Below are 72,089 nucleotides of genomic sequence, written 5' to 3'. Positions count from 1 at the left end.
AGGACTGTCCTTGGATTTTTTTCTCTCAAGGATAGAACTCTACCACTTGAGCCTCAGCACCACTTCTGGCTTTTTCTAAGTATGTGGTACCAAGGAATCGAACCCGGGTCTTCGTGCATGCTAGGCAAACACTCTACCACTAGGCCAAACTCCTGGCCCCACTATAGGATTCTTAAATGCCCATCTTCTGCATGGAGGCAAGAAATGGTCCTTTCCTTTTCTATTCCTCTCCACTTTATCCTGACATACTACATAAATCATTGTCAAAAAATATTCTCACACACTAGATGCTAAATTGACCATGTGTCTTAGAATTCTCAGTCCAGGTATTGTATATGTTTATTTGTTTATTTGAAATAGAGGAGAGGGGAAAAACAAGGTGATTGGGGGGTGGGAGGGAAGAAAACTGGGAGGAAAACATGGGAAGGAGTATCAATATTCAAGAAGTAATGTACCCACTAGCTGACGAATGTAACTCTAATCACTTTCTACATCACCCAACAATACAATAATAAAATATTTGGAAGGATGAATATGTAGAGAGTTACATCGAAGTACTATGCTAAAAATGTGTAACACAATAGGTAGCAGAAGTACTGACATCAGTAAGTGCTAGGTGTTATTAGCTTTCTAAAACTTAATCATTATTTCAAAGGAAGTCTTAGTCTAGTGCATCTAAGAAGGTTCTAGCAGTGATTTGCAGGACCCGGGCTGGCTACCGCCCTTTCTGTTTTGCTTGGGCCTCATTTGGAGAGCAGGGTTGGTTGGAGAACAGTCAAAATGATATCCCTTGTGGGGTAAGATCTTGGGGACAAATATTTCTTCTATTTCAAGGTTTCTTAAATTTCACATGTGATTTTAAAAAGCAAATAAGCCCCTTAATTGCTTCGTTAGGCTAGTCAACACTAATTAAGAAAAGTCAAGTGGAAAAAAATTAGAAACTGCTGTGGTTGACTTTTAGCCTCCTCTCCTTCTCTCAGAATATGTTTGGCGTGGCTGAGGAAAGAGTTTGTGATTTTCCTTGATCGGACCCACATTGACCTCCTGGGTTCTAAGCTTGAAATTGAGCTTCAGTCTTCTGGGGTTTGTTCTTAGTTATTACTGGTGAAACATGACTTCTAGCCCCATGAAAAAATGCCTAACATGCCTTGTAAAATAGCACAGGGGGTAATCTGAGCTGTTTTGATGAGTTAGAATTCAACAAGCTTGAAACATCAGTTTCTTCTTCATTGACAAAGCACAGGCGCTTAAAAAGCAGTGGCAGGGTGGTCACGGGAGATGGCTTCAATGACAGCAGAGCTCGTGTGTGTGTGTGTGTGTGTGTGTGTGTGTGTGTGTGTGTGTGTGCACGCGCGCGCGCGCATGGGTACATGAGTATATCTAAGTACATGCACGTGTGCGTTCATATGTCTGTATGTACGTTCATATGTCTGTTCATATGTCTGTATGAGGAGATAGTGTAGAATCCTCTTGTCTTAAAGGCAAACAGGACCTGAATTCTGTTTTTTGTTCTTCTATTAATCTGTAGGCAGTGATTTCTCTCAATATTTCCAACCGTCTTCCTTAATTCTTTTTTTGTTTATTGTATTGTAGCAATTCGATTTTAGAGATTGAGTAGTTACTATGTACCAAATTCTATTTGGATATTTTATAAGCATATTTTATTTCTCACAGTAGCTCCTTGAGGTCTACATATTATCATTATTTAATTAATGAAGGTATCAGGGCTAAAAGAAATTAAATAAATTGTCTCACAGTTCAAGGGCTGTGATTGAATAAGGACTACAACTCAAATATTCCAATATGATTTTTTCTTTATCCCCACCAGTCAAAAGACTCTACGACTGTGACCTCTGAGTTACGCTAGGAGCTCTCCCTGATCCCATGATCCTCTTCCTTCTGGAAATGCCTTTCAGTGCATGGTCTCTTCTAGCAAGCAGAATGTCTTTCTTCACAACTTTAGGACCAATGCATCTGTAGAACTGATGAAAAGAATCTACAGAAAGACTAGGAAGTATGGACTCAGATTAGAATTTGAAGGAATCTTACCTACATAGGTACTTGTGCAGAGAACAGATCTGAGCTGTTGAATCTGGGCACCAGCTCTCAAGGATGTTATTTCTTGTTGAGTCTAAATGAGGGGGAAAGACAAGAACCTTTCCTCCACGATCATAAATAAACTCAGTAGACCCCAAACTGTAAGACTCCATTTGCTATTGTGTGGGCATTGAAGCATGCTTGGAAACCAATGGCACGAGCTAATTGGAGAAGCAAATACTGAGCATGTCTTGAGTGAAGAAATAACAGAGAAAATTCCAAAAAAAATATGGCCCAAGCTTCCACTCATTGCCTCCTATAGGCATCTAACTCTGCAATGACCATTTCCAAAAGAGGAACACTGTCTAGCCCGCTAAGGCACTGTGGCGGTGGACTCATGCCTGTGATGGAGAGGAAGACGTCTCCCATGAAATTAACACCTTCGTACTGAAGATCTTCTCCATGTACACAGGGTCCATGACGAGCTGGCAAGGACTCATGTCAGATTCCACTGGAGTGAATGTGCCCCAGTTGAGAGATCCCTTGTCTTGGGCTGCACCAGATGAAATCTTCTGGGAGAGGGAGGGAAGTAGTGCCGGCACCTCAGATGCCTCAGATGCATTCTTGTTCTCTCTAGAACTGGCCAGGAACTGGGAAAAGATAAAGTAAGGCACACAGTGTGCATAATTTAAAAGACCACAACTTTTGTGCAAATGCTGACTTTCATTAAACCAAGCAAATAAAAGAACAAACAAAGCTTACATTTTTCCCTCTCAAATGCTCAGTGTTCTGGAGATCCAAAGCAACTGATTAGAAGCCTAAAAAATGTTATCAAATAATTCTCATAAATAAAATGAGCTATCACCAGGATATTTGTTCTCCAAGAGATCCTTAATGAAAATGCTTTATAAAAGTCTACATAATAGCAAACACTCTGATATTAAAACAGAGACCATTATTATCCAGATAGCCCACACACCAAGAGCTGAAGATCAAGCTTCAGAAAGAGAAAGGTATGATGAATTTTTGGTAGACAGAAGCACGTAATGCAAATAGACCTGAGAAAATGGTATAGTGCTCTAGCCATAAAGAAAGAGCTCTGGGGGCAGAACGATTTGCAAGTCAGACCAAGTGCAAGTCAAACAAAGAATTCAGACTGGTGATCACAGGACAGAATATCAACCTCAGATAAATAACCTAATTTCTTTTTGATCCTGGGAGACCTGGGATAGTAGGGAAAAAAAAACTATTAGGTTCTGTGACTGAGAAAAACACAAGGGCAGATCTCAGCACTATGGACAAGGTCAGGAGGAGAAATGTCAGCAGGCTTACCCTAGGGTACTGAGTTTCTGATCTCACTACAGCAAGTGACCAGTGATCAACCCAGTCAAAAGGTTATACCTATGATGGTCTCAGTTCCACCAATCAGAAGAATGAAGTGGCACAACACTTCAGGTAAGTAATATCATGAACAGGATTAGTGTGTGACCTGAGTACCCCTAAGCCTCCAGCAAGCTTAGAGGATGGGACTCCAAAGATCAGCAGAGGAGGAAATGTTTCCTACCTCAGCTCCCTGGAAAGTCATCAGACTTTTTTCATAGAGACTCTCCTAACAGAAGAATGTCCCCTACAGTACAAAGAGCAAGTGAGAGTCATAAATGTGTGTGAAGGAGAGAATGGGACAAGGAAATAACTTGAAGACACACACCAAAGGGAACAAGAAAGTCGAGTGTGAGCTGGGAAGGTGACATTGACAGGCTTCTCATCAGAAAGGTTGAATCCAAAAATTATCCATTCACGACTGTGAAGCCTGTTTTGAAGTGGCTTCACAGGCAGCCCTGGAGAACTCTTCCCTTTCCACCTGAAGTCCTCAGAAGGCCATGGTGGTTCCCCTGCGCATCTAGCTTCAATTTGCTTCTGTGGTTTTGCTCCACTGGTGATTCAGATCAAGTCTTGGAGAGCCACATTTCAGGTCTTTACTCAAAGCCACCTCTCCTTCTGAATGACCTCTCCTATCGAGTCATTCTACTTCTGCCTAGAACAAAATTCTACCTTTCAGGTATCTGAATTACTTTAGCCTTCTGTGACTTTCCCTGGCTATAATATTTAATATCTTGTATTAAGTAATCATGATTTAGTGGGGACTCCTATAAAGCCATTGGATAAGTGGCATTAAAATAGAGATTAAAGAGCAGGAAGCGATCCAACAAATCTCCCCACCATTTCTGTCCATTTCTCGGAGTATGCAGAGGTCTAGAAGGGAGATGTTACTTCCTCAAGATCACACAGAAATCACTGAAAAATCCATGTCTCTTGGACTCAAGTCAGGATGACTTGCAGGACTCACAAGTCTACCTTTGCCTAAGTAGTTGAATGGGAAATCGAAAGCTCCACGCCCAACAAAGATCACATTTACAGAGAAACGATGAAGAGATAAACTAGATCATTTTTGACCTCTGAGCAACCACCTTGCTGCAGTTTCCTACTTCTACAGCTCTACTGAGTCACATGCACTGAATGGCAAAAATAGCCAGGGCTGGTCAGAGCAATTCCAGCCCTTCTAGGAAGAAAGAGAGGAACCATTGCCTTGACCTTGAGATTTCCTTCTGTTTCTTCAAGTTCTAGGATATGCGCTCAGGGGCAGAGAAAGTTATCCCCAGGGCCTTGAACTATAAACTTCATTTCCTCCCTTTATTACAGTTAACTGCCCATGAACTCTATTAATATTTTGCAAATTGAGATCTTTGAAACATATGTGACTGTTAATTTTAACCTCATGCTGACTGGGATGTGGTCAAATTTTCACAACAAATTCCAAGTGTATTTTGATATGCCTTGGAAAAAATTCATTTAAAGGTGGCTCTAGGATATATATACATATATATATGCATATCTGAATGGTATATATAATGTGTACATATGTGTGTGTAAAATATACACAAATGTTTAAAGAAAATTTGTGGATATATATTAATCCACATGTTTATATGTATGGGATATATACTTATATATTGTATTATATATGTATATATACACTTTTTTTAATTCCTACTACTTAAAAGTATGCAGGAGTAAACTGCTTTAGAGAAAAGGAGCCTAAAGGTAAAGTAACTTTCATATGATACATGAATGTCAAAAATAGCATCTACCTTGTTGAGAGAACCAAAACCAAAAGCACAGGCAAAGAAATTTCTGATGCCAGCATTTCAGTTGCATGCTTTTGCACACAGGGTCATTTTCCTTAGAAACATTTTACCAATCCATAAACACAACTCTTTAAAAGAGGGAAATCTTTGAATTTTATTAATGCAATGGAGAAAATGGATTTTCCTTGCATCTAGCCATGATAATGGATAGAATAATTATGAAATAGTGCTGTAAGTGCAACTTTTAAATCTGATCAGCCAGAAGAATCATCTTCCTACTTCTTATCCCTCATTCTCTCTTTTTCCTCAATCCCTCTTTCCTTTCTGCTTTCCCCACCTCCCTTTCTCTCTGTACCTTTCCTTCCCTCTCACTTCCCTCACTTCTCTTACTCTAAATTCTGGTTATTCCCAATAAGGAAATGGGAGATAGTGTAGACTATATTTTGTCCCCTTACAGCCAGTTCAGAGACAGATAATAAGATTAACATGATGCCACCTTTATCTGCATCTTGTCCTTGCAACATAGCCAAAGTAATACATGCACCCAATGGAAATTTTTAATCTACCATATATATATATCTTTTTTTTGTCTCATCCTCCACCTTACATTTTTCCTCACTCACTGGCCCAACTGTAGGTGGTTGAAGTCTCAATACCAAAATGTCTAACTTTTTTCAATACAGTCAATAGGAACTTAGCTATTTAGGTTGTAAGGCACCTCTAGGGGAAAAAAAAAAGAATTCTCCCTGAAGGACCAATGACAAAAATACTAAGTAACAACACCATGAATAAAACTATGTCAGGCATTGAGGAATATACTACAGATTTTATTTATCAAATATTTATTAATATATTTATTTAGTCATCAAATATTGCATTGAACTGAGGTAATATAAGACTCCAGATTAAGAAATTGAATCATTACGAGGGTATTCATTTTTTGCTGAAGGTATTATATAATATCTCAAAATTTCTTTTATGTAGGTCCTATTTCAATAGTAAACATACTTAAAAGCTAAAACTGGGAAGCAGTGTTTTTTAAAATTAATCTGTTTAAAAATAGTAAACTCATATGTTGCCATAAGCCATTTTATAAGATAGCTATAATGTTCATTTAAGAAGATTGAACAAGTTTCTTGATGTTTGGCTTTCTAGAATATAAGTTTTTTCCCTGTTTTCATAGGTCATGTAGACTCTGGAAAACTTATGTATGTTCACAATAGAACATACTGTTTAACCTATCTGCCTCCGTTAGACATATTACTAAAAGGGAATGATAATAATACTAATGTCTCTGTCATTATAAGAACTGAGTGAGTTCATAATGTAACTTTCATGTATCAAAACCTGGCACATATGAAGAATCATTATCTTGTTATCAGCAACACCATCATCATTAGCACTTGCTCTGTTGAACAATGGTGGTTCTTAAAGACCAGATGCAAAACAACTTGGTACTTAGTTACTTACCTTCATCTTGCAGCAAAAGAAAAGTCTGACTCCACCATATAAACACACCACACACCACACACACACACACACACACACACACACACACACACACACACACACACTTTCTCTCCTTCCCTCCCTTGTTCCTTTCTTCCTGCCCTTTTCCTCCCTCCCTCCCCTCCTTTCTGAATGTTTATGTATGTACATGTGTGTTTTCTCTGAATTTTATCCAAAACTTATCACTCAGGCCTTTCATTTCTAAGAACTGGCTAGACTCGGGTCTAGACTCAGTCTCAAGGATGTCAGTCCAATTCACGAGGGGATTAATTGATAGTCAGGTGTCCTCTTGATCTGCAGGAGCTTGCTTTGGATGAGGTGTCTAGTCATTCATAGAAATCTCTCTTGTTCCATCTCTGCCTTTTTTTTCTCCAGCCTGAGAAAATGAAATTGTCTGGGCACTCTCACCTGATTAAGATGCCATTTTAATTAATAGTACACCAGAGATTTATAGACTCTGTTTTGCCTTTCTAGAGTCCCTCCATGTTCTTATCCCTGTTATTTCCCCAAGAACAGGATCTACTACTACAAAAGTAAAAATGAATGAGGGTGAAATGATGGGCTCAATGGGAAACTCATGGTTTCAAAAATGAATATAAATTATGCAATCTTGTGCAAATATGCCCTACCTATATTTTCTTCAGCATCAAAATAAAGACACAAGGGAATACTTCTCTCTCAATTTTAGCAAAAGATTGTGTGCAATAACACACACAAAAGACCTCACGTTATGTCCAACATGATAGTTATGAGTTTGAGTGGTGTAATTCTAAGATGAAACATAAAAATGAGTGATGAAATGGACAGTTCAAGGAGTGTTTTTCAGGGGAAATAACTTAGAAGAGTAGGATTAGGCAAAAGAGAGACACTAAATTAGACTATGCTATTAGCTGGAGCCACAGTGAAGTTTACAGCATGAATTGTATCACAGACCAGATCCCAGTTCAATGCCATGGAACATGGGGCTCTTACATTTCAGTACCATAAGATCGCTGGATGAAATATCATAGGTGGGGGAGAGGAACAGGGACTAAGGAAAACACACAGCATCTTTGATAAGTTGAGTGCAGAAGAATAGCACATTTTCCCAGGGAAGGGAGAAGCTGTGGGAATTAGATGCACTTGCCCAGAAACAGAACTTCTGGTGGACATTTGTGATTTCTTTTCCTTCAGTCGTGCACCACACATTCCCCTGGCTCCTCAAATTGAGATCCACCCATTCAGGCACTGCTTCTCCAACTTTCTACTTGACCACAACTTTTAAGACAAACTACTAGAGAAGGATGGTACTCACTCTAGCCCTCCTATTGCAACTGAATCTCAAAATAATGGAAACTAATCATGTTACTGGCCTCCCTCTCTCCCCCGACTTCTCAGTCTTCCATCTTTCTTGTTGGTTTGTAGTTTTACACTTCTATATGGGCCTAGTAGGTAAACCTTCCTCCCACACATTCCTCTCAGAGGATCCGGGTCTCTGGTCTTTTCATTCGTGCATACAGCTAGTGCTGGGAGTAGCTGTACCAAGACCAGTCTGGCACATCACCCTGATTGCTACTTTCTTCTCTGTGAAACAATTTACCTTTCTCCTCATGACCAGATTGGTGATGATGCCAGATTGGTAATTTTCTTCTTTGCTGAATGATTCAGATACAGTAAGAGCAGAGTAAGCTAATCATGGTGACTATCTAAGGCCTCAAAAGGAACATCCCTCAAGGACAAGAAACAAAAATTCCCTAAGCAGTTTAATGAGCTTGAGAGTGAGTGGAAACCCAAGAATTCCCCATAGGGCTAAAAAATAATAGCTCCTTTCTCCCTTGACCTTGACTGCATTTTAAGATCGCACTTAGTTCACATCATCAGTATACAAGTGTCCTGCACACAGAAGCTCCAGGCAGAGCTGCTCCAGGGCTGGCTCGGGCAGCACCTGCATCTCAGCCCCCAGGACACTCATCTCCCCGACAGCCCATAGCTGTGTCCTTGGCCCACTCCGCTGAAGTCAGCAGGTCCCACTGCATCTCAAACTTACTGCTGGCCTCAAAGCTAAACATGTTTGGCTCAGGCCCCACATCACTGTGGGACACCCACAGCTTCAAAGGAGGGCCCCTCAGAGCCACTCCTCCTTCCAAGCACTCCTTGCCAAAGCACAGCTGAAGCAGGATAAAAACTAAATATTTGGATTGAATGTGAGGGAGAATGTGGTCCCTTTGAGGGGCATTTTACCCGGGCCATCAAGAGAGGACCAGAACACAGCATAGGCTGACTGAGCCCCACAGCAATGGAAAGCAGTGACCTCACTATGCGGTCAGCTGGGTTGGGTGCCTGAAAATGGATGGAACACCCCATTATCCACACAATTCCCAGCCCAGGTCCTTTCTCACTTGGTGTGCTCCTCTTCACGGCTGAAATCTGCAGAGTAGCATCTCCATGTCATGTGCAGAAATTGACCAACTTGCCTAATGAGAAATGACCTTTATGTTGTGCACCACCTGAAAGACTGCAATGAGATTTGAACTCAGACCTTCTAGCCCATTTTGAAGGGTTCTGTTGAGTAATAATCATGCCCAGCATCAAGCGACCATGCTTCAAGGGAGTGAAGATATATTGCTTTAGGAGACAAAAAATAAATAACTGAATTCAGATTTCTATTCGACCTTTTGTCACATCTGTGATGCCCCACGAAACCTGGTAGAGACTGTGGATAGTAGGTATGGTTATCAAATCCTCCTTCTTCTCCCCCAGACTGCTCCGGATGCTCAGGGAATTGGTTGAGTCAGGCCTTGCCACCTGCATGTGCCCTGCAACTAGCAACAACACAAATGCTATTTAAAGTCAAGAAAACGATGCTCACACCCTGGAAGTAGTCAGAGGTAGGCGTGATCTTAGATACCATCCTTCTGTTGCCTTCATTTTATTACTGCAAGCAATAGTTTACCTCAGGAGACCCAGCAAAATAGAAAAGCCAGGCTTAGCTCTCCCAGACCTATCCTGATTCATTCTATCTCTTCATGTTCCCCAACACTTAGCAAACATCATATTTGTGTTGTAGTTACAACACAGATTGTACCCCCACTTGGTAGATGAGAAAATTCTGGCACAAGAGTTTCTACAGCTACCACACAGAGAGCAGAGAGTGACCTGAGTTCTCTCTTTTCTTTGACCTAAACTAATTTCACTTCAGAACTAAAACCAAAAGGCTAGTTATTTGTCATTCAAATTAGTTGACAATCTCTTTAGTATAAATCTTTAAACCATTTGAAGTAAACATCTCTTTACTTAGTAAGCAACTATGTTGCCCTCAGCAGACAAGTTATTTTATTGTTAAATGGACATAGTTTTAACTAATATGTTCCAGCTGCTTACAGTGTGCTGGGGAGTAGATAGGGTGATTGTTCTCCCATGCACTGGACCATAATCCCTCTCCTCCTCACTAGAAATTATCTTGTCCTCGTTTTCACTGCCCCTGTCACCTTTTGCTATAGAATTGGCTGGTGTCAACCATTTCTTGCTCTTGATATTCTTCCCTTTCTTACTTCCTGGATATCAGGCTCTAGTTTCATCATTTATGGCTGTAGTTGACTCTCATTTGCTACTCCTCTTCCCCAATCCATAAGTATCAATGATCTGGGCAGGACAGAGTCACAGCCTTGAGGCTATGACTCCAAAGATAAATCAGTCTAGACCACTCTCCGCCGTGAGATTCAGCTCTGTACATCAAACAGCTAAAAGATGTCTCCATTTGGAATCCCTCAGGCCTCTCACATTCGGTATGTCTCAACCTCGTGTTCTCCCAAATCTCCTAGAAATCTCCTCTCTGTCCTACACATTCTGATTCCTCATCTGGGCCAAGGAAGATGGAGCTCAACTTTGCCTCCCCTTGCTTTCTTCAGCTCCACAGCTCCACGTTCACTTTTGTCCAGTTGCTCAGCTCTGTGCTCATGTCACTTTTGAACCTATCTTTCCTCCATCCTTTCTCATACTGGCTTAGGTCTGACTCCATTTGAGTTCTTCCTTGTAGCCTACACATAACCATTGGCATGGTCTTTCTAAAAAGTGACAAGTTTGGTCATGTTTTTTCCTATTTGAAAAGCCGTGAATGGCTTTTTATTATCCACATAGAAGAATGCCCCATTTTATACCATGGGCTATAACGGTTAATCGTAATTATACCATTTCGATTGGTTTGAGAGTTGCCTAAAGCATTGGTTCATCTATGGGATGTTTTCAGAGATCTTAGCTGAGGAAGGAAAACCCACACTGAACCTGAGTGGCACCATCCAGTAGGAAGCCAAATGGAAGGAGAAGGATGAAGCCTGTTAGTACAGGCACTCTTCCTGTCTGTCTGCTTTTTGGCCACCATAATGTGAGCTGCTCTGCTCTGCCATACCCTCCCTAGAATGAGAGACTGAAGAGTACAAAATTGTGAGCTAAAAATACCTGCACCCTCTCTTAAATCATTTTCTCACATGTTTTGTTATAGTTATAAGGAGTTAACACATCTGAAAAGGAGACTCAGTCTATTTTTGTTGGTAACCATTGAGTACTAGGGAGAAATAAAGGTTTATGTAACTTAGGCTTCTAGAAGTTCAAATTTAAGTGGCCAGAACTGCTGGTGGTGATTTTCTGTGGTGTCCCATGCTACTGCGAGATACCACAGGGTGACAGAACAAAACCTAATCCCATGCCAGTTTCCTCTCACAGTTCTCATCCCAGAACATCTTCTAAAATACTCCTGGAACAAACTGTGAGCATTTCCCTCAACAGGCAATGCTCTTTCTGGTCTCCGATCCTTTTAAGTTTTTTCCACTCCCTGAGACCTTCTTCTTATAGGATACATCTGATCTTCCCTTCCTTCCTGAAAACATATCTCCATTGTGAGATCTCCATACTCTCTAGAGATGGTTTGAGCTTATGACGTGCATCACCTGTGGTATCATCTCATGTGGAGAACAGTTGCAGGTGTCTCCTTTACCTTATGATGGGAATCTAGCTAGTGGGGCTGTATTCATTTTCTTTTGCCTTCTACTTTCTACTGCTTAATGTCAGACTGAAATGGTATCGATACTTCAAACTATTTTCTGGGTGAATTATTTACTAATGTGAGAAGTGAATTGCTGCATTATCTCAGCCTCTCTAGACATGCTCTAAAATGCTTGGTCATGGAAGTTTTTACAGTCTCTCATACAGTTAAGGCAGCTTTTTATCACCGAAGTCCAACTGGAAAATATCTTTCCATTAAGGGCAAGATGTTCAGTGGAGACATGAGTTACATGGGAAAAATGAAAGGCAACTAAATTTTACAAGAGAATCACATTTCCACTTTCCTAGTTCTGTTTTCTTTCTTTCCTTCTGGACATTTCTTCTTCCTGTTGCACAGTTTATCCATTGGCCACCTGTAAGTGTTATGTTTGTCCCTTATTGCTTAGAGCTTCTACTTTATTTTCAACTCCATCTTTTTCTGGCCTGGATGGGGATCAGAGGTGGAGAGAATTTCATTCTATATTAATCAGTTATCTGCCTACAAGAATTTCCAGAAAGGCTCAATAAGGAAAAGCAAATTGAATTGGATTTGGCTGAGTTTAGGGTGAACTTCAATTGGAGTCTCATATTTTCTCTACTATCTCCATTAAATATGTGATTTGATGTAATAGTATAAGACATTAAGTAGCATACTCTTTCTCTTTCCATCTTCTCTCTCTTCTTCAGCCTGACCTTTGAAGACCATTTGTCACAGGAACTATAGTTACAAATGGAATCAAAGAACAGTTCTTCACTGTTAAATATTATAAGCTCTGAGGTTATAATTAAGATGACAGATGAAGAAAACAAATGTGATCTCTGTTCTCTTTATCTAACTCCCGATAAAATGAGAACCTGTATTAGAGGAATTCATTAAATTAGATATTTCTCTATGAATGAGTACTACATATCCCTACACTGACTTTACTCTTGGAAAGAAGTTAATAACTCCTCAAATAAATCTGAACATCCTGTAAATCTCTTCATTTTCTTCCTATGCCAATACTTGAAAAGAAAGCAAGACTCAAGTAATTGTTGCTTCAAGTAATTGGTTCTTGAGAAGTACCATGGGAACTCTCTGAGGCCGGTAGCCCAAAGAGGTAACATTTCCTAGTAGTTCATGTTTTATTTATTTATTTACTTATTTATTGCCATTCCTGGGCTTGAGCTTAGGGCCTAACCACTGTTCTTGGACTTTCTCAAGGCCAGAGCTCTACCACTTGAGCCTCAGCACCACTTCTGGCTTTTTTCTATGTATGTGGTCCTGAGGAATCGAACCTGGGTCTTCATGTATGCGGGGCAAACACTCTACCAAACTCCCGGCCCAAGCAGATGATGTTTTAGAGAAATGGAAGAGGAGCTTGTCATCCAAGAGAGAAAGCCTTAGGCCACTGAATTTTTAGTTAGATAATATTGGTCACAAGGCAAAAATGTGGTTTAGCCTCACTATGAAGGGACTAATGAGGTTTCAGGTTACTTCTCTGAGAGCTAGTGTGATTTTGTGTGTAACTTGCAAAGCTAAATTAACAATATTTTCAAGCAGCACCGCTGGAGCTGGATCACTTATAAGAAGATGCCAGCCCCCCTCCCAACATCAAAACAGACACCTGTGTCTCTCCTAGCCCATTCCATGCTTTCTTATGTCCTGCTGTCTAACTCTTAAGATGGCAGTCTAGCATCAAATTAGGGGAGGAAGAGCCAAAGGAACAATCTTCACTAGGATTAAATGTTTAACTTGAGATGTCTCCTCACTGACAAAAATAGAACAAGAGAAAAAAATGCAACTATCTTTTCTTCTCTAGTAGATGTATGCCTTAGATACAAAAGTAAAAATTGAGAACAAAATTTCAACATTATGTGAAATAAAATACAATAAGGGGAAATATTTTGCACACCTAAACAAGGGACTACCAAAATCATGCTTTTGTAGTGGAGTTGAAGTTTTGATGAGAAAATGGGTAAGGATCTGAAATTCTTACTCTTTCCTTTCTCTTCTCTTCATATATAAATGTTGTAAGCATACTGACCTAAGTCTAGACTTCTTAATTCCATTCTTCACTAGCTGTTGTTTAATTTGTCACCAAATTCTGTTATTTCTATCCAGGAAGCACCTTTTCTGTAATTTTCCTCTTCTCCATCACTCATTCATGGTCAAACTTTTGTCCTTTTTAAATATTAAAATATTTATTATTATTATTTATTATGTGGTTGATCAAAAAGGTGGTGATTCTATATGTCAAGTTAGGGTATAGTGCATTTTGATCAATTCATCCCTTCCATTTCTCTTCTGCATTTTCTCCCTTCCATTCCTACGTTCAAGAGATGGAGTTCAACTTTTACAAAATGTACAGTGAATATAATGGCTTCATTTGCTTGCCTTTCCTACCTTCTTTTCTATGCTCACCATTTTCCTTGCCCCACAAACATATTGCTATTTCCTAGTGCTTATTATAATTTTTTTCCAGTCCTGGACCTTGAACTCAGGGCCTGAGCACTGTCGTTGGGCTTTCTCAAAGCTAGAGCTCTATCACTTCCGTCTTTTTTCTATGTATGTGGTACCGAAGAATCAAACCCGGGTCTTCATGCATTCTAGGCAAGCACTCTATCACTAAGCCAAACTCCAGGCTCACTAGTATTTGTTATATTTAAGCAGCAGTTCATTAGTTGTTCAGAAGAGTTGCACTTTTGGGTTCCTCCCATAAGCATACCATCCTTTAGTAAGTTTGTTTCTGTAAGTATGTGTAAAATCCAATATTTCTTTTTTAAATTTTATTTAAATTTTTTATTTTGTCGAGGGGTTACAGTTACATTTGTCAGATAATAGGTACATCACTTCTTGCACATTGATACCCCTTCTCATAAAACCCAATATTTCAACTGGCCTCTATGCTTCTAATCTTCCTTTGAGCTTTCAAGCATGTCCAGAATAACTTGAGAAAGGAATGATTTGATTTCACACCTCTGCCTAATGCTCTTCAATGTCTAAAGAATTCAAATCCCTCAATCTATCACTCAAGTCACTCAAGATGAAGCAGAATATCATTTGGGGAAGACTCACTTCTATACAGCACAGACTTTGACAATGTGCCTTAGAGTCAGAACTCTCTGAGTGAATTTGTGTTCACTGACTACCTCACTAAGTTTCAACATTCATGTATAAAGTACTGTTAAACAGATAATGGTGTAGAAGATAATGTTGATTGTTTATGGAGTGTCCTATACCAAATGAGCCCTTAGAAGCTGTTCATATGCATCAGAAATATTTATTTAGATCAATGATGCAGTTTCAGTACCGATGTTACTGTTTTATTTTTTATTTATTTATTTTTGCCAGTCCTGGGCTTGAGCTCAGGGCCTGAGCACTGTCCTTGGACTTTCTCAAGGCTAGAGCTCTGCCACTTGAGCCTCAGCAACACTCCGGCTTTTTTCTATGTATGTGCTACTGAGGAATTGAACCGGGTCTTCGTGCATGCTAGGCAAGCACTCTACCACTAGGCCAAACTCCCAGCCCTATTTTTTCTTTTTTTTGTGGGTCATGGGGCTTGAAGTTGGCTTGGGCACTGTCACTGAGCTCTTCAGCTCAAGGCTACCGCCCTACCCTTGAGCCAAGCCCCACTTCCCATTTTCTAGTGGTTAATTAGAGATAAGAGTCTTGGGTCCTTTTGTGCCTGGGCTGACTTTGAACCTTGACCCTCAGATCTCAGCTTCCTGAGTAGCTAGGATTACAGGCATGAGCCACAGGGCCTGGATGTTGTCACTGTTTTATACCAAGAAAAGAGGAAGCAGTCCACAAACTGTGGCCTTGATTTACAATCCCATACTATGACTGCATGGCACATGTGTACAAAGGCCACATCACCACGTTTCTGAGTTTTCCAGTCAAGTTCTGCAGAGATTATACATTACCACAGAATATTCTGATCACAGAATAGTTGGCCTGTAGATTTTTACTTTGATCATTTTGAAAACAATTCTTTTTTTAAAAATTTTGCCAGCCCTGGGCTTGTACTCAGGGCCTGAGCACTGTCCTTGGGTTTTCTCAAGGCTAGCCATAGCACCACTTATGGCTTTTTCTATATATGTGGTACCAAGAAATTGAACCCAGATCTTTGTGCATGCTAGGCAAGCACTCTACCACTAGACCAAACTCCTGGCCCCAAAACAATTCTTTTATTCAGAATTTTGTCAATACTGTTTAATTTTCATTGAGGGAGTATTTACTTGAAGTCAATAACACCTCTTGTTTAAACAATCTATGAGTGAAGTTGTCATACTAAGATAGAAGATCCCCAGGTAAAGGAGGTATAACTTTTTTGAACTTAAGAATGTCTCTTACCATATTGGTCCAAATTTATTTGGCACTGTCCACTTAAAAGGCTTTAAAAAATGAAATAAGGAGAGTATAAATTCTTAACTGCTCTCATATCTGGACAGGCTGAGTTCACATATATTGGGAATCCAAAACAATTTGAGCAATTAATTTCAATGCCATCAGCCCTTCTTTCCAGACACCAAGTCCATCTTCAACTAGTAGCAATCCTTAGATAACACATGATCTTTAAATTATATAAAAGTATGCCAGGTACTGGTGACTCACATTTGTAATCCTAGTTACTTAGGAGGCTGATATCTGAGGACTGTTGTTCAAAGCCAGTACAGGCAAGAAAGTTCATGAGATTAATCTATAAGTAACTACCAAAAAGCTGGAAATGAATATGTAACCCATGTAGTGGAACATTAACCTCAAGCAAAAAAAAAAAGTTCAAGAACAGTGCTCAGGCCCTGAGTTCAAGCCCTAAGACCTACACACACACACACACACACACACACACACACACACACACACACAAATTTTATGAAAGTCATGAACATCATTTTAGAAAATTTGGAAAAAGGCCGGGAGTTTGGCCTAGTGGTTAAAGTGCTTGCCTAGCATGCATGAAGACCTGGGTTCGATTCCTCAGTACCACATACATAGAAAAAAAAAGCCAGAAGTTGTGCTGAGGCTCAAGTGGTAGAGCTCTAGCCTTGAGAAAGTCCAAGGACAGTGCTCAGGCACTGAGCTCAAGCCCAGGACTGGCAAAAAAAAAAGAAAATTTGGGAAAAATGCAGAGTATACAGAAAAGAAAAAATATGTTTTTTGTTCCTCTTAAAGCTTTTTTGTGCAAAACCCTATAATACTTTGACTGTTTTATATCTGACTTATAAAAATGAGCCTAACATACTAAATCCACCAGCATTATTCATTGCAGCATTATTCACCATAGCAAAGATATGGAACCAACCTAGATGTCCCTCAGTTGATGAGTGGATCAGCAAGTTGTGGTATTTGTACACAATGGAATTCTATGCTGCTGTCAGAAAGAATGGCATCGTCCCATTTGTTAGGAAATGGAAAGACTTAGAAAAAATCATATTAAGTGAAGTAAGCCAGACTCAAAGGAACTTAGGCTCAATGGTTTCCCTCATTTGTCATAAACAGTAGAAACCTTGGGCTCTACTAGCAGAGATCTGCAATAGAGCAAAACCTTGATACATAAGGCCATATAGTATGAAGCTAATTGAAAGAACCTCCAGGATATTGAAACAAAAGCCATATAATGAATGATTGTTGTCCTTAATATACTATGTTGTCTCTCATCTCCTTTGCTGTCCCTTGGGTATCTCATATTGTTACAGAATCTCACTTTGTTATCTGATATATTGAATTTATTTGTATTTGGTTATTTGAAATTTGATAGGGAATGGGAGAAAACCAAGATGGGGGGTTGGGGAGGAGAGTAATGGGTACCAAGACGTGTGAAAGGGTATCAATGTATGTGAATTTATGCACCTTCTATCTGGCAAATATCTTGTAACCCTTTTGTTAATTACAATAAAAAATATTTAAAAAATGAGCCTAATTCTGAAAACTTGCCCTCCTTAGGTATAATCTGAAAACATGAATTTTAATGAATATGTATTAAAACGTATCATTAGGTTACAGTGTACTTTAGATACTGAGATGATTTCTAATCTGTGGTTAATATAATGACACTGAAGAATTGCATAATTTCTTCAGCATATTTGTTTGCTTGAGATGAACCCTAAAGCACCTTACACACCACTTTAGACATACAGCATGAAGTAACATGGAGGTGAAGAGCACTTTAAGTAGTCAAGACCACAGCTATTCTAATAACATTGTTTCCACAAACCACAAATATAATGTTCAGGTGGACTGCTTGATGTCTTTAGATCACTGGATCCTGTGGATCAAAACAGAAGCCATAACAACATGCTGGGTGGCTCTAGAGTAGAACCAAGACCAAATCTGGGAGGCAGGGTTGAGGGGTGGGGGGCTGTGTAGGTAGATTTTACCTCAAGATGAGAAAAAGCATCTTGAAAATTTGTGAGGAAACATTTTTATGGAGAGCAGGACAAACACCCTGCCCTCTTGAAATATCAGAGTATGCTGTCTAAATCTAAGAGCTCGAGAGACAGAGAGTTGGGATTTTTAACCACTTTCTGGCTGTGCAATTTGACACAAGTATTATCACCTTTAGCATATACTTTAGTATACACCTCTGTACAATTATATCAAGTGGTAGTTGTTAGCTTAACAATACCTCCAGAACACAAAATCTCTGCTCAGTATCTACCAGACTTTCAGTGGATGTCAGCAGTGGTCCGAAGTCTGGTTACTTTGGATGGGTCTGATTAGGTAGTACCACTGGTTGGCAACTCAAAAATGTGGGAGTCTAAACTGGGTCTGCAAATGTCATTGTTCGGGCACAGTGAGGTCATTCTGAAGGAGCCTGCTGGCATTCTGCAGGGTACACTCTGGTCTGTTTGTTTCCAGGTCTGTGCCTCATTACTTACCTTTTTATAAGCAAAGCCAACTTTAGTGCTCTGTCACTTTGCAAACTGTGATGGGGGCCAACTGGAGCTTTGTAGCTTATCCACTCTGGAATCAAATAGTTGCCTCGTAAAAGGAGTGTTGCAATCTTTAAATGCCTATAAATAAGGATTTGAACATTTTATCTCACATCATGTGATTTGGTAAGCGTAAACAGAAAGTCTTTCAGTGGAAGAGTGGAAGTGATGACTGAGGGAATGAAATAAAACAGGAGGGTTGGCTTCACTGTAAATAGATGGAGGAGCAAAATGGGGTTGGTACAAAAAAAAAGCCAGCTTTCTGTGTGGCAGATAAGGCTCCTGCATGGGAAGGGAGCAGGGTGATGTACTCAGGGAAAAGTAATATCTCCTGCAGGACTAAAACGCCTGGTCTCTGTGGACATCAGAGCCTGAAATTTCTGGTTTCTGGCCTGCAAGCTCACTTTCATGACTCACCAGAAAGACACACTAAAACAAGAGCTCTCTTCTATTGGGAACACCAAAACTTAAGAGGGGTAGTGACTGAATTTCATGGTGCATGAGGGGCCACAGGGAGTAGGTCCACACATTTATCACTAACCCTGAGACTGGGGAAAGAAAACAGGAGAAGCAACCATTCCTCGTGTGAAAAATGTACACATGTACTACTATACAACTAGGGGAAAGGAGGATCAAAAGAGAAAATAACTGGGAGAAAATGAGGAAGAGAGTGACATTGTTCAATACCTGGCTAGTGTAAATGAGACCCCTAAATATATCACCTTTATAACAAACTTTTAAAAAATGTATAGGTGAATGGAAATGGGAATGATGAGCAAAGAGAGATGGGAGGTTAGAGGAAGGAGAAAATGATAGCAAGAATGACTTTGCTCAAGATTCATTGTTATCAAAAATGGGCATATTTACTTAAAAACAATGTTTTAAAATCTAATAGGTCACAGCAGATTGTTCCTATACACGCTACATGTCCTGCCACATCAGCTTTCAGCTCCTATGATCACAAACCAATGTATAATAGAGATTCCAGACTTTTACTCATCCTGTATTTTGATCAGAAACATTTGCTACTGAACAAGATTCTGACTTTTAAAAAACTGTGGTGTTATTATAAAGGTGATATCCAAAGGGGCGACAGTTACAAGAATCAGGTAATGAGCACATTTTTTGGACAGTGTCACTCCTTCCCTTGTACTCATCCAGTTTTACACTCCATCCCCACCCACAATTTATATAGTTCATTTTCAATATAATGTCTAGTGAAGACCACTGCTGCATTTGTTCCTCTTCGTTCATCCTTCACCTCTGTGACCTCTTACTCTCCCAAAGATAGATAAATGAACAAATGACAAAAAACACAAAAAGTACAATAAAAGTAGAAAAAACTGACCTCTTCTACTTCTTATAGTTCATTTTGATCAGTATTGCTTAACATGAGCGGAGGCATAGAGTCATTGCACTCTGTGTGCCTCCCTTAGTAAGTGCCTGGAGTCCTATGTAATTTATCATGTCTCAGGGTATTTTAGATCTGTCGTCCACATATGAGAGAAAACATGCGCCATTTGTGTCTGTGAGCTTGACTTACCTCACTTAATGTGATTTGTTCCATGTCCATCCATTTTTTCCTAATGGCATAATATTATTCTTTCTAAGGGCTGTGTGAAATTCTATTTCATATAGGTATACCACATACAAACTATTTTGTGTAGGTATAAGTTATGTCTCCATACCTTGGCTTTTATGAATAATGCAGCAATGAACATGGATGTACACTTGTCTTTACAATATCCTGGCTTGTGATGTTCTGGGGGAGATGCCCAGGTGTAATATGGATGGTTCATAGAGAAGATCCATGTTTCATTTTTGAGAAAACTTCAGACTGCTGTCCAAACTGGTTATATTAGTTTGCATTCCCGCCAACACTGAAATAGAGTTCTTTCTTCCCCTCCAACATTTGTTTTTCAAATTCATAATGTTGGCAATTATAACATGGGTAAGATGGTATCTCAGAGTTGTTTTGATTTGCATTTCCTTTAGAGCATGGAATGTTGAGAATTTCCTCATGTGTTTCTTTGACATTTGTACCTCTTCTTCTTAGAAGGCTACTTACACTCCACTCTCACAAAAATGCATGTCAACCAAACAAATGCACAGCAAAGAAGCCTCTTGTATTAAATGGCACCATAACCCAAATGGACTTTATAAAGATCTGCAGAGCACTTCACCTCAAAACCACATAATTCACATTCTCCTCAGCAGCCTATGGAACATTCTCCAAAATTTGTCATATTTTAGGACATACTACTAGCCTAAGCAAATACAAAAGGATCGAGATATCCTTTCAGTAATATCTGACCACAATAGAATTCACTAGTTCTTGAAAACAAAACATTGCAGAAAACATTTAAACATGGAGAATGAACAACACACTACTGAAAAACAAGTGGGTCATTGAAGAACTTTAAAAAGTTCTTAAAATTCAATAAAATTGAGACCACATCCTACCAGAACCTCTGGGATAAAGCCAAAGCAGTATTGAGAGGGAACTGCATAGCTCTAAGCACATACATAAAGGAAATAAAAACAGTGCAAGTAAATATCATGGGGTAACTAAAACTGCAAGTAGAACAAGAACAAATCCAGCCCCAAACTACTAGATGGGGAGAGATTTAAACTATTTAATTTCAAGTTTAAAATCCAGGTCACTTTTAAAAGATGTCTCTTTGAGAATTCATGAGGATTAGATCATGGAATCTGATGTATCTCCAATTAAGGAAATTTCTTCAAATACAGGAGAATGATAAGAACCAGTTGACCTGAACATTTAATATTTTACCATTTTAGACTATCAGTCTAAAAATTTGAAAATAGTCATAGACATAGAGTAAGCTGTGAACATTCAGATAGCTTGAAGTTTCTGAGCATTTTTTCTGAAAATGATAAGGAAAAATAAGAAGAAACAGTGAGGTCTTGGTCAAGAGGCAGGGGGGTAGTGGGGTGGAAGTTTTGAGGTTTTCTCTGGTACCGAGAATGAACTTTTGTTGATGATAAACCAGGTTGACAGTGCCAGTGAGAGTTTAGGTAAGCCTGAATCTTGTTTCAACTTTCTCCTATCTTGACAATCCATTAGAAGCTTGTTCTTCACAAAAACCTTGGTGCCGTTGTGTTGTCTATCCCATAGGAAATTAAAAACAGGTGACAGATGTTTTATAAGCTTCAAACTGTCGCCTTTGTGACAGTCTTTCTCCATTACTCAGAATGTTCGGAAATGCGTTTCACCATAGACAGCACAAATTGCAAGTTCTCTTGAAGGCCCAGGCACATGGATGAGCTGGGGCTGACGTGAAGAGGTACAACTGTGACAGGCGTGACTGTGGCGAGTGGCACTGGGCAGTTTGGCTTGCGTTTTGGAGAAGGGAGCCTGAGAGCAGCCGGGCCCTGGGATAGAGCTGCCTTCTCTGTGGCCTGAGCCACCCCATGTCTTCTTCCTTTTCCCTTTCTCCCCACCCACCTTTCATCAGTCCCAAAAGTCCATGTGTGTGAAGAAGAACAGAGGAATTTGGGTGGGTTGACTTGTATAATTAGATCCATGTTGCATGGTGTTCTTTAGAATTAATAAGGAATTCATCCCATTGAAACTTACCATGACATCTTCCCTCTGACTCAGATTTCTTTTTGCTTTCCTCTTCTTTCCTTGGCTAAAAGCATTCGACATGGGGCTATGGTTCAAATTAGCATCCTACATTTCTCTTCTTTCTTTTTTTTCTCTTTAATTGAACTTTTCTGCTCAGCGAGGAGAGTAGTTTGTTTGTATGTTATTTTTCTTCCAGTCCTCTTATTTGCCATTGTCTTTTTACTACCTTCTCGACTCAGGAAATGGGGAAAAAACAAGAGAGCTCTTTGTTTTCCCTGGTAGAGAAAAGTTGAAGAAAGTGTGTGCCTGGCCACACCTTCACAGCTAGTCTTGTCCTTGGAGCCATTTTGTTCCCTGACATGTCACCTTATGATGCATGAAAACGGCTTCCTCCTGTACCAGGAGAGCTTTGTATGTGAGACTTTGAGACAGAGAGAAACAAGAAACAAATGGCACTTCTAAATTTCTGGGTCATGTTACAAAACACCTTTTTATTGGGAATAATAATTTGACTTCATTCCCTAATAAAAGTGGATTTATATGATGGCTACGTGATCTATATTTTTCTGCCACTGTTTGTAGAGGACCATAGAAGAATCAGGAAAGGATTCAACTCTCAGTCATATAAATCCGAAATAACAGCGGCTTAAAAAATTTTTGTGCTCACTTTTGTAGAAGATTAATTGTAACTGCACAGTGGTTTTGTCCTGAAATTACACTTGGTAATCTGATATCCTTAAATCTAAAGGCATGGTCTTTGGATTCATGGTTCTGTATGGTAAGCACGTTCCTGAAGACTTCCTTGAGCATCCAAGACCCTTACAGCTCGTGGAATGGTTTCAACATCATGGTCCTAATATACAATTGTAATATCATCTCCAAAAATAGTTTCAAGAACTATTTGAGGAATTCTTCTCCTTTGCCTCTAGGTTCCTGACACTTCTGTGCCTTTGCTCATGAGACCTGGAGCCATGGAGTAAAACAGGCACAGTTTGAAGTCTGAGCTTTGCTGCCTCTCAGATATAGATTGGAACAAATCTCTTAATGTCTCCAAGTCTGTCTTGCCTTCTGTTTAAAAATAAAATAAAAATACTTCAGTATAAAAACAAAAAAGAATGTCATATATAAAATTATTGATCTACTGATTAGTGGGATAGCATTCTTCTACAGCATTCTTCAATTTTTTGTGGAGTGGCTTTCCTATTTTCCACGTAAATCAAGACTGGATTTGTAAACTGGAGGTCATCTCCTATTTAGAGAATCCTCTCAGTTGGGTCATGTTTTTCTTACAAGCTCTTCTCCAGCTTGGTGTGAAAGGGGATGATTTTGCTGATACTACTTGAGATGAAAGAGATTCCACGTGTACTGTCATTTCCACTAGGATGTGGTAGACTTATTATAAATATCCACCTCCTCTTCTGGTGGAGGGTTTCAAAACTGTAAATTGGAGATCTATTGGTAGATTGTGATGTCACTTAATAGGTCACAATCAGTGACCTATTAAAGAGTAATGCAACCATTACCTGATGAATGTAACTGTAACCCCTCCACATATTATCCACACAATAAAATACAATTATAAAATAACTAAGAAAGTAGTAAAACAAAAATGTGGAGTAGGATGGAATCAAAGCACTGAGAATTGATTACAAAGTATCAATTTATCTTTTCCAAGAAGTGCATTTCATATAGATGTGTTTCCCTATGGGTGTCTATGCTAGTGGATTAAGTAAAATAACATTTCCTTAAATAAGTTGTGAGCCTTGTAAATGAATAATATAAGATGAATAACTGTACTTGACATTAAGACTTGTCAATTATATAGACTGTTGAAGACAATGTGATTTTCACAGAGATATAAAATAGAACAATGAAAGAAAATAAAGAACCTAGAAATATACTCTCACCTATATGCCTAATATCTCTTTTGATAAGAGTAAAATAGCAGTTCAAATAGGGGAAATTTTAACTGGTCTTTCCAAAATCAAGTTAGCCTTTTCAAAAATTGGTCGCAGTGGATAGGAATGGATCTTGTCTGCATTCTGAATAACAATAAGACAGAAAAAAATCCAGATATACTACCTATCTTTTTTTCTTTTTTAAATTTTATTGTCGGAGTAATGTATAGAGGGTTTACAGTTACATTCGTCAGATAGTGAATGCATTACTTATCGCACATTGATACCCCTTCTCATGTTTTTGTCCCCGTTTCCTGCACCCTATCCCCTCCCAGTCTTTTATTAAAAATATCTAGCAGCTATCATAAGATATGCATCTTAGTCCTATAGGCTGAAGCTTACTTGCATGGCCACATCATCAATATCAATTTACAAATTTGTATCTATTCTGAGTATTCCCACTTAAAGTTTTTGTTTTTCTATGAAAATAAATAAAAATATATATTGGGACATAACTATCAGTCAGTGCTATGCACGATTGGATTTTTTCAGGCACTCTGCAGTTACAGTGTGCCATCTCTCTTAGACACCGAGCATTCTTTCCACAGCAAATATGGTATGCCTTGATGAGAATCCTTAGATGTCTCCTGATGCACAATGGGAAAGGAAAAAAAACTTTATAAGTTCTTGGTAAGATTCTTAGAAATCCTGGTCCAAGCCCAGATTTCTAGCCATGCCCTGATTCTTGCATTCTCCCAGCTACTAAGACTCTTGCCACTCAAATGTGCCTCATCAGTCTCTTGCCTCCCCTGGAATGAAGTCACTGCTCATGCCTGGCCAATAACAAACCATCCTGGCAGATTTAGGATACATACTATCATTTCCATGTCATTTCTGAGCCCTATAAATGTGACAGAAGTACCTATTTCCTTCCCTTTACTCTGTGTCACATGATGATGGAATTATCTGTGTCACAGTTTTGGTTTATCGTCACTATAGACTACATACTTCTCCAACACAGCTTCTTGTTCCAAACTCCCCCTACCTTTAAACTTACTTGTTGAACTATTGAGAGACTTCTCAGGGTCAAAAAGTAGAAAGGGGGAAAATGTATCTATTTATAACAGGTGTGCTTTGAACAGACAAATATGCTATTCACAGGGTCAGTTGTGAAGAAATAATCCATGCTTAGAAATTCTTTGAAAAGGTAAGGTGAAAAGGCCGCTTTACTTGAGGTTCGTCTTTCACTGTAGTAAGGAAGATGGATTCTAGCAGGATCACATGGAAGTCAGCCTCCTTAGATCTATGACACCTTGGTAGCAACATCTGCCTGCTGGAAGAAGACACATCTCTTCTGACTTCCACAAACATACCACAGCAAGGCCAACTCCAAAAGACATAATATCAGTAGTTACATAGCTGGGGGGGGGAATCTTTTTCACGCTAAAGAGTAAAATTAGTTTTATTCTTGGGAACCATGTCTTCTGCTCTAAATGAAATACCAAGTGACTTTTTTCAGTTAACATCCTCCTAACCTTGGTTCCTTCAGCTACAAATCTGGACTTCTTAACTGTGGACAATACCAGTTATGCCTATGCTCCTTTGGCTATTCCCCACCCTCCAACTGGATCAAGGTCAGGTGATTATCTCAACCAATGGGGTCTTGATCAGTGTATTAAAATAGGTAGTATCCAAAACACTCACTCCATTTCCCTTCCAATGAAGACATGTATTCCAGGTGACATAATTGCAAGATAGCAGAAGGCTTTTACATGAAAGAAAAGGAAAAGCATACTGTACTGAGTCATGGACTTTGTTGAAGCTTTTAGGATTAATAACCCCAACGAACACACTACAATGCAAATTTTTAGAAGACTTAAACATTGTTACACATTATCAAGAGCACAACATGTAGAACTCATCCATCATATAGTAAAGTATGGTTGCTACTGATAACATTGATAGTTTAACATGATAACATGCATATATTAAAAGAAAAATATCTAGAGGACAGAGTTCTTGATTTGTACAACTTTAAAGGTAAACCTAGACTTTACATAATTTAATATTTGATAAACTTGGCAGAGAATCCAGAATTCTAGACCCTGGTCCAGTTATAAAGAATCCGAATCACTAGTGGAGAAGTTTGGATCCCAATTGTTTTGTTGCCATTATAAAGAAGGAAAGTGAGGCTTGCAGGTAGTTCAGTTACAGAACTGATCATTCTGCTCATTGTGGCTAGGACTAAGCTTTCACGTAGTCTCATGCTTTACTGTGCACTCATAGAATAATGTTCTAATAGAGTAAGTCCAAAGCTGACCCTTTGTCCCCTTTCTCTGATAAATCATGTCAAGACCTGCAAATGATTTTACTCCTTAACAATGAAAAGAAGATGTAATTTTAAAATTACCCTGGATGTACAGTAAAAGCACCATTCCCATAATCAATCATCCAAAATCACAGGGTTATTTGGAGCTATTTGAAGGAAAGTAAATTGAAAACATGTTGTTAAACAATGCACCAAAGAGTTATCAAATCATAAACATCCAGATTACTTTAACATGTTGATTATTCCACATTTGGAGTCTCCTTACAAAATAACTCTGGCCATGAAGAGACCTGGAAAATTTAGTGTGTATGTCTTTCTAAGCTATTAAATATATTAGGTTCAAACATTCGGTTATGTGGGAGCATGTGATAAAGTGTGTATGTGTGTGTGTGTCTATGTGATTTCTGGAGCTATTACTCACACTTTTTGCTAAGCAGAAGACATGGAGGCCTGTTATTAGGACATGTCTCTGAGGATATAGAAATAGCTTAGGGAGTACAGTGGTATAACATTGACTACATTAAAATCTATCTGGAGCTTTGGAAATCAAATATACAGACATTCCATAATGACCCTGGGGTTTTACCATAATTCCTGAACCTGAAAATTCATAACTAAATAATGGCAGCACATTTATGACATAAAATGCCTTCAACCATTTGTTTATTATTATATGTGGATTTGAAGTTTTATGTTTAAGGAATTGAAAGCCTACCTTTTCCCCCCCTTCCCTTGAAGAAACGGCATACCAAGAGTTTGTGTTTCTCTCACCAGAAGAGCGCTAAACCAGGACTGAAGTTTATGTCAAAGCATTGATTTGGTTATCAAATCTGTGATCCTACACTTTTGTTAAACCAAACCAAATTAGATTAATCTTTGTTGAAAAATAAATAATGTAATTCCTGGAGGAGTCTATTTTGCTCACAGAAGAGTGGCTTGCTTCCTCTAAGTAGCTTGTTAAGAAATAGAAGTTTGAAATCGTTCTTTTAAACTGGAGAGAAAGAAATTGCCTTCAGGGCAGCAGGTGTCTAGAAGGAGCCACTACCCGGGAGTGATCTCTGATCTAAGGGATCATCATCAAGACTAAATTATACATACTGTCTTCCTGAAACCGGATTCGGAAACTGAACTCTAAATTAATCTGGTATTATTTCTTCGTGGAGTTCTAAAATGAGCCCAGGGAAGGTTAGAAGCCATTCATCTGGCTGAAAGTCACTGTGAATCCTCTGCCTTGTCTTGGAATGGATTCCTTATGTGGACACAATGTGAGTTGAAGTGCATCTGGTTAATGTTTTTAGAGAATTTTGTTGAAATTCATACAGAGCCTGTGGACTGTGGGCTGATTTATCAGTGCTTGCCCATGTGAAAAGCAGAAAAGAACTGGGAGCTTGCTCAGCAGGCTTCCAAACAGGTACAAATGAAAGGCTCATGGCTCATGGGGCAGGTGGGGGTGAAATGTGGTTCACTTCTAGAGTGCTCTGGAAACAGCCAAGAGGGAGAAGGATGACTGAGGTCACCTCCTGGAAAGCAGGTAGAAATTGAAATCAGACTAAGGGGGCTATTTTCTTTATTTACACCATGTAGAGGCAGTGAGATTCTTTTTGTCAGTTTTATAACACATTTGAGCCCTCCTCTTCCTACTGGTAAGATAGAGATAATAGTGCATGTCTCTTGGAGTTCTGATAATTGACAGACTTACTTGCATAAGATCTGTAACCTCTTAGCACAACTACTTAAAGAGAACAAAAATTAAATAATAAAATAAAATAATTGAAAATATGAAGCCAAGCACTGGTGGCTCACTCCTGTAATCCTAAATTATATTACAAAGCTAGCCCAAATAGGAAAAAAAAAATCCCTGAGATCTTTATCTCCAATTAACCAGCAAAAAACCACAAGTGGAGCTGTGGCTCAAATTGTACATCAGTTTTTTTGTTGTGGGGGGTTTTTTGTTGTTTTTGTTTTACTTTTTTGTGGGTTATGGGGCTTGAAATGAGCCTGGACATTGTCCCTGAGCTCTTCAGCTCAAGGCTACCGCCCTACCCTTGAGCCACCGCCCCATTTCCTGTTTTCTAGAGGCTAGAGATAAGAGTCTCAGGTCCTTTTGTGTCCAGGCTGGCTTTGAACCTTGATTCTGGATATCAGCCTCCTGAATATCAGCTAGGATTACAGGCTTGAGCCATTAGGCCTGGCTACAACATCAGCTTTGACTGAAAAGCTAAACAAGAGTTCCAGACTGAGTTCAAGGCCAAATTGTGACACCAACATACACACACCAACACAAACACACATTTTATTTTTAAAAATTGAAGTTATCTGCCTTCAAGAATCACATCTGACATATACTGAGCATCTATTATGAATCAAGCACTTCGTGTGTAGCTTATGCCCACACCCCCAGTGTCTTGCTTGGTACCTAACATTAGTGAACATCCACATGATAAGACTTCGATTATGAAAGGGGTGATGACATTGACCAAGATACATTGTTTCATAAATTGACAGGTTAAATCTAAATCCCTAAGTATAACTACTTAAGAGATAATAAAATGTTATTTTTAAAGAAGACTTGAATTTACAAAATGATAGCTGCATCTCCTTTAGTATTGACTATCTGGGAACATGAAAAGGGAGACCAGAAAAACGAGGGCCACAGTGCCCCATGTATCCTGCTCTTGATCCCTCCAGGCATGCCGGGATACAATTTCCAGAGGAGAGGGCCTCTGTCACCTCCATTTCCTGCTCTTTTGTGCATTGCTTTGGCTCTGCTGCTGAAGTTCTAGGCCTCAGTTAATGCTTTGTGGTCTTGCTTCTTCGGAGTCCAGAGGGTAAAAACTGAAACACAAACTAAAAATGTCAGGTTCTATTTTGCTTCAAGTACTCCCAAGGGCTGGGCAGAGGTTTTGCAGTTTCACCACAAGCATTTACAAGGGCTGCACACTTTGGCAGGACCAGGTCTCCAGATATCTCAGCCTTTCCAGATTCTGAATGTAGCTGAATTTTAGGGGTCGTGAAAGGGGGAGTTTCTGGGGGGTCCTGGAAAACACTAATTCAACCTTGGTTCATCATCAAGCTATACTGAAACCCCAGTATAACCAGGGACTATTTGATTTCTGGTTTCAAAATAAAATTTTCACACAGCCCAAATCCCAACCCACCTTAATTTAAAGAAACAGCCACTTGGCATGTGATACAGATAGATCAGCAGTTGTTCACATGCAGCTGTGCACGTCTGGCACACAGGTATGTGATTTTGCATGAAGATAAATTGTATGGGGACCAAATGCACAGTTGTTAAACTAAAATGAATCGCTTCTTGGAAGCAATCTTCCAGCACAGCAGGGCCTCTGCCTGAGCTTGAGCCTTTTCATTAGGCCTTTCTCAGACTGTGCAGCCTCCTTCAGAAGATCTTTACTAGAGGAGGGGCATACGCCACACCTGCAATGGGTGCTCCGCTCCAATCCCAGTCACACTTGGACCCAACTTCTGATAGCCGTGGCTGGGCAGGCTTCCCCAGGAGCTACTCAGATCCCAAGATCAAGGAAGAGGCTAGGTTCTCCTCTGGGATTGTTGCACTTTCCATAGCCTACATTTTATACAAATATATCTTTATTTTTCAGGGGGAATTCATTTGTGAGCAGTTGTTAAAGGATTAGGGTCCGCTACCAAACATCTGGGACCGAGAAATCCATCTCTCTTGGTGCCTTATGGAGTCCAGAGTGTGCACATCTGTCTGTGTGAGCATCACCCTATAGCTCATGCTCCCATAACTAGTGGGAGGAGGCACGTCTTACTAGGCTGTTCAAGCCAGATCGCTCCACCACCTCAAGGTGTTTCGCTGAGGGGAGGAAACAGAAAACGTGGATCATCAGCTAAGTGATTTCCTAGATTCTACATGAACTTTCCCAACTTGATGGGTTTAAAGACATATAAAACATTCTCTTCCAGGCTCAATTTGATAGCAGTAGTAAGGACGTTTCTAGATGTTATACAGATGAATCAGTGCCTGAAAGAAATCCTTTCTTTGTGCAGACTAGAATCTAGCATATTTATTTGTAGTTTCCTCAGTGTCTTTTGAGCAGAATGATACTTTAGTCAAGAATGTACCATGTACGTGATGGTTGTCTGCTGAGAGTATGGTGGAGACAAAAACTTCCCGTAGCATAGGGATGCAGCCCTGATAATATCATGGACAATGCATTATTCACATGTTTGGGCCGATAATCATATAAGTAAACCTACTTTGCCTCCAGTCATCAAAATAGAGAATATCCCACCATATACAGTAAATAATACTTAATCATGATGAGAAATGGAGGTGTGACTAGTTTATGTATCTACAATAATCATTATTTTAGAGGGTACTCTATCTTCTTACCAAAAAAAATGAGTTAGCTATAAAATTATATGCTATGTTTCAACAGTAGCAGCTTCATGCATCCTGAAGCCTTCATCTCATTTCAGTCAGAGGCTACATGAAATTATTGATCTGTAAGAACAGTCCATAATGTTCAAGCAATGATGAAATCACCGAAGATGCATTTTTCAGAATGTGTTTCCATCTTGAAATGACTCGGGTCTGTATTTAACTCTTTTCCTATGTTAGTGAACCCTGGATTATTCTTCACATATTAGCCCATTTCTCCTCTCTTTAATAACTCCTTTGTACTCAAGAAATAGCTTTACCCTTTTGGTCATGATAATGCCAATACATACCTGGCTCTATTAGAGCCATACTTATTTCTATTTTTTGTCTTTTCATTTTGGTACTGGGGATCCAACCCAGGATGTTGCACTTGTTAAGTGAGTGCTTTGCCACTAAGCTACATCCCTGCCCCAAGGGTCATACTGATTTCATGATGTAAGTTTGTAGACTCCTCCACAATTTCCTACTTCATTGTATTTCTGACACCTGGCCCTACTCTAGCAAGTGAATTGTCTTTCTTTTCTTGCCTAACTTTGTTAGATTCCAGGTATCCCCAGGATACCTGGAACTGACCCAGATCTCAAATAAAGAGTAGTCGGAGCATCCAGTAGTCTGCAACTGCCAGAATTACCTGAAATTTACCTCAAGTGATCTTGGCAAAGAATAAAATGAAAATGGGACACATAAATGAAAGCAGGAAAGGTAATATTTGTTATCATAGAAGAGATGCCTAGAACATATAAGTATTTTTGAGGGCTCAGTGTGGGGACCAAGGTGTAAGGGCAGAAGGACAAGTTACTGTGGGAACCACTGAGGGAATGCCAGAGACTACTGCTGCTAGAGGATGGATATTGAACCCAGGAATCATGAACCATAGAAAGCTTTCCAGGACTTCATCACACCAGTATTCCTCAATTACCCCTTTTTGAACATTGCCTGGGATTGATGGTTTATAACTCTGTTGAGCCCCATAAAGAATAAAAGATTGAGGAAAGTCTGTCTTTTGCACGCTCCAATATAAATTCTGTCCTCATGCAGTCATATGAGAGCAGAAAACTAGGCAGAACATTCAGGCTTATTTTTATCTGCTGATAAAATATATATAACATGACGTAGTATAACATGACATGCAACAATGATACCCACATTAGCCCACACACTAGATGCTTTCAGGAATAAGACCTAATATTCATTACAGTTAGAATGACTAATCCTTAGCTTTGGAGCCTCTGTTACAGTAAAAATCCCACTGTTAGGACAGCTCAAATTCTATATCATTACTAGAAGTGTCTGGTGTAGTAACTTCCTCTGGCATCAGCTCAGTTTGCTTCCTTATTCCTGTCCTTTTCTTATTCTTTCCTCCCAAGACTATATCTCTGATTCCTGAAAAAGCATTTCTTTTTTTCTCAGATAGGATAGTCAGATACCAGAAAATCAGAAGTATCTGTTTCTTACTTAGTATGTCTGAAGAGGCATAGCAATCTGGAATGGGAGAAGAGATGATCAAACCAAAACTATATTATGCCTTCTACAGGAAAAATACATGCTGAAATCTCATCTTTGCTAGAGATGACCAGAACTTTTTAGTTATACAGAAATGTTTACTACTTGTTATTATAATGTACCATCTAGTCATAAAACTCCCATGTTTCCAACTAAGGGAACATTTGGAGTCAAATGATGCTTTCCTGTGTATTTTAACTGGACTTCTCCAGAACATTTACACAGGAAAGCAACAATCATTATAGATAGCCAAAAAGGCAAGCAAAAAAGAGTTAAGAACTTGGACTCTCATTCAATTTTTAAAAGGTTCTTTGCCTTTTCTAAGCCTAATTTTCTTTAATAATAAAATGAAGAGGCTGGGAGTTTGGCCTAGTGATAGAGTACTTTCCCAGCATGCACAAAGACCCCCGCTCATTTTCTCAGTACCACATGGATAGAAAAAGCTGGAAGTGGTGCTGTGTCTCAAGTTGTAGAGCCCTAGCCTTGAGAAAGCCCAAGGACAGTGCTCAGGCCCTGAGTTCAAGCCCCAGGACTGGCAAAGCAAAAGCAAAAACAAAAACGAAACAAACAACAAAAAAACCTCTCATAGTTTGGCCAGAAGTTTGGCCTAGTGGCAGAGTTCTTGCCTAACATTCACAAGGACCCAGGTTCTGTTTCTCCAGTACCACATGCATAGAAAAAAAGCCAGAAGTGGTGCTGTGTTCAACTGGTAAAATGCTAGCCTTGAGAAAGCCCATGGACAGGCAAGAAAGAAAGAAAGAAAGAAAGAAAGAAAGAAAGAAAGAAAGAAAGAAAGAAAGAAAGAAAGAAAGAAAGAAAGAAAGGAGAGAAAATCATATTAGTCCAGAATGTTTTTTTAATATTCCCATATTTGGCTTTGTTTTCTCTGTTTTTTTCCCAGTATATTTTTGAAAGATACTTCCATGTTTGAAATAATTTTTTTCATTTCAATGGTCAGTTTAGGGCTCTGAGAGCTCTCTGTCTGATTCCATCTTGAGTGGATGGGGCTAAATCTGCTTCCATATTTGGGTTTCAGCTCCAGTAAGCATAAGTACTCATTAAGTATTTGTTAAAATAATTGGCTAGTTTATAAAACCAACCCTGAAAAACTGTTCTAAGTTTAATCAATACTTAAACATTCTCAATGTCTTGTGGCTGAAAGCAGTCAATTCACTGTAAATTATTTTATGAATTAGCTCAAACAGAGTAAGACTTCCTGTGTTGCTAAGGAAATTTAAATTATCAAGCTACCTTTCTGGGCTACAGTATTCTTTGAATAATGCAAAGGAATCATCTTGCCTGGCTTTTATCACTTTTCCAAACACATATTGTTTGTTCTAACTACATCATTGCATCACTGCAAATCTCCAAACAAGTCTCTCTTTGAAGAAATTGGGTAGACATAAGAGTTCTCCTTTCTAGAAATGTGACACTCCCTGGAGTATAAGGAATACAGAACACATTTGAAACTGAAGCATTACAAGTTCTTCCTTGCATAGGGTGGAATCAGCGATTGTTTGTTCCTAATGTCTGTGATTGGCACATAAAAAGAAACAGACAAGCTGTGAGCAGTGGCTCATGCCTGTAATCCTAGCTACTCAGGAGGCTGAGATCTGAGGATCAAGGTCCAAAGCCAGACCAGGCACAAAAGGACCTGAGACTCTTCTCCAATTAACCTCTAGAAAACAGAAAGTGGGGCTTGGCTCAAGGGTAGGGTGGTAGTCATGAGCTGAAGAGCTCAGGGACAGTGCCCAGGCTGAGTTCAAGCCCATGACCCACAAAAATTTTTCTTCTTCCATGGTCTTCCCTTGCTGTTAATGGCACAGTCTTCCTTGCTCATCAGCATTTAAAATACCTAAGATTTGGGCATACTGCTAAAACTATATTCTGGAGAAAATTATCTAGGAATAGAAGGGTGTGAAATGCACTTGAAATGAAATATAGGAATGGATGACATCAGGGTAGAAGAGGAAGAAAAGTCATTGAATTAAGGACTCACAGATGGCAGCCATTGGTTAGAGGAAAGACAAAGAACATTGGAACTCAAGCTCATTCTCAGAGAAGATAGAGCACCTAGGTACTGATTGTGGCAAGCTGAAGCAAAGATAGTCATTCCTATGACTAAGCCCTCAGCAAGATCCGAGTGTGTTTCTCCAATGAGGCCTCTTCCTTGTAACATAGAGTTTGCATCCATCCCCTAGAGGCCCTGCTGACATTTGCTTCCTAAAGGACACATCCTTTTTGGCAACAACCCCATAACTTTGAGAAGATGTGGTCTGACTCCTAGAAAGATCAGAGCCCTTTGTCCACGATGTTTAAGCAGTCGGATTGAAGGAGGCCTTCTGTTTTCTGTTAGTGCAAATGTTCTCTAGATGTCGAGGCCAACCACACCGAGTGGAGATGTCTTTAAAAATTAGGCTACTGTGAAGACACAATCCATCAGTAACTAAAACACAGTTGAGAGAAGAACAGTGGGTGGCCGTATTTTGTTAGGCCTTTCTTGGCCTAGAATATACTTGAGATTTTTAAGGGAAAAACTGTGATGGGGACCAACTGGTATATCCCAACATGTATGCTTCAAATATCCCTAGCTCTAAAATCCACATGTTTGTTTTTATTTATGAAAAATTCTAAAGACTATAAATAAAGCAGAGTGTGGAATAAATGGTGTCTTCATTATAAATGAATCACGTATCCTCACTGGCCAATTCTTTGCTTCCATCTGGGATGACAAACTATGTTTGTAATGAAGTTGGCAATACAACATCCAGCCAACCTCAAGGTTCTACCTAGTAAAGCACAGTTATACCAATCATTCTTAGTTTTGGTGAAAATACTCTAACCTTAACCATCCAGCATAAAAGTAATGCCAATATCCCTAAGAACAATTGTTTCTCTACCTTACTATCCCTAAGTCAGAATTAGAGGTACTTCTTCTAACTAGCCAGAGTCTTTGTTAAGTGAAAGATGCCTGGAACAACCAGAAACCCTAACATTATGATAAGGTGCCTTACTTGAGAAATATTTCATTGATCTGAAAAAGCAGAGAATGTATTTTAAGCAGCATTTTTTTCTGGAACCAATCCATTTGTATTTTCCTCATTTCTTCATTGTTAAGACAAGCAAATTAAGGAGTTTCCATTGTGAGTGGAAGACCTCTTTAATGTACTAAAATACTTTTGAATCTCAGTTATTGTTACCTCAAATAACTAATTTTGGAGTTAATTAAAATTTTGCTTTTTCTCAATATCATCTTTTATTTTGAGATATTCATTAGACATAAAATATAGTTTATTCCATCTACAAATAGTATTTGATTTGTCTGACATTTGTGTTAATTTCATAGTTCCCAGATCTTTGGGAATCAGGAAGACGTAATGTTAGCTCTGAGCTTCAACCAAGCACAATGAAGTTTATTAAAGATATATGTTGACTAGAGAAATAATGATTTATGCTGACATGATGAGGATATTAGGTGAAATTTTATTTCCAAATGTGCTGATGATAATTGGGACAAATAGGAAAGGATCTCTAGTAAGGTCTTTCTTTTCTTGGTTCTCCTCTCTTAGAGCCTTGAACTGTCTCTCGATGCACAATCTGGAACAAGTCATTTCTGCTCTATGAGTTTCAGGTTCTTTGTATGAAACACAGCAGGTGTGATGTGAAACAGAACAGCAGTTGTGAATCTTCAGATTTATAGATCTCATTGAAATTTTGATGGCCGTTACAAGCCATCTTTCTGGAAAATACTCTAATGCACAAAACTTACCTCTGTTTCAAAGAACTCGTGAATGCTTGGACGAGATGACAAGAGGACTCTGTGCGACTACCCCTGAAACATTCTGAAACATTGCAGCTCTCGCAAATCAAGGTTATGCAGTCAGGGCGCTCTGAGGATTTGCACTGTTCTTTCAAGCACCTCTTTTGCAGAGACATGTTAGGAGCTGGTTCCAAAGAGGCATCTGGAAAGCATGTAGTGTGACCTCCGGCTGTGCTGGATTTCAGCTTGTTCCAGCAATGACCCTGCAGTGCTCTCTTTTCTCCCAACCCAGACATGCTCTGTTTCCCTGGCTGTCCTGCACCTTCCCTAGCCTGGTAGGGACGATTATGCCAAGGGCAAGATGACACACCCTGGAGAGAGGCCTTCTACATTGCCTCATCTTAGGACAGCTACTTCAGACAACTCTAAACAGTTCATTTACTTTCCCTCCCACCATCATCACTTTATTTGATTTTCTTCCCAAAGGTCCCTTCATACTTTGATGAAAGGACTGTTTATCTAGAAATCAACCAAAGGGAACACGCCAATCATTCAGTAATGGAAACAAGTTGGAGGGAAAAGCACAATCTACACACGGCAGTGTCTTCTGCCTTCTATGTCATGTATGGGACCATGTAACTAAGGCTGTGTGAGAAGGAAACATGGAGGAAAACAGAAATTTGTCTCTCATCCAAAGCTACATTCTTCCAAGTTTATGACAGTCTCTGGTCATAACTTGAGCATTGTTTCCTACAACCAATTTTAGCCTTCTCCTATCACCATCTTTATTTGTGATTTCTAGTACAATGGAAACTTCTTTGTGAATTTTTAGATTAATGAAAATTTCACTCTCTAGCTTCTCTAGTTGTGAGTCATGTGGTTGGTAGCCATATGTGGCTAGTGGCTATAAAGAAGAGTTGACAACATCACAGAAAATTCTGGTAGATACTAGTGAATTCATATATTCAGCAAAATATATATTGTCAAAATTGAGTTTTGAAAATACAGAAATGAAGATGGGATCCTTCTCTCAAAAATCTATGGATGGTAGAAGTAGTATATATACCTAGAAATAGATCATCTCAATATCCTAAGTTTGTGAATTTGAGGCAGAAGGAAAGCATTTCAAGCAGACACCATTGAATATATAAAGATAGAGAGGGAAAACACAACGTACATCCATTTATTCAATACAGAGGATGTAGAGTAGGAGTGATGAAGGATTGACTAAGAGGAGAAGAGAGATGGGGACCAGATTTTAATGAAATTTTGTTTGGCATGCACATTTGGAAGCTGTACTAGAAGAAACAGTCACCACAATTTGATCTTTTAATTCAGTTGGGTTTTTCTAGAAATTGGGTTCTTGAAATCGAATTCTTTTTATACATCGTATCTATCAAAATGTTACTATATAGCCTTACTACTGAATTTAAAATTTGAGTTATTGTCCTCTCTATGACTTTTCCTGGAATTAACCTGTCACACTGTCACATTGTTACTGCTGGAAGATGTAACATATGGTTTCTGTGTCACTTAGCATCCAGGAGCTCAAGGCAAAGGAAATGATGTCCACAGAAACATAGAACTAAGCAATGACTAAAATGAAGATCTTAGTGGTCTTGACTATAGTTCAAGGAAAACCAGTGGGAAAGCTAGTGGAAAAAAAGTTGGAGAATACTCCACAGTCAGTACTCTGGTCATTCAGAGTCTCATAGACTGAGCTTTCTTTTTTCAAACTATATAAATCCCTCACAGCTGAGGTTGAGATTGGCTTATGCATGTGATAGCTCATGCCATCTCCAAATACTTAGTTAGAGAAGATCAGATTTGTTATTTTAATTTCATAGGTGACAAAAGTAAGTTCAAGGACAGGAAGTTACTTCCTGATAATCCCATCTTACTTTGGAACTAGAGTTAGTTCTCTTAATTCCAAACTTAGGCTATAAGGTAGTCTTAGAAGGCACGTTATACAATGTACAAAACCTTCATAAAATCTAAAAAATCTCAGGATAAAATATCCAGTTTCTCTCTCTCTCTCTCTCTCTCTCTCTCTCTCTCTCTCTCTCTCTCTCTCTCTCTCTCTCTCTCTCTCTCTCTCTCACACACACACACACACACACACACACACAATAACATGAGATCCTTGAAGTCTGCATGTGGTTTATAACAGGCAAAATATTCCTAGTAGTTCAAAGCCCTTCTCATGCCTGTTGATACTCATCAGAAGCTGGGAATAACTCTTTTGAGACATCAAGGTTAGACTGTTGAGATGGCTACGTCTATTGATGGCCTTCTTGTTACACGGAGGGAAGAGTTTGATGCATTTTTTAAAGAATAGAAATGAAAGCCTGTCTAAATATTTTTTTTCTTTTTACAGTTCTAGACGATCAAAAAAGTTAATGAAAAACAAAATCATGTTGGCCAGCACTAATCTACGGCTGGGGGACAGATATTAAATAGAGAAGTCTGTTTTGAACTTCCATTGAATTGTAACTGCATAATTACAAACAAATCCCTGCCCATGTTGCTATAATTAATGGGAAATAATAAGATAAGAGTCACAATCATAAGGCTTAATCAACTATAGAGTTAAGCATGCATTTGTTTCTAATTATAGAGTGCATATATTCCACTGAATACAGCTTAAGCAGTAATTGCATTCTTTACAAGTTGCTAATAATTTCTGGAATGGCCACCTGAATAAAAAAATTGCCTTTGTGGGTACAAGTTCTGCTTCCTCAATGTCAAGGCCAGTGAAGTCATTAGAGCACTAACCACCCAATAGTCTATCTGAAGATTGACTTCTGTCCAAAGCCCACACAGGAACCGCTCACTGTGTACTTACCACGGACACAGCTTGCTCAATAGTGATTCTTATGCTCTTTCCCAGGAGTGCTTCTCAGAGGTAAGTGTGCTGTCTGTTATAGATTTCTAACTGGACATTTCTGATCAGTGGAGACCTTGATCAGGATGGACTCAGGGGCTCTACGCAGCCAGCCTGACTTCAGAGACTTTGAGAGATCACTGACCTCCACCCAAATTTCCAGGATACCCATCTGCGTTTAATGGGTGGGTGGTTGTGGGACTGGCCTGACCACAGCATTCCAATCTAGGGAAAGATGTCTAGATGCATACACAGCTTGATAAATCGTTCTTAATGTTCTGAGTGAAGAGAAAGTCTTAGCACCAACATATGTTCCAATTTGTTCCTCTTATTACAGTACTTATCTTCTGTTTTTCACTGGGCTTTCCTTCTTGTCTCTCACGCTCCTTTTCCACTCCTTTCTAACACTTCTAACTCTTGAATTCCTGTCTTCATTTTAGAAGGATTTTCCGAGTAAATAGCAGAAAGAACTCGTCTTAGAGTCAAAGTGCCCAAGTGGTTTGATTTTGAGCTTGATCAGAGTGAACTTCCTAGCTCTGCTTAGTCTGGAAAGCCACTGTGATTCAAGTACTTATCAGCTGATTGTCCCCAACCTCACTTGAAATGGAGATGATGCCATGAGGGCTATGCCTAGACAGAGGAGAGTAGGCTTGAGAGGAAAGGAAGGATGGCACCTACCAACGCTAAAAGTCCAGGCCTAGAAAGAAACTTGAACCTGTTGCCAACACTGACTTCTTTTATAAAGAAGACACATACAGGTATGCAATAAATACATCTTAAGCAAATAATGAGAGATGGCAATAGAACAAACTTTAGAAATGAATAAACCTAAAACAAATGAGATGTTCTATCTAGTTTCCATGGAAATCAAGGGTAATTATTGGCTTGGGCTACACATTTTATTTTTTCTTTTTCCATATAATTTTTATTGTAATTAATAGAAGGGTTACATTATATTCATCACATAGAAAGTACTTCACAAACATTGGTACCCTTTCTCATGTCTTGGTCTCCATTTCTCTCACCCCACCCCCACCCCTCATCTTGTTTTCCCCCCTTCCCTATCTGATTTCAAATAACCAAATACGCATATATACAATATAACAGATAACAAGGTGAAATATTGTAACAATATGAGATGGGCTACACATTTAAAAAGGGAAAGTCAAACACTTGGTGGTCTTAATAAACATCTTTAAATAAATCTTTCCTCTCCTTCCATTGCTATACATCTGAAAGGCTTCCAGTAATACACTTATTGTATCTGACCCTCTCTATCGTGGAATAATTGTGGGAGTTTTTATGATACCTTGACCTGTGTGGGTCTTTATTTTCCCATCTTTTAGACTGGTAATGTCAAGGGCATCCCTCATATATAAAATTGCAATTCATTTAAGTTGTGGTTAAGTCTAAGAAATTCTTTTCATGGTTTGACATGGTCTGAATAATCCAGTCTCCCCAGATCAGTCAGAGGTGTGTTAGTAGAAAGGCACAGCTGTGGCCATTCAACCTGCCCATACTTCATTGGACCATGTGCCTTCTTATAGTCTCAGCAGCTCGGAAGGCAAAGGAGTCATCATTTGGCAAATGATGACAATGGCTCTAAACTGGCAGTCACTATGTTACACAATTGTCCCAAAGATGACATGGAGACAACTCTCCTGTCTCTGTTCTCATGCCCCTGTTTTCTACTCAAACCCCATTGCCAACATTATCACAGGTCAGAGCAGTTAAACATGGCCTTCCCCTGACATTGCTCTGTCTGCAGCAATTTCGCCTATTTCTAATTTGAACCAGTCTCTACCCATTGCATAGATCCAAATTTGGACCTGACTAAGTGATCCCATGCTGAGCAATCTTTCCTACTTTTTTCCCCACTGACTTCAAACATGTACTCAGAGCTTGAGTCTCACCTGATAATGTGTAGTATTACTTTCCATTGCCATGGAAAAGGTTGCTACTGCAACTTTTATGGTTTAAAGTATTTCCCTATATTTTGGTGCTGAGAAATCAGACCCATGACCTCACAGACCTTCCTCATACCATTTGGCCCCAACATACTGCTTTTTATCTCACTGTTATCTTTGCTAAAGTTTACTAAACAGACACTCTACTACTGAAGCCATACATCCAGCCCTTTGTGCTCTGGTTATTTTTGACCATGTTTTCACTTTTTGCCTACACCGGCCTGGACCACAATCCTACTAAGAAAGCATCCTGCCACAGTTGGAATGATGAGCATGTGACACTCCATCTGGCTTTTTGTATTGAGATGTAGGCTTCTGAACTCTCTTTTCCGTACTGACTTGGAACAAATCCTCCTGACTTCAACCTTCCTTGTAGCTGGGGTGACATGTGCTACTTCATCCAGCAATTGGTTGAAATGGAATCTAAAGATTTTTGTTCTTTTGGGATCAGTGTGGCCATAAGCAATGATTCTCCTTATCTCCACATGCAGAGTAGCTGGGATTACAGGCATGAGCCCTCAGCACTCAGCCAATCTTGCTATTTGAGAAGAGGGAGGAGGTCGAAGATCAAACATTACAGCTGGATCCTCTGTTCAAAGTCGTATTAAAAAAAAAAAAAAACCCTCCAATCTATTTCCTTCCAGCTACTCTCTGGATTCAGGGTTCTTTTCCAAGCTCATTGCTTGTTGCTACGAAGCAGATGTTTATCGTTATTAGACTGAGTGTTGTGGGACAAAAGTCCTACTTTCCTTTTGTCCTGAGCTAGGAGAAATGCTCTATTGAGAATCCACCATCCACCTCCTCATGGATGGATTTCCCACAAATGGCAACTTACTTCTTTAAAGCCAGAAGGTGTCCCTTCCATAAAGGAACACAATAAACAGAGGAGGGGCTATTAGGTCACCTTTGTTAGAGGACCTAACTAATCACAGCAATACCTCCCACTGTCTCTGACAGTCTACCAGCTAGAATCGAACTACCTGCACAAAGGAGACACATTTATGCAAAGGCATAGTTCAAATGGGATTGTAGTTGAATTCTGCCTACAAAAGTTAATGTTCCCAGGCCTTTTCCTTACCCCTTGACGCTTGTATTTCCATCTGCCTAACAAATTCCTTTATCTTTCAACCCTAAAATCATGATCTTCATAGGTGACTTGAACTCCTCTCCTGCTTTCCTCCCTTCAGTGTTCCCAGTACATGTAAAACCCTCCAGGGGTTTTCTTCAGAATATTCTCCAGGGGTTTTCTTGAGGATATTCCCACCACTCTATATAAATCTTCTTCAGGGCCGAGAACTAGATAATATACACACCCCCATATCCTTTCCTGTTGCCCTATTCACCAAAGCACCTAGCATGGTGACTTCTACATGCTAATGGAACTCAATAAATTGAACCAAAAATGTAGAAATACAGACTCAGCAAATTGGCATGGAGCGTTGAGGGGATCTAGACCAAACCCCTTCCCGGATTGTTCTTGGCTCAAGGCTGTTGGCTTCTCTTCATGCTTCTTTGTCCCATCTGCTATCAAACATTTTTATGACATTTATTTCCTCATTATAGTTCTTATTGTGCTTTATTTATCTATCTGTGAGGCACAGGAGAATTGGAAATTCTCCTTTCCCTTGCTGTCTTTCCTTCCCCAGTGCTTCAGCTAACCCAGACTCCCTATGCCCATGACAGGCCTTCAGGACGCTCATGACAACATCACTCCCCACTTCTTGCTATGTCTCTCTGTCTTCTCTATACCTCCACCATCAATTTCAGACTTCCTGTCCTGACATTCAAGGCCTCCTTACACTTTGAGTCTGTCTTTATCACCTCCCTTATTTTCTCCGTGTCTCACTCCCTAGCTCCCACTCCAAATTCTGGGCATTCTTCCAAGTTTCTTCATATTCCTGGAACCATCTTTCTGCCCTCCCCTTTCCTCATCTCTCCCACCATTCATCAAACCTGCCCCCATTCTCTTATCTTCTCTAACTCTAAAATATTTGAAAGAACTCCCCTCTGACACAATAAACAGATGTGTATTTAATATTCTATTACTAAATTTTGGCCCATGACTGATAATTGAAATATATAAAAAGAAAGATGTGAGAATGCCCTGGTCTTTGCCATAGTGAAAAATCATAGCTTTTAGTGCTGGACCTATGAAGAAGGAATGAACCTACCGTGAAGTAGAATTAAGTTGTCTTGATTTGTCCATGTGGCTGATTTAACTCAAGAAGGGTAAGAATTATTTGGGTTTTGATATATCACTGAAAGAGGTCTTTCATCATTCCAGGTAACGGGAAGAAAGCTTTGTAAGACGAGCTCTCCTAGTTACCAGCTGCTGTGATTTAGGATAAATTATATAAACTCTGGCATCCAGTTTCATTTCCTTCCAATTGGAGATTATCTTAGTGATAATACCTGCGAATGTCGGTGAAGTAAATTAACACTTAAAAAATGGACATCAGGTTGTAAAATGTTAAGTTAATGATTCCATGTGTCCTCGCAGCCGTTGGGACGGTAGCATGTGTCAGATGGCCAGCTATGATTGGCCTCTGGTAGAACCTCCCTTTGGAAAACTTGGGTAATAATTTCTTGCCTTGCTTATCTCTACAAACTGTTTGGAGGATACCACAAGAGATGCAAATAACTTTGAACAGAGAGATGTGTGAACATAGAAGGTATCTTGCTTGGCATCATTGATGTCAGAAGGAAGAAACACCTTTCTCTACTTCATCTGGAATTCTCTTCCTCTCACTCTCTCCTCTCACCCGACTCTTCGTTATTTATATTCCAGCTTTCAGTTTGTCCCCTTATTCCCTGTTTAAGCTATCACCGTGTCTTTGTTCACTTTCCTTTGCCTCAACAAAGAATCCGAGAGTAACTGGGAAATGTATAAAGTAATGAAGTCCATTTTTGCCCAGAGATCGGGACAGAGGTTCAAGATCAGGCAGTTACATCTGGTGAGGGCTTCTTGCTGCATTGTAACAGGGCGGATGGGATGATAAGTGGGGAAGAGCATATGGGTTAACCTTGCTTTATAATCACCCAGTCTTAAAATAAGCAACTCAGTCCAGGGAACGGGAGAATTCACTCCCACTAGATGGCAAGCACTTCCTACAACTGCTGGCCTGAGGAATTTAGTCTCAGCAGAGCTTTAGTGAGAACATACAATGCTAAACCACAGTGCTGGGTCAATAATTTCCCATGATCTCAGTCACTCTTTGCTCCCACTGAATCGACACCAAATTGCTAAACTTAAACATTCACTTCAGACATCATTAGACAATCTTCTTCATTGAAGATAAGAACTGAATTAAATGATTCCAGTTTTATTCAAAAAACAGGTACCCAAACCTATTTATTACTGATTTTTTAAATTCAATGCCTTTTAAGTTTCAAAGTTTTAGAGTAATTCGATGTGAAAGCCTATAGTAAGATGTGCTTTTCATTTGTTGTGTTCCCTATTTGCAGATGCAAATTAACAGAGTTAAAATTTATTTCTTCTAAGTTTCTTAGTTTGTTTTCTACTTTATAGCATGGAATGAAAACAAATTGACATGATAATGTGCCTGGATTCTACCAAAATATTCCATTTTTATGCTCACCAACTTCTTTTCTCTTATCTCTGAAAGCAGTGGTTAATTTATAACTACTTTGAATGAAATTCTCAGAATTTATCTCCCAACCTAGGTAAAATATTTCTGATTTTGCCAAAGTCGCCTTTCTTCTTATCTTTCCAAATTTATCTTACACTTAAAAATTTACCTTTAAATTTATATTGAAGGAAATTGAGTGGTGTAAGACCATTCCTATGCATCTTCTACCACACCCTCTCACCTACTACATCACTGAGTAAATTTGGATAGTAACTTTCTAAGACACTTTTGAGTCTGAGGGCCTGAATGCCACACTCCTCACTGTTTTCTTCATATAAACATCGTAATTCTAAACTAGAATCATTGACACAGTTATTTGGGAGTGAAAGATTATCCCAAAGGTCCTCCTCCTGTAGATAACAGAATGCAGAAACAGGATCATGGGTCAATAGCCAGGTTCTGGAATCCCACGCCTTATAATCCTATATTCAGAAAGCTGAGATCTGAGAATCACAATTCAAACCCAGACTAGGCAGGAAAGTCTCTATGAATATTATCTCCAATTAATCACCAGAAAACCAGAAATTTTACTGTGGTTCAAAGTGGTAGAGCACCGGCTTTGAATGGGAAAAACTCAGAGATAGCACCCAAGCCCTGAGTTCAGGACTTGGTTGTTATGTAAGAAATTGCCATAGAGTATCAGTTTGAAATAACCAGTACATCACCTCTGAGTTTCTGGTCAGAGAGCCAGGAAAAAGGCAATGGGGTTCTCTTCCTTGGATCTCAAGAGATGAAGTTGTGAGTTAGCCAGTCGGATCTGTCCTCTGGAGGTTTTTTATTTATTTATTTATTTATTTTTATTTTTGCCAGTCCTGGGCTTGGGCTCAGGGTGTGAGCACTGTCCTTGGACTTTCTCAAGGCTAGAGCTCTACCACTTGAGCCTCAGCACCACTTCCGGCTTTTTTCTATGTATGTGGTACCAAGGAATCGAACCCCGGTCTTCATGCATGCTAGGCAAGCACTTTAACCACTAGGCCAAACTCCCGGCCCCGGTCTGGAGGTTTTGAGGAGGAAACTTCTGAGATCATTTAGATTGTTGGCCAAATTTAATTCCATTCAGTTGCAGGTTGCTGGAATAAGAATCTGTTTCCTTCTTGGTTGATGACCAGGGGCTACTTGCTATTCTTACACACAGTCCACATCCCCACTCGTGCTTTTTACACAGTGTCTCCATTTTCATAGTAACTATTCCATCTCAGAGCTCTCCAATTTCTTCTTTCAAATGGAAAGCTGAAGAAAGATACCAGCTTTTAAGGCTTTATGCTTCGCTCCAGGCCACCTTGATCTCTCTATCGATTCTACCATCATGTTTCCTTCTATACTGAACCTTGACTAGAAATTGCAGTATTGAGGTTAATGTCACTTCTGGTTTTGTCTGCCAGAATCTAGCCAGATGGTATTAGCATATAAACTAGTGGACTGTATAAAATAGATGGCATTCTCACTGAAAGTGGTAGACAGTATAAAACAGACGCTCTTCCAAAGTCCGTGAATGAGTTTCAACCAGTTCACAGAGGGTCTTAGCCAAGTGAATAAAATGAAGGAAGGAAAAATTCACATTTCCACCAAATTGTCAACATGCTCTTCTTCCAGACACTAGAAATGACGCGGTAGGGCCTCTGTTCTCAGGCAGTTTCCTGGGTCTTCAATACGCAGGCATCAGGTCTTAATCCATAACCACAAAAAAAAAAAACAGATTTGTTTTTACTTTTTCTATCTCTGCCTTTCCCTCTTTTATCTCTTCTTCCTTCCGGTGTCTTGGTTCAGTTTCTCTGAACAATTCTGGCTTGTACCACACAGCATAGCAACAAATATCACTATATTCCCAAATATGGAGATTCAGATAGGGTTTTTCAAAGAGGAAGAGCGCAAAATGGGGCATCAACTATTCCCATTTGTGGAGAAATTTCAAGAGCCCAAGATACCACATAGAATGACATCTTCTAAGAACAAGGGGATGCTAAGTAAGAAGGATTTTCCAGCATACCAATGGACAAAATATAAGCTGCATTGGTAAATTTTTTGCAATCATTGCTGGAAGGAAATGGTAGAAAAGGCACAGATGATCTAACAAGAAAGAAGGTAGAAAAAAAAATAAACAAAGCTTTGTTAGAAAGGATCCAGGAAAACTAGCCCCAAGCCTAAATACACTGACACAAAGTGAAACAAATGAAAAGGAGGAGCCATAAGGGAATGCAGCCATGAAAGAGAAAAATCAGTGAGAAGGCCAACAGCGCAGAGACCAAGGAGATAATGTACACAGAACACAGAGTCCTGAGTGAGAATTCCCAGAGGATGAAAAATGTGCATAAACAAATACCCAGCTCAGAGTCAGGAAGCTATTCAAGGATGTATCCAATGTTAGGAAGTATAGGTGGTAATGGAAAGGTAGAAAGAAGACATTTCATATTTTATCAGTGAAGTGCTAGAGCAAAATAATTTCACTGAAGAAAAATATAAGCAGCAAGGCTAAGAATTAGATATCCACTAGTAGATAGCTTTTAATCTCCAGAGAATGCTATGATTTATTTTATTTTATTTATTATCAGAGGGATGTGTAGAGGGGTTACAGTTACATTTACATTCATTTGACAGTAGGTCTATTACTTCTTGAACATTGTTAACCCTTCCCCTCAGCCCTTCCCCAGTTGTACAGTTCATGTACAATATTTTGTTTTGTGAACATCGCTGTTATACTGGTTCATCCTTTGTCCTTTGTCTCATCATCTTGTTTTTCTCCTTCCCTTCCCTGATTCAAATAAACAAATAAATGTATATACAATACACCACGTACCAAAGTCAGATACAGCAACAACAGAGGATAAACAATAAGGAACAAAGCCCTTCAAAGAAAAAGAAAAAAAAAAGAGGGGGAGACAGAAAAAAGAAAAAAAGAATAGAAAAGGGAGTAAAATTTTAACTGCTTGCCTTCACCTTTTCTTGAATTGCACAACTTAAACATGGTAAGAACAGCTAGATGTAGTCTAACCTCATTTTATAACTTGATAACCACAACCTAGAAAAGGAAATAAACATAACTGATGCAAACAGTGAACCACGAAACAGCCAAGTTTTAGCGACACCAGCCTTCACATTGCTGGCTCAATGCTCTTGCGAGCAGTGGAGACTGTGTTCCTCTCTTGCAGAGAAGCTACCTATCAAAGATAAAAATTCATGCAACTTGGGAAACAATAACTCAAAGCATATTTTTGCTTAAGGAAGACTACACTTTTATAGTCACTGTAGGATATTGAGTTTTTTATAAAAAGTCATTTAGAATTATTTTTTTTTAAAAATCTGTATTCTGGGAAGTGGTGCTGTGGCTCAAGTGGCAGAGCACTAGCCTTGAGCTGAAGAGCTCAGGGGCAGCTCCCAGGCCCAGAGTTCAAGCCCCATGACCGGCAAAAAAAAGCAAAAAAAATTCTATATTCCCCAGTAACCCCACTCCTCTTTAAAATGAGTAGCTATGGGGTTTTTTCATTCAAGGAATTTTGGATAAATGAAACCTTCACTTCAGCCATCAGTGGTTTTCAATGTTTTAGGATTTCTGTATTGCCTGAGTCCGTGTAGTCATGTTACTGAAAGAAAATTTAAATATATTTTGGTGAATAAATGTTTACACCTTACCGTATACTATTATACGTGTAATGTAGATAATAAGGCATGTGATCTATATAAGAACTCATGTATCTACTATCTTTATGAAATGCGCCATTGTTGTGCCATAATCCTTCAATCTGGTAAAAATAAAAAAATAAAAGTTAGAGTGATTATGTGAATATAAGTGCCACATATATGCATAGGTGTGTTTGCAGATGTCAAGAAAGAGCCATTTTCATTTCAAAAAAGCGATGATGTGAAAAATGGTAAAGATACAGGAAAAACACATCTCCAAAGGGACAAGTATAATATGTGGAAAATGGATTAAGTCGTCTACCCCAAGGAAGGAGCTGTCACCTTTTGACTACAGTATTCCAGAAGTCCTCCCTGTTGGCTGAGAGGAAGAGAGGATACTCTTTTGTCCTGGCTGAGAAGGCACCATTCTGCTATACAGATACCATCATAATTTAGTGATAATTCTACTGTCATAACTGTCCAGCTTGCACTCAGGAGCATGGGAACAAGCCCAACAACAATTGGAGAAGAGAGAAGCATAGTGATGAGCTCAGATGTCTAAACAGAGGAGAAGAGAAGCCAAACACTGAGGAGGACATGCAGGGGGAGCAGCCGGGAAGGAAGCTGTACATCTCAAGGCTTGCCCAAAGGCATAGAGACAAAACCAAATAATCAAAAGTACGTAGCATTCGTCTGGCCAATTTTCTTTAGAGTAACATGCTGACAGAATATACTGCATTAAAGGCATGTGACTCATTCTTACCTAGTGATTCTTGCAATGATTAGCCATTTTCATGTCTAATCTATGAGAAAATGTCTTTTTTATGTCTTGACTTTACCTAAAGCAATCAAAGTACAGAACTGTGACAGATACTTCAGGCTCTCATCCCAGTCCAGGCTGAAACATTAACAGGGTGTATGGGTAGAGATCAAGAGAATAAGGGCAAGCAAGATCAGGTACAAACATCTCTTGCAGATTTAATTTTCTTTTATATTTCTCTTCAGAAGAAATAATAGAATTGGTGATGGTAACACATTTAAGGTTAAGGAATTACATTCACCTCACCTCCATTCCCAAGATAATGCATACACTTCAGTTTCTGGAGCTCTATAACTACTAACCACTACCCAACAGGCTCTGTGAGCAGCAGGTATCCTTTCCTGTGGGAAAAGAACCGATCAGACCAACAAACATGATCCCCTGCCCCCCACTTTGCTGCAGGCACCCGTGAGGATAAGAGCAACATGATGAAGCTGCCCTGTATCAGAAAGGAAGAGCTTGCTCCCATTTGGAATCAACATTCTGTTTCACTAAGACTGAAGAACAAGTACAGAAATGACTTGAATTCACCCAGGTTCCCCTTGGTTTCTCAGAATCAAGCCAGAGAGAAAATAAATCCTTTGTTATTGCTTTTTAATGGATGCAACAAACTGCATCTACTATGATAGAAGAGCTGAGCATGCACACAGCTTTTCTGAAGAAGTAATGGAATGTAGACTGATACATATTGCTTTTTCTTTTTTCCAATGATATGAGGTCTTTGGGGCTATGGATTCTTTCCTACTACAATAGGAGTAATATTTTTGAATATTCTTAGAGCTGACTTATCCTGTGGCTACAGGATGACAAAGAAATGAGGTAACTGCTGCAACTGTGGCTTCTTTTTATCAACGTGAATGTACCTTGGTGCATCACAAGTCCACGAGAGTACTACATTGTGAGTGCATGGTTTCACATACTTTCCATTAAAGCACCTTTAGTTTATACTCAGTTCCCCTTCTTATAGGAACCTGATTTACACATGTGAATGCTCAGCATTCAAACCATCCAAATCCTGTTTCAGTTGGTTAGTTTCCCTTTTCCCATTTTTTTTCACCCCAAACCCAGATGCGAAGACCAGACACACAGCATTACACTCTAAACACAAATCCTGCCTTCTACCTTGCCTGGGTCTCCCAGTCCAGATCTGTGACCACAACTACCTGGTTGAAAATGTCTGTATTTGGTGCACATTTTCTTAGCTATGGACTTGATGACTTTCCGGCTGTGTTTGCTAGATCCTGTCGTCACCATCAGGCTACAGGCCAATGTTTGTACTGGGAGGGAGTAGAGGGAGGCATAAACAGAATCAACCCCCTTGTGTTTTAAAAAATCAAGCTAGAATTATATACATATTTCATGTCAGGAAAATAAAATGTGTCTTGGCAGTGGCTGAGAAGTTGGAGCACTTGGAGGGGGAGTGGAGAATTGGCAGAATTGCTTCCCTTATCCTTGGCCCTCTGCCTGACAATCATTCAACCTTTTACTCTTGGAGTCAACTCCCCCCTCTTCTTCAGAAGCCTTCCAAATACTACAGCGTCCTTGCTGTCATCTCTAGCTTGTTGTGAGAACCCGGAATGACTTGAAAAGGAAGGCTCCTTTTACAAAATGGCGTACTTTTACAAAATGGCATGATTACTCCAGATCATATGAGACTTGTATTCATGTCACTGGATTCGAATCCTGATTTTTCTAAAAGTGTAAAGCAAAATTCAGAAAACAAGCACATTATATCCAAGTATTGGCTTATATAAAATGAGAACAGTTTTAGGGATCTTTACCACTCTATCAGAAGTGGAAATCTCTTTTTTTCTAGTTTATAGTGCACTGAGACATTGCTTCTTTTGCTTCTTTCTGCTTCACAGAACCAGTGAATCTTGTTCACAATTCCTGGACTTTCCTAAGACTTCTCAGTGTTACGTAGTATCCACTAAACTGTTTCAGGTATATAATGTGGCCTTTTTTCCTAGTTCCTAAACCTCATTCTTTATTAGCAACCCATGATTCCCATTGCAATTCTAGAAAGGATTATTTTATCAAAAAGTTTTTCTCCTCTAACACCACACAAAGTAGTCTCTTATCACCCATGGTCTCTGAATCCCCATAGAGTTTTGATGATAATGTGACATTTATTAAAGTAGCCCTAGTTCTAAGACACAGACAATGAATTTTTATAGGCCCTGACAAAAGCTATTGTTTTCCCCTCTCTGTTTTGACTCTTTCCAGGCCTTGTTTTCTCATGTATGTCATCCATCAGTCCTATGGAAATCATCTCTTTATGTTTAATGTCTATGTAGTATAAAACAAGAAGTCCTACTCATCTTCCCTTTCAACCCTAAACTACTGTAGATGATCCTAACATACACAATCCTAAATCCTTGTGGATTTCAATAGCTTCAAATTGCCTTACCTGCCCTATAATTTCCTTCAAATCACAAGCCAGAACTCCTAATTCCTAACAATACCTCTGACCCTCACCCTTGCTTTACTGCTACCCATATTTAAACATAGTTTGTTAAAGGATAAGTCTTTTGGATTCAGCTGGTATATACAATTCCTTCTGATATCAAAATGGAAACAAATACTGCAGTTAGCCACAAATAAATTTTCAGCTTAAGAAGATGGCAAGTCATAAGAGCATCAGAAGAAAAATATAAATATTTCTGGCCTTTCTTCCTATGAGAATTACCCATAGTTTCTATTCTAGAAGAAAAAAATCAGCATTTTTCTAAACAAGTTGAATGTATTTCTTCTTCAGGGCAAATATAGATAGCATGTTCTTTTCGGAGCCTCCATTGAATTTGAAGGAAGGATAAAACAAATCTTTATATGCCAGGATTTCCTGGTTTGTGGTAAAGAACCTAATACTTAAGTTTCTACTGTGCAGACAGCCCACCAAAGACAACTACTGTCTAGAAATGTTCCATTGAATTGTTTATATGCTGTTCCCATTTTTTCTCTTTTTTTGACATGACTGAAATAGGAGGCTGAGAAGCTAGCCTTATCTGGAATCCAGTCCTAGGTCTTAGCATTGTCCAAAGAAATCCAGGAATTCAAGTAATACTAATGCAATCCTCATTTTTTTGTGCCAAAAATAACTTTTGATTGGGTCTTCACTTACCAATTTCTTGTAGAGGTCAGACATTCTCCCCCAAATGTAAGGTTTGATGAACTATCATCACATAATTTCTGAGAATCTTCAAGCCAAGGGAATAGCCCCCAATACTGGATTTGTCTGACTTGTTTTTAAAGGACTTATTCCTCCCTCCGATTTATATTATTATCCTAATTCACCAATCTCTATCATTTTTAAGTAGACTGTGAATCGAAGGACTTCAAGCCTGATCCCTACAGAGACCCAGTAAATCTGCACACAATAAAAGACACTCCTCTGTGTTTTACTATCAGTCCCTAATCCCCTTCCATGAAGACTGAATCCTCACAAAACTTCTCTTCCAAGATTCACAACAGAATTCTTTTAACACCCAATGCAGATTGAAGTAAGTTATTATATATGAAACTAAGTGTGTCACGTGACCTCCAAGAATACTCCACTGCCCTCCATTAAAGCAGGTTCTGTCCTCTCGTGAAACACTTTGCATTTCCTTCTTATTTGGTACAATAATCACTTTCCATTCTAAACACTAACCCTGTACAGTTAACCCTCCATAAAATATAAACATTTCACTTGTTCTTTTATTTTAGTTTGATAGACGATCATTCTAAGTAGGAAATCATGCAATCACATGTCCCATCTTTGTTTATATTAAAGCTAATTTTCATTTTCATAAGTTGGCTTTACAGACTCCCAGAATATAAACTTGGAACTGTCTTTGCAACTTGGTTCTATAAAATGGAATGCCCAGAGGAATCATATGGCAGTGGCATTTCTATATAAATACAAATATATGTTTCATAATACAATCACAAAATCTTCAGGGTATTCTACATTTTCTATCCCAGCTTCTCACCTCAGAAACCCAGGAGCAACCTGAGCAAAAGGGGGAGAACTGTATCTTAAATGATTTGTCACAGAAAGACAAGGAAGAGAAAAAAATCATGTAGAACCACCATGCCAGTGACCAAGTGCTAGTTATGTGAGTGCCTTTGGTCTTAAGCTTAGAGCTCCCCCTTTTATTTAAAGAAAGAAAAAAAATGTAGAAAAATGAAAGCTATACTAAAATAATCATGGTATTCATAATCTATAGCTATGAATAATTATTATCAAGTCTTATATATACTTTTATTATGACTAATTAAAATTTCTATATTGGCTTCCTTTTGATAAAAACAATAATAATGATTTTCCACTGTAGATAAACATTAACATGTTTTGATGATCATACATATTCCATAGCCCATCTTATAGAATTTTATACTTTTTAATATTGTAATTGACATAACAATAAATATGTCTCTATAGAGATTCTTTCACTCTGTAATGACTAGTCCATGCATCTGTAGGTGCCACACCTGCAGATTGAACTACCCACAGATTAAAAAACAATTTGGAAAATTTATCCAGATCATTTTTCCTTGTCCTCATTCTATAAAAGTACATTGTAATAATTATTTGCATGCCATGTATGTCATATTATTATCATATATCAGATAGAGGTGGTATAAAGTATAAGGGAAGATGCTTGTAGGTTAAATGCAAACATGATTAATAACCAGTTATTATCTGGGTGGGTTGTATCAATCATAAATTCAGAAATTTGATAGCTCCTAGTAGGGACTATTTGAGAGTTTTTTCTTGTTTTAGAATAAAGGCATTGGTCTGAGACAAACACGGTTTGTTTGTTTCTCAGAAAGTCCTTGCTTACCTTGCTTGGCATGGCAGGTGAAGCTAGGTAAATTCTTTTAGCTTCCTCAGTTGCCTTTCCTCCTTCTGTCTTCATCGCCATCAGCTCTTCAGTGCACTCTCTTAACTTATCCCAAGAACTACCAAAATTAATTTGGTCATATAGGCAACTATCTGCCAATCACGCCCTCACATACCAATCAAAGCTTTCAGAGGAAAGAAAGTTAATTGACTTTGTCAACTTTCACCCTCATGTTTCTCTTTTCTTTGCTTTCCTGTTCTTGACTAGAAAATCAATCCACACAGCTCACTGCATGCCCCTTCTCATAAGGTCTTCAGAGCCTCATCTGCATTACATCTCTATGAAAGAATCACTTTTCAAAAATGATAAAACCAATTTCATTCTGATCATAAAATAATAGAGTTGTTTATAGAAAATTTTAAAAGAGCAAGGGGCAGAATTCAATCAAAATATTCAACTACTATCTTATGAAATTAAGACTATTGAGGGAAGAAATTGGGCTAGAAGGGATAAGGAGAATCTGGCAAGGGTTCACCTCAATCAAGGTGCACTGTATTCATAAACAAATTTGTTGAATTAGTATTCCTTCATGCAACTACTTAAAGATAATGAAGGTATAATTTTTACAATGCAAGATGTAAAATAAGTGATACCTATAATCTTAGGATATAGAATTAGTTAAGAAACTATATATCTTCCTATTCCTTTTTCCATATGTTCCTTTGTATAATTCTATCTTATCATCTCTTTCTGCCTATCTTTCATCTAATGTGTAGAGATTTATACATATACGTACATGTGTGTGCTTACAAGTATACAAAAAGAATAAGTTACACATTTTTAAACTAAATTTTAATCTATGTTGATAATATTGAAAATTTAGCATTCTATCATGAAATATCTTTATGCCATAAGCATTATAAATCAAATCACTTTAAATCTACTGCTGTTGTTACTTGTTGTTTTTCCTGTTTGAATCAACGTATCAGTCACTATCCTTGTGTATAATGTTTCCCCAATTTTTTAACGATAAATTCCACATGTAGGATTGGACCAAGATCTATTCAGTATACTTTATCAGTCAATTAGAGACATTAATATCTATGTTTGGTAATACTCTGCCTTTGGCCTGTTTCTTGCAGTGATGCCTACACTGTTATTGACACTATGGATGCCAGTCTTATTACCAGGAAGTTTGTCTAAGTTTGTTAGGTGTTATGTGGTTTGGTTGTGGTTTTACTACTTAAGGTCAGTTGAATCTATTAAGGCCAGTTGAATAGATTTAAGGGACTGGATTTTGACAGATATTAAGTTTGAAATGTGAACTCAACATCGTAAATTAATTGCTCACATACCTAATTGAAAAGCATTTGCCACAAATAAAATGGGCATGGATCTGATCTGCACCCATGTTGTTAGGATTCCCCACTCTAAGACTTAGTGAACACTCCCTGGCATTTTCCTTTACTTTCTTACAATTTGTTTGGAAGATGCCTTTTTTTTCTTTTTGGTCAGCCCTGGAGCTTGAACTCTGGGCCAGGGCACTGACCTGAGCTCTTCAGCTCAAGGCTTCCTCCCTACCTCTAGGCCTGGGCATTGTCCCTAAGCTCTTCAGCTCAAGGTTATTGCCCTACCCTTGAGCAACAGTGCCCTTCCAGTTTTCTAGTGGTTAATTAGAGATAAGAGTTTCAGGGACTTTAGGGCACCTGCTGGCTCCCTGCTAGCTTTGAACCAGAATCTTCAAATCTCAGTTTTCTGACTAGCTAGGATTACAGGTGTGAGCCACTTTGCCCAACTTGGAGGATACTTCTTAGTCATTTTTTTCTTTATTTTGTTGTTTTCATTCAAGTAATATAGGTAAATGAGTTTCAAGAGCCAATGTTACAAGACTTACAAAAACAGTAGATCCTGTCTGGTTTTCATTATGTCTAAGTACACTCACTAAGCACAGGGAATTTCAAAACATACACCTCTATGCTCTTCCTATTTCTTTTTGTTAGATATTGTCATCAAGTTCTATTTATTCCCACTTTGTGTTTTTTTACATGGAGCTATGATCTATTGCCTGTTTGGGTTTTTGTATGGAAGATGAAGAATCAATGATTCTTTTTTCATGCATTTTAGTTTATTTAAGTGTTTTAAATTTATCTTTGAGTATTTGTATAAAGGGGGTGCCATTTAAAGAATTACTTATTCGAATACTTTATTCCCCCTACCTTGCTCCAATTCAGAACCTTAACACTGAAAACTGCAATATGACAATTATAAGTTAAATAAATATGTATTACATATACCACTAGGGCCATATGTTTGCAATCAGTTTTCACAGTACTCTTTGATATTCTTTGATAGCATTCCTTTTCTCTCTTACTTTTTATTTCCTTCCTAATTTTGCTATTCTTATCCTATACTTTTGTTTGATGAAGTTTCTGAAACATTTGGAATATACTGTGACTTGTACGAAGACCCAAGCCCCAATGGCGATAACTCTTAAGAGAGTTTTAGGGGTTCTTTGTGTGTTTCAAAGGAAATTGAGTCACACTGTATCTAGAGCAAAAGAGATGAAGGGGCAAACCTTCTTTTACCTCCTCTTTTACATGGTCCTAAAGGAAGTACATCCTGCTTTTCCACTGCCATAGTCTAGGCAAGCATCTGAGCCATGGGTAAATAGGACAGTATGAGATTAGCATTGCCAGAGGGCTGGGTTGGGGCTGTGACAATTGGGGGAGATGTTAACAACTGCATCCCAACTCCTTCCTCTATCTATTCCCACCCCTCACTCTATTCTGACTGCTACTGCAAAAAGCAAAGACGTGGGTGGAAGTACAGAGTAATGCCAGGAAAGGGAACTTGAACAAGTGCCTCGACGGCAATACCAGAGCATCACTATATTATTTTATCTGCTTACCTTTTGCACTTCCTGAACACAAGCTAAGATCTACTATTTGATTCTCCATTGTCTATTTGATGCTTTTAGACATGGAACTGGATGGTAATGAAGAAATGAAAAAATATAGTATAAATTAGATTAATGAGAAAATTTAACATTATAAAACATAGAATGAATAAAGGCAACCTCTACCGAATAGAAGCAGTAGGAGGGTAGGAATTTAAGCAACTCAGCATAGTGGCACATGACTGGAATTGGAGCACTGTGGAGATAGAGGCAGGGGAATGAAGAATTCAGTTCCAGCCTAATCTGAACTGCCCAGAGAGTTCCAGGTTGCTCTAGGCTATATAGTGAAACTGTCTCAAAAAAATGAATGATATAGGAAGAAGAAAAGGAAAAGGAGGTAGATCAAGATGAGCAAGAAAGGAAGAAAGGAGAAAGGAAGGAGAGAAGAAAGGAGGATAGAGGAATAACAAATGGAAGAGAATGGAGGAATAAGAGGAGAATAAATTTTAAACATAATAAAATATTTTTGGCTTCATATGCAAGAATATTTTTAATGAACGAGAACTATGCTATTTTATTGGAGACATTTTGAGTATAAAATATGATTGCTGAAATAAAAACATCAATGGGTAAAATAAATAACAAAACAGAAATTGTTCTTCAAAGTCATTTCCTAAAAGGCATAAAAGAAGAGAGAGCAAGATCAAAGGGATGAAAGGAGAAAAGTTTAAGCATTAGAGTTATGGAAGTAGGAACCCATGTTCAAAAATGAATGTGGCTAGGAAAGACTTGAGAAGCTTGAGGATTGTTACACACTGTAAATACTGAAGAAAATAATCTAGACACTTTATTTGAAATTTACAGGTAAGCAAACAAGTTTTCCAGAGAAGAAAATATAAACTCTCCCCAGGGGGACAAAAGCATCATATAGTCTTTATAGAGTGATTACTCAATGGCAAACTGTATGAAAGAACACAATAGCTTCAATTTGTGCTAAAATTATACACCCAGGTAAGTTAGTGTTTAAATCTAAGGGTTAAAAAAAATAGTTTTAATGCCAGGCTCAGTGGCTCACGCCTGTAATCTTAGCTACTTAAGAGGCTGAGATCTGAGGATCAAGGTTCAAAGCCAGCCTGGGCACAAAAGGACTTAAGGCTCTGATCTCTAATTAACCTCTAGAAAATGGGAAGTTAGTATTGGCTCAAAAGTAGGGTGGTGGCCTTGAGCTGAAGAGCTCAGGGACAGTGCCCAAGCCAAGTTCAAGCCCCTGACCCACACACACAAAAAATAGTTTTAGATATCTAGGGATTTTAGAATATTTGCCACAAGTAAAAACCTCTTTGAATTGGATAGTATATTTCAGCAAAAATAGAAATTGAGAGAGGAAAAAATATGACTGAAAAAGTAGTAAGCCATCTCAAGGAAGATTATATTGTCTAAATGAGGAATGGAGCAGGATATCATTAAACTTTGTCTCTGTTTCGTGGTCCACATGGAGCAAAGCATTCACATCTGTCACTAAAGCTGAAAAACCACTACCGAGCAGAAGTGAGTGACATTATCTTTCCATAAATTCTCTATAAAAACAGGTAAAGCAATCAAAACCCCAGTGTTTCATAGAAAGTAAGCAATCCACTTGGATGTTAATAATTACCATATCCAAAATTTTAAATGATTGTAATCCTAAATGTTTTTATATAATTTTAATTGTATGTGGTGATAGTTTATATCTATTATGAGTTCGTTTCTAATGACAGCTTGAGATAGGGTCACACTTCATTGTTTTATGAGTATATATGTATATATATATATTAAATCAGTACAGCTCTATTTGCTATCAAAATTATTTCTTCAGTATTTAATACTCTGGACACCTACAGAAAATAGAACATAAGACAAAACCTTCAGTGACTTAAAAACAAAAGAAGGTATTTCATCTTGGTAAAAGGAAAAATATAGGTGGCCGGGAGTGTGGCCTAGTGGGAGAGTGCTTGCCTAGCACACATTAAGTCCTGGGCTCAATTCCTTGGTACCACATACACAAAAAAGGTCAGAAGTGGTGCAGATCAAGTGTTAGAATGCTAAGCCTTGAGAAAGATCAAGGATAGTGCCCAGGCATGAGTTCAAGTCCCAGGACTGGAAAAAATAAATGAAAAACAGTTCAGAAAACTATATCAACCTAAAAATATAATTAGCTTCAATATATAGAACAATGCAAAGAGATGATAAAAAATACAATCTTATAAAATATAATCTTAAAATAATTGACTCATCAGTAAGATATTTACAAACAAAAATATGGATTTTGTGATACAATTGATCATATAACCAGCTATAGAATTCTTATACTCAACACAAGCAGACTGCATATTGTTTTGGAGAATGTCTTGAACATTCCAACATCAATGGTATATTGGCTCACAAAGAAAGCCTAGAAATTATATATTACTAATGTAATAAATGGTAAATAATACAGTAGAAATTAGAATAAGGCAGTTGACTTTCAATAATCATGAGCAGATGGCTTTGAAATTTTTATTTCTACAAACCACCAACTAAAACCCTCTTGGATTAAAGCAGAAACTATAAAGAAAATTGTTAAGTGCTCAGAGCTAAATCACAATGAAAGCATCATATTTCAGGTTTTCAGGGATGCAGCTAAAGCAGAATGCAGAGGAAAATTTACAACACTGAACACATTTACCAGAGAGTAGTAGATAACTGGAAACAAATGTACCAAGAGTTTATATTCAAACTCTAAGGGGGAAAAAAGAACTACAGTGTTTTCCAAATAAACAATATGTACTAAAATAGATGCAGAAAGGAAAAGGTATCAACAGACAATTAAAAAAGCAATGTACATTAAAAAGATCAAACTAACGCTGCTTCTTCAACTATAATAAATTATAAAAGCCCAGACACACAAAACTTGGAAAATTAAACAAATAAAAGAGAGGATAAGAACTATTCTGAATTCACTTGGTTTCATAATTTAACTGAGATTTGCTAATTCTGGACCTCAGCTTATTCGTTATGAAATAGGAATAATCATAACATGAGAGTCCTTAGAGAGTTTTTATGATTAATAAACTTTTCTGTAGAAAAGGCTTAATACAGAGTAAAGCTCTTGATAAGCTCCCTCCATTGTATGTGGCAGATACCATAGCAAAGAGCAGAATGGGGTTTAAAGTTCAATATCATTGTATAATTGACTGTATTCCTCGTGCTCACAGAAACACTCATATACTGTTGCCACTACAAAAACAATAGCATGTGTGACTTGAGGCTGCTTACACACTGTGAAACACATGTAGACAGTGTTTTGGAAGGATTCTAAGTTGAGACTGGTATGCTGTTCGTCAAACCCACTTCCAAAACTGCTCTGCATTTAGGTGTGGTCTTGGGACTAATTTTTGGCCAGTGAATACAGGAAGGAATGATGTAACTCAGCTCTAGGTCTAGCCTGTAAATTCCTCCTACACAAATCTCCAGTCTTTCTGTTCCTTTGGACAACCTTGGAAAATTTGTGTTGCTATAGACCTCCATGAAATCCTGAATAGCTATATAAAACAGCCCACTTCAAACCCTTCAGAACACAGTGGTGATCTGTGTATGTACATAAACACAGCAAGTAAAAAAGAAGTTCAGTAAGATCAGCTGGATTTGTAACAATAGACAATAATATTCTAGTTGTGTTTTCCTGGTAAAGAAGTTGAGAGAGAGGTTATTAGGACTGGAAATGCAAAGTTAGAAGGACAAGAACAAAACAAGAACATAACTAAAGAACCCATGCTATATCACATGGGAAATATGAATAATATGTTTCTGGGTGATATGTTTCTCATACATATTTTAAATAATTAACCAAGGGTTAGGAAAGAAAAGTCAGTCAATGGGTCAATCATTTCAATTTTTATACTCTTTCAAATAATCTTTGTTAGTTGCATGGAAATAGTAAAATAACTACCACAAATGGATCCTGCTTTCGCTCAGGGGGCTTATGGACTGTCCGGAGAAAGCTCAACTTCTTTACCATTCCATTAGCAAAAAAATGGCTGTTTTTTACACAGGTCCTGTGTAGAAAAGGAGGAAAATTCTCTGAAGATTTTTAATAGTCTGACATTCCATTATGGCCTGGTCTATTTTTGGTTTTGCTTTTTCTCTTTTTCTGACAAATCACTAACTTTTTTTTTAAATGGAGGGGCTTTCAATTTTAGCCATCTTTTGATGTCTAACATTCAAAAAAATGTATCAGATCCACTTGCCCAAACAAGAAAAATGATGTTGGCTCTTGGACCCTTTGAGTGGATAGAATTTATTTATAAATAATCTTTCTCCTCCGTGTTTCCTCTGAACATCTCGTCCCTTTTGCATATGGTGGAAATGCTCCTTCTGTATAAATTCAAGCATGAACCAGTATTCTTGTTTTGATCATTCCAAAACAGGCCAGATCAGCACATGCCAGAGAGCCTGATTCTGATGTCATTGTTTGCAGCTGGGACTTCTTTATCCTGGGCCCTTGTACCCACCACTGAGTGTCTCTCAGCTTTATTTTCCATTTTCTTATGATTCAAATATGATCTGTATTGGTATACCCATGAAAGGAGACCTGGAGAAAGAATTGTGAATCTTTCAAATCCTGAAAATAGTTGCACAACTGTGTTCTCAAAGGAAAATGGTGTTTTAGAAAGAAGGGCAAAGATTTTGGTTATGTTAGAAGGCATTCTCCTAGGGGTAAACGTACAGGAAAACCTGAATCTTACTCTAATCTCACAATTCTTTTGTGTAAAGTCTTCAAAAGGATTATAAAACAAAGGAGTGAGGCAAGTAAGAAATTGAGTACTTTTTATTATGAATCTGGCAAGTGCCAAATAAACAAAGGCAGGATTCTCTGGTAATATGTCTAGGACACAAAGCACACTCTCAGATCCCAATCCAAAGTCTTCAACTCTCAATTGACTATCTTATCTTGGAATCTTAACATCCTTAGGCAACTCACGTGGAACAGGAGACAGAGATCATAAATAAAGAAGAAACTACATGGAAAAAGAAATAAAATTAACCTGGAGACATTTCAGAAAGAGAATCTTTAAATAAGACAACAAACAAATGAAAAGTACACTCCCATAAAACAAAACAGCTCTTCCGTAAAAATGTTATCTTTCATCACTGAGCAGATAGATCCCCTGTGAGGTTTGTGAAGCTCAATGTCCAGTGTAAAAAGCAGAGGCACCATCTCAGACACTCAGGCCTTCCCATCCAATATGACCACAGGATTGGAGGAGAGAGGGGATTTCAGTGCACACTGCATTAATTGGCTGGCCAATAGAAGCCAGAGACAGAAAGAGTACCAACATGTTTTAGTAGCTTATTCGTTTGGAAGAATGTGTGGAGCTCGACAAGAAGATGAAAGGAGAATTTTTCCAGTCCCCAAAAGTCAGGGGCTTGTTGGAAGAAAAGTCTGTTATTCATTGTGAAGTTGATTTTGTTTTCCTTATGAGTTGCCACTATGAGTCCCTGTGGTTTGCCAGAAATTTATGTAAAAACTCCTGTGACCATAGCAATTATTATTGAGTTAGCTATGCCAAGAAGCCCATACCTGGCAAGACTCAAGTTTGTAATTAATAACCTTTGTAAACTTCTACTTAGAAAACTGAAGCATCACAGGGATGAAAATCTATCAAAAAAAGTCAGTGACTGCTCTGCAAGGGTGAAAAAGGAGTCTCTGAAAACTTACTTTGATCAAAATCTCATATTTATTAAATGCATTGACAGGGTTATCTGAATTCAGAACATTTTCTATTGTTATTTTTTAAAACTATTGGAACTTATTATGTAAGTTTTCCAAGATCATTTAGAGTGCTTTTTGGAATTGTTTTTTCTTCACAGTTATTCAGTTTGGCCTTACTGAAAATATGATAGATGATAGACAGATAGATAGATTAGATAGATAGACAGACAGACAGACAGATAGACAGACAGATAGAGCTATGAAATCATAGACCTATTTATAACAATTAGTCCAGTGAAAACATCCTTCCTTTGAAGAATTTATAATTGGCATGGCTGTTGGAGTGGCTGGAGTAATTAAATATATACACAGTGAGCATGAGGACCTAATTTCACTCCTCAGTGTCTTAATAAAAAGGAAATATATAATCATTCATGTACTTTCTCATCTTAGATAGCTAGTTACCTGAATTAACTTTTTGCCTGAAATATGGACATTTACTTTTTTTTTTGCCAGTCCTGGGCTTGAGCTCAGGGCCTGAGCACTGTCCTTGGACTTTCTCAAGGCTAGAGTTCTACCATTTGAGCCTCAGCACCCTTTCTGGATTTTTCTATGTATGTGGTACCGAGGAATCGAACCTGGGTCTTCGTGCATGCTAGGCAAGCACTCTACCACTAGGCCAATCTCCTGGCCCCAAGACATTTACTTTTAAAAGATGTATTTACTTCCTGTAAATAAATGGAAAAGGGAGAAATGACTGACATCTTTAACAGATTCTAGAGAAATGGTTTCCCTTATTTGTGCATAGATGTGTATACATGTGCCCATTAACTTTAAAGTCATTTTACCATCTAAATGCTCACAGATACCCATATGAAAGTGCACACATGCACCTCCATTCACACCGGTACACACTAAGAGGATGTTATCATTACTGAGAAACACAAACTTCTGACTTCTGCTTGGGATGTGAAGAACTGGGAGGCGTGCCATTCTCACATCTATGACAACAACAAAGCCCAGATAACCAAAAGTTCACTACTTTTTCTTCCCTGCCTCGGATGCCCCCAGAAATCCACCACTTCTAAATAAAGGGAGGCACAAAGGTCTTTGCAGGGAGTCAAGGGACACAAAGATGCCTTAATATGATAGAGACAATCAGTGACAAGAGAGAAAATTTCGGCCTGAATAGCAAAGGAACAGCTATGGATGCAATGGCAGCGTGAAACTCCTGAGGGCACTAGGCGAAATCCATTTGAGCCCAACAAAAGGAACAGGAAAGCCATCCTCCCTACTGCTACAGGGAGGAAACGCTCTGGGAATGTTCCCAGAACCACACAGCAAGGAGGGCAGAAACCTGAGGTGTAAACCTAACACTGAAGCTGCAGTATACTTAGAGCAAACCAGAGCAACCAAAACCTTCCAACCCAGCTGTGCTCCTAGGGCTCATTCCTATGCTAAAAGCTCAGCAGCAAAACAGGTTTGCTCATCTCTAGAAATAAAACATGATGAGGACAGCGTCTACTGTCAGAAATAAGATGTATGGCTTTGAGCAAAAGTTACAAAGTAGTACAAGGAAAGGAAGGAAAAAAAAACAGCCTAAGGCCATGAGATCCATCAATCAATAGAAACAGACTGAGATATGACACAGATGTTGGAATTCTCAGAAGGAGAATTTCAAAACCATCTAGAGGTCACTGACAATGCTTTCCAAGCTTCCATACTGTGATACCTCCATGCCTCTGTAAACCTGCAGAGTCTGCAAAACTCGGAAAGTCTAAGCCACAATCGGGCATTCTTGCAGAAAAATGTTTCCTAAAGACTCTGTTAGAAGCCTTCCAAGAACATCTTTATCCATTAATCTCATGTATATTTCCTGACCATGTATTGTAGGCAGGATCCAAACTCAAGCTTTTATTTCAAGAATGAGACTATCACCATGAAACCCAACAATTCAGACCTTTTGAGATAGTCCGATAATGCCAAGCAATGGCACATGTCTGCTTGATTTTGTAGTATCATGTGCAGGCCTTCAGAGCCATCTGTCATGTACCTGTTTTGAAACTTAGTTCCATTTTGGCTATGTACGATAGAACATAGTCTTACCACAGCATCATCTGAACCCTCAGAGAGACGTGCAGCTGCCCCCATGGATCTGTCTGGGTGAAAGAGATCCATTACTGGAGGCCAAAGGACATAGAGACCATCAATGTCTGCTGACATTTTATTTGGCCTAAGTAATCATCTCTCTGGCTTTTATATTTTAGCTCTAATCACATGAGAATTAAAACACACACACACACACACATACACACACACACACACACACACACACACACACATGGTCTTGCCAAGTGCTGGGGGCTTACTCCTAACTATTTAGGACACTAAGATCACTGAGATCTGAGAATTGTGGTTCAAAGCTAGCCCAGGCAGAAAAATCCATGAGATTTTCTAATAAACTACTCAGAAAAAGCTGGAAGTGCTGCTGTGGTTCAAATGATGGAGTGCTAGTCTTGAGCAAAATGAGCTTTCAGGGACAACAGCCAGGCTCTGGGTTCAAGCCTCTGGCACACACACGTGTGCGCGCGCGCGCACACACACACACACACACACCCCAATCTCAAGTGGCCAGATTTTGTCAGTCTACACAAATTCGAAGTATAACTGTTTAAAACCATGCTACAAACTCTTCAGTGTTAACAAGCAATAACTACTATACTTTGAGGAGAGAATCATTTTTTTTTAGAGCACATGTTTTGAAAAATCCATATCACAGAATTTCCTACTTTAGGGTACATGAAATACATATAATAACATATATATGTATATATATATCAACTATAAATAATGTATTTTGAGTCTCACTGTTATCCAATTTTCATTTGACTACTACCAAATATCTATGTCTGACCTGACATAGACGACCCATATTTTGTTGGCTCAAAACCATCTGGAAATCCATTCTTCTTGGTTTCTGCATGCACATTTCCCAAACATCTTTAATTCCCTCCCCATCAGCCAGGCTGTTTCAGAGCTGAGCCCACAGTCTGATTCTGTATTAGTTGTCTGGAAGTACGAAATAAAGTACCACAACTGGGAGATTTAAAACAACAGTTATTTATTGTCTCAGGGGTCTAAAGGCTGCAAATCCAAGGGTTGGATCAAGGTGTTGGCAGTGTGGTTGGTTCCTTCTCAGGCTGCGAGGGGGAATCTGTTCTGTTTCTATCCTTGTGTCTAGTGACTGCTGGCAATCCTTGGCATTCCTTAGCCTTTAGATACATCAACCCTACTTTGTGCCTTCAGTTTTACATGGTCCTCTCCTTGGATGTGTGTTTGTGTCCAAATTTTCTCTATTTATAAGTATGCAGTCATATTGGATTAGGGCCCACCCTAATGAGCTCATCTTAACTCTGAAAAGACCCTATTTCCAAATATGATCATATTCAAGGGCCATGGGGATTGGAACTATAACATGTTTTAAGGAGACAAAACTCAGTCCATAGTGGGTGGGGTGAGGGAGTGGATCCTGAATATATCACCACTTCTACCTAATGATCTTCCTATCTTTCTGATTCATTTTTCAAGCCACTAATTGCTTTTCTGATTGCTGTGACAAAATGTCTGACATAAACAATCATCTCAAGAGAGAAAGGATTTCTTATTGGCTCATCTTTCTGGAGATGTTTAGTCCATAGGCAATGACACAACTATGAACAAGAGTTCAGATCATGAGTTTGTGATGAACCTTTCATAATCAAACCATGTAGCAATTTTTTGTCAGTGGTGAGGCTTGAATTCTGGGGCTGAGTTTTGTCCATGATCTCTTCTTGCTCAAGGCTATAGCTCTACCACTTTGAGCCATAGCTCCACTTTCAGTTTTCTGGTGGTTGATTGGGGATACCAGTCTCACAGACTTTCTTGACCAGGCTGGCATTGAACCATGATCCTCAGATCTCAGCCTCCTGAGTAGCTCAGATTATAGGCCTGAGCCACCAGTGCCTGATAAAGCATCCTTTTTATGTCTTAAACCTCATCTCTCCAACTTCAGAATGTGGAGTTTTAACTTTAGTGATAAAACAGAACCAGAAAATAATACTTCAATTTTGTGCTGTAAATCAGTCCTGTTCCCACTACTTGAAACTTGGAGTGATTTTGTCTATTTGCTTCAATGAGAGAGATTTTTAAGGGACAGCTAAAGGGAAAAAGCTATTCCATTTCCCATGATGTTGTCTTATTCCTTCTAACCAGTCTCCCTTCCTTATACAGCCTATCATCAACTGTCCCACTCACTTTCTGTCTGCTACACCAAGATACTAAGCACACCCCTCCACCCAGAGCTTAAGTTTGGTATTCTTTTCATAAGCCATATCCTCGACTGAGTGACCTGGCCTTCCCTGTGCATCTGGAAGATTCTCACCCAATCTTTGACATAGACAACCAATGTTTCCCTGGCTCAAAACAACCTGGAAATTCATTCTTCTTGGTTTCTGCATGCATATTTCCCAACTATCTTTAATTCCCTCCCCATCAGCCAGGCTGTTTCAAAGCTGAGCTGTCATCCTTACCAAATTCCTCAAACATGTTTGCTGTACCTACATTTACCATGCTCTATGATATGTGCAAACTTCTATATGCCAAGCTTGTTTTGTGTTGACTTGTTGAGATGGCAAGTCTTCCTGATTATGTTGTGCCTCTCATGGTGTAGACAGTCAGCCTCACAATTGCATCTAGGTCTTGAGGACCACTTAATAAAAGTTTGAAAGACATTTACTCGAAAGTAGTATGTAGATATAGAGAAGTTCTTCACCATTCTCCACAACCTGCACGTAAATGTCAACTATGCCAATTCCTGTGCTGATTCATGCATTCTAGCTCTGCAAAAAAAAATCCTTGCAGTTTGGTAAAGGAATCTGAAAGCCTCAGGAAGGTGAAATCTTAGGAATGAGAATATGGGGTAAAGTGTTGAGGACATTGACTAGTATCCTCAACGACACTAGCAGTGACTTTTGGTTACATGTCTAAGCTCTAATTCCAAATTTACTTGCTAAGCAAACTGATCTTGAATTGGAAAGCAGTAAGAAGAGTCCAGAATCCACCTTTCATCCCTTTGACTCACCACATAGTATTGCTTGTCATGTGACAAAAGCATAGAAAGTCACCCATGATTATGGTCTAAGTCCAGCAGAAAGATAGAAGGCAGAGATTTCCTCTTATTGGACAGAGAGGCTCAGCCACAATCGTTGGATCTTCAGCTCCCAGGGTTCCCTGTTTTAATGACTACTATCTCTTGCATCTAATGTTCCCATCTAAGCCACTAGCAACTTCTACTAAGACTTTACTACAAAATTTCCCCCTTCTAAATGTAGCCTCTGAAACTCCATAAACAGGAGTGAACTAGTAGCAGTCTGAAGTTGTCATCATTGACAGCTTATGATTTATCTTCACTCTCCCTCGCCATTTGGCCACGACTTTAAGTAAACACTTTCTGTCTTCCTCATGTTCTCGTTACTGCCACCTCCCACTAATAAGAGAGACTGCCAAGAAAAGCATCCAGACAGTTCATTTACCTCCCAAACTTGCCTGAGAGTAGCTGCCCCAGTTTAGACAAGGGGCGAAGCAACTACTGCACATTTTCAACAGATGGAACAATGCTTCCCAAATTATTTACATTAACATTATTTGCTTTCAGAATGTGTGTGGAACGAATGGGTAGTTGAATGAAATATTAAGGTGCAGATTGAAGACACTAGCAGTTTGGGCAGACCATTTATGGTGATAGATGGAGGTGGGTCACTTTGCTTTCTAAGAAGCCCCAGGCATCATCTTATTCTCTAAGGTCATTGGAAGATTGATTCAAATCCACTGGGAGGCTTCTAACTTAAAGTATGTGGGCCAGAGGATGGCAGGTCTGGCTCTTTCTCACCTGTCACAAACATATGAGATTGGATAGTTATTGATGCACTGTGAAGCTGGTCACAGAAACTGTTGGTATTCTTTGGAATTTCTGTGTGTAGCCATGAAACCATCCTTATTAGAAATGGAATATTTTTCTTTTGCAAAATAAGGTCCACATATGATTCAGCCTTCCTGAATATTTCAGTGCTCTGCCCTTTCTAAGTCTAAGCTATTGGGTACTATAGAGTAGGCCACTGTGAGAACAAGTGTTACTTTTATACTTCCTAAATTAAACCTAGGATGGATGCCCACTGAGATCCAGCTGTAATACTGGGAAAGAGTGAACAGAATCCTGTTCTTTCTGTCATTCTCCAAACACATTCCTGGATGCTTCTAGAAAGTGTATAGGTGAGGAATGGAAAAATGTCAGGGGAGCATTTTCAATGCTAGTATCCTTTTCTAGGGCTTGCATTCAATATGTGAGAACTGTCAGACTCAAAAAGCAATTCCCTCTATGGAATGCCTTACCTGATATATTTTTTTAATTTATTTGTAATGTATAGAGTGGTTGCAGTTACACTCTTCAGTGGTTGCAGTTACACTCTCACACATTGATACCCCTTCCACGTTTTTTCACTCCCCCTTCCTTTTCCTATCTCAAATAATCAAATGTATATACAATATACCAGGTAACACAGATACAGTAACAATATAAGATTAACCAAAGGGATGGGCCCGGGAGTTTGGCCTAGCGGTTAAAGTGCTTGACTAGCATGCACAAAGACCCGGGTTCGATTCCTCGGTATCCCACATACACAACCAAGCCGGAAAAGTGGCAGAGACGAGACACAACCAAACCAGAAAAGTGGCAGAGACAAGACTGCGACGGCGACAGAGAGCGAAAGAAGCGAGCTGAGCTGAAGTGAACAACAAAAAAAAAAGCCCAACCGAGTGGTGGCCGGAGCGAGCGGAGCAGAGCCAGGAGCAAGCGAGAGCTGGCCCGGCCGGAGCCAGCGGGGCCAGGAGCGTGCGGGGCCAGAGCAAGCCAGGAGCAGGGCCGGGCCGGAGCGAGCGGGGCCAAGAGCAAGCTGGAGCGAGCCGGGCGGAAGCAAGCGGGGCCAGAGCCAGAGCGAGCGGGCCGGAGCGGGGCCGGAGCGAGCCGGGCTGGAGCGAGCGGGGCCTGAGCTAGAAAGGGGGCCTAGCCGGGCCGGAGCGAGCGGGGCCAGAAAGAGAAAGGGGCCAAAAAAAAAAAAGATTAACCAAAGGGAAACAAAGGAGAAAAGAAGTAACATAGTACATTAAGAACAACAATCACATAAGATAAAGCTCTTGCTTCCATATTCTAGGATCCTTCCATATCCTAGAGATTCATAAAGTTATGAATCTAGGTTTTGTGCTATTGTAATCCTCTGCTAGGAGAGTCCTAGTTGTGTACTAATTATTACAAATTAGGGAAACCATTGAGCCTATGTTCCTTTGGGTCTGGCTTACTTCACTTAATATGATTTTTTCCAAGTCTTTCCATTTCCTTACAAATGGGACGATGTCATTCTTTCTGATGGCAGCATAGAATTCCATTATGTATAATCAACACATCTCCTTGATCCAATTATCTACTGAGGAGCATCTGGGTTGGTTCCATATTTTCGCTATTGTAAATAGTGCTGCAATGAACATCATTGTGCTAGTGGCTTTAGTATGTCCTTGTTTCTGGATGTTTTGGTAACTACCAAGTAGTGGAATTGCTGGGTCATAGGGGAGCTCTATATTTAGTCTTTTGAGGAACCACCATACTGTTTTCCATAGTGGTTGAAGGAGTTTGCACTCCCACCAACAGTCTAGTAGAGATTCCTTCTGGCCACTTCCCCTCCAGCATCTGTTGTTATTAGATTTCTTGATAATGGCCATTCTAACTGGAGTGAAGTGGAATCTCAAAGCTGTTTCAATTTGTATTTCCTTTATGGCCAGAGATGTGGAGCATTTCTTCATGTGTCTATAGGCCATTCTTATTTCCTCTTCAGAAAAGTCTCTCTTTACGCCTTCGGCCCATCTTTTAATGGGATGGTTGTTTCTTTGAAGATTTGTTGTTAGGTAACTAGGGCACAAAATCTCTGGATCTTGTTCCTTGGGGGCTGCTGTGAGGATTTCTCCCAGAAACTTCCTCTGCCATGGGGGTAGGATGTCATCCAATGCCTCAGAGAAGGCCTCAAGTGAATTTCTCAAAGTTTTTTCACATGGTGACTGAAGTGAACATAGGCATTTGCATGTTTTGAGGGTTCATTAGAGTACCAGAGAGGATACCACAATGGTGGGGCTTAGGGTGTTCTATTAGCATATTTCTTTGGACTGGATGGGTAGTGAGACACCAGACAATGCACAAGACAAGTTTTCCCAGGTGCATACTGAGCAACCTGGAATGTAGGAAGAGGCCTGAGTATTGTCCCTGTGTTAGCAGGCCATTAGCTAGAAATCTGGTGCTGTCTGAATTCCTCTTTTACTTGCTTTTACTTAAAACTTGCACAGGAGAGAAAATTTCTGCCATACAACCTCTGTTTTTCCCTTGTCTCCAAGCAGCCCCAGGTTGATGTCTCAGGCCACCAAACCACAATGACCACCATCATTCCTCTACATCTCATCTTGGGTCCAGCCTAAACACTCCTAGGCAGTTAACGCTCTGCCCAGTAATGTGGATGGACTAGGCAAATGGTGCATAAACTGAATTTAAGAGATGCTGCTTCTGGGTTTCCTAAATACTCTGAGGCCTTTAACACGAGGCTTTGAATATGAGGGATTTTCTTTGTGTGTGTGTGTGTGTGTGTGTGTGTGTGTGTGTGTGTGTGTGTATGTGTGTGTGTGTGTGTGTGTGTGTGCTGTTCCTAGGGCTCGAACTCCAGGCCTGGGTGCTGCCTCTGAGCTTCTTTCACTCAAGGTTAGTGCTTGACCTCTTGAGCCGTTGCTCCACTTCTGGCTTTTTAATGGTTAATTAGAGATGAGAGTTTCACTGACTTTTCTGCTGACTTTGGGGGCTGGCTTTCAGCTGCCACCTCAGATCTTCACCTTCTGAATAGCTAAGATTATAGGCATGAGACACCAGTGCCCAGAATAAGGGGATTTTTTTCTTCAACAAAGTGAATTCTGTTTCCATTTGGTGGAAGAAAACATACACATACATAGAAGCCAACAATACATAGAGGCTTCACGTATATATTCATAGATACCCAGAACAAGTGTTCCAGCAGTGACACACACACACACACACACACACACACACACACACACACACACACACCCTATACGCAAAAATGATGGATTCACACATGGACACAATGACCCAGATACAAACAGCTCTTGGGCTTGTGTGCATATCACTCCCCACCCTCCCTGATCTCACTGCCTTTGCTCAAACCTCCTGGCTCTGCAGCTTGGGCTCAGTTCTTTTGGGTTGGGACCCAGTGGGGCCTGGCTAAGCTGAGCTGTCCTGGAAAAGATAGACTAAAGCAGGGCCAGCCAGGACAAAGCCACAGATGGGCTCAGGTGTCAGACTCCACCCAGGTGGGAGCTCCCAGAGCTCAACATGACTCACAATCGCAGTGTTCAAGTTACTCCAGCCTAACTGCCCTGAAATGGCCCTGCTTCAGCCTCCCGACCCCCAGTGCTGACCACATGAGCCC

Source organism: Megascapheus bottae, chromosome 7 (genome assembly GCF_031878675.1).
Source record: "Megascapheus bottae isolate mThoBot1 chromosome 7, mThoBot2.hap1, whole genome shotgun sequence".
NCBI classification, from domain to species: domain Eukaryota; kingdom Metazoa; phylum Chordata; class Mammalia; order Rodentia; family Geomyidae; genus Megascapheus; species Megascapheus bottae.
The sequence above is the reverse complement of the archived record's forward strand: the minus strand, read 5'-3'. Positions refer to the sequence as shown.